Raw genomic sequence first — 72,089 nt, 5'->3', positions numbered from 1 at the left:
ATCCTACGAGCAAACTTGTTCTTCTTGATCTCTTCAACCTTTTGTTTAAGACTTATCCTAGCAAACTCTAGTGTGTTTGGGTTACTGTACCTTGCTCGAGGTTGAACCTTGCTTGTAGAAGTGCTTATAATAAATTCTTTAACTCCCTTCAAGTGTGCTTGAGATCATAATTATTGAAACAATGCTCGATCCCCCAATTTACTTGGTTTAAGCTGGGCTAAGTCGAAGGTTTGCTCTGAAATAAACCTTGCTCGACTGAAAAACAACCTTGCTTGATGAAGTGTAGTTTGCTCAAACCAAAACACTTAGAAAAATTCTAGAAGATAACCTTACTCGATGTAAGATATTATGCTTGAATAAGTATTTGGCTTTCTCGAAGTGCTTAGTTTGCTAGTATTCCATACCTACCGAATTTCTTGAATAGGTTGAGAATATTCCAATCTTCCTTGATCACTTTTATCCCAACAATCTCCCTATAGATTGAAACAAACTCAGATGCACCAAAATACCTCCAAATTACATTCGACAATCTCCCCATAGATTGGAACAAACTTAGATGCACCAAAAAACCTCTAGATTACATACACTTGTTGAAAATACACATCAAATTCATAAAGGCATTAAATTACATTACATAAAAGAAAATATTACATAAACACGATTCTTTCCCAAGGACATTACACATCAAAATCAAATAAGGAATTATAAATCAAACCAACCATCAAGAAAATTTTGAAACTTGTTGTTCATCATTTTCTTTAGTTTCTTAGTTGATTGATTAGGGAACATGCTACTTCAGCTGCCTTTTGTTGGAACATGAAATTTTCATAATAAAAGGGATGGTCACAGGGTAGAGTTCATCTCTTTATGTCAATGAGATCTTTCAAATGCAAAGATTTTAGTTCACTGTCATGTGAGATTGTATGAAGTATGAGTTTCTCAGCAAGAACTTTCCATTTCTGTCACCATACAAAATGTTTGCAATTTGTTCATTTCTTTGAACTTGTGAGATTCATGCATTCATTACCCTTCCAATGCTGTAACATTCTTTGATAATAGAACAGGATTTGCTTGATGAGGCTGCAAGTCTTGATTTTTCTTTTCCTACCTTAGTTCCATCCAATCTTTTCCTTCTGTTTAGAAAGGGAAATCCCAACTTTGCTTGTTTTCTCAAATATTTTAACAATCCATTTTGTTGTGAATTGGTAGACCTGTATCTTATATGATAATCAAATAAGTGTATTGATGCCATTTCAGTCAGTTGTTCTATAGTAAAGGCACTTAAGTCATTTTTGAGGATTACTAACCTTAATTCTCCATTTTTTATCAGAAATTTCGGATCCTTTGCTCTAGGGTAATAAAATAATCCGTTTGGTAGGTTTTCATCATCGACTGAATGACTTTCTTCTGCAACTTTCGCTCTTTTTGTAGGTTCAGATACCTTGGAAGTTGTTTGTCTTTTAAAAGATGGTTTTGGTTTTCTTGACGTATCTCCTGACCTTTTTCATTTCTTTACATCATTTTGTTTAGAAGGTGAAGACTTTAACTTTTCAAGAGATATTCTTTTTTTAGATATCTTATGCTTTGATTGATAACTCTTCTTCTAGGAGACCCTCTTGATCTTTTCATCACAAAAGTGAGCAGCTGCTTTTTCATTTTTAAGGAATTTTCTTTTGATGACCTTGAATTTACACATGAGTTCTTTCTTTGTCATGATTTTCACAAAGTCAAAGGGAACTCCACTATCCACAAGATATTTTGGTTTACTAGCATATATGCACAGAAATTTATCATTTATATCTCCTATTTATGTTCTTAGTCTCTCACTTGTTGAATTAACATGCTTGATAGTATTACGATCATTTTCATCATCCAAAGTCTTCATGACCTTTTCAATCACATTGCTTAGTTTTTCTTTTGCAGCATTTTATGTCTCTTCCTTTTGAATTAACCTGAGTAGTAACACAAGCACTCCCTTTGGGATCTCTTCATAATTTAATAATTTTTCAATCACTTCTTGTGGGATCTCTTTAAAATTTTCATTGTTAGTGTTAGTTTCATCCATTGGTTTCTTCTTATTCTCAAATTGTTTCATAATTATTCTTTGCTTAACCATCTCTTTCTCAGACAACATTTGATTCAAGGATATTCTGTCTTGAATTTCTGTCTTTCTTTTATCAAAGACCATTTTAGCCTTTAGGTCAGATTCATCAATGTATAGAATTTCTTCATTGCTCCTTGGAGTATTTATGAGTTGTATTTGATCATTTCTGTTGCAATTTCCTTTCCCTTGGACTTCCTTCCTTCTTCTTCATCATTATCATTTTCATGAATCACTTTATTTTCTTTTTTTCCTGAAACTTATAACTTTCAATCTCAGTTTCATTTGAAACTGGTTCCTTGATGTTTGATCATAAAGTTTCAACAGATGTAAAGCATTTTCCTCATCAATAATCATTTCATAATCTGGATAATTTTCAAATGTAGAAAGAAGATTTAATGCATCGCCCCCTGTTTTGGTGCATCTGAGGTCTTCTCAACCTCAGACTTTAGGGCTTGAATCTCTGGTAATGCCTTATTTAGTTCATTTTCTAATTCTGTTAGTCGATTTGTTTTGTGTTTCGGTAAATATTTGCAATCCATTTTGATCTAAATAATTTTCAAGCAAACACAAATAAAACTAGAATTAGTCATTTGAATATTAGAAAGTGATAAATAGTTATGAAGAATAAATGATAATTCTTTGTTGAAACTGTTCTTTAATAATATGTATACCTACATACAAAATAGAAATATTAGTTATCCTTGAAATTGAAACCCTTCACCTGGTTAAGCGATGTTGGAAATCAATAGTAAGACACTTACCGAGTCTGAATGTATATAAGCGGCAACTTATAAAGCAAATTTGTTTAAGATGACGATTTGGTTTTAGGCTACTAGTATGTAATAGGTGGAGAAAAAAGTTACTAAAAAAGTTCTTTTGATTCCGTCTTTACTATTTTACACCCGTTACTTTAAGGTAAGGGATAAAAGCTTTTGTCATTTAGTACATGAATGATGACAACAACCCTATTTTCAAATCTTTACACAAAAAATTTGCTCAAAAATATAATAATTTGTAGTTTGCTCCAAAGATTAATAATCAAGCAAAAAAGTTAAATTTGTCCAAAGATATACTATCAAGTATGCTCGAAGAACAAAGTTTACTCGAAGATAGTTAAAACATCAAGTATGCTGGAGGACACTTAGAATGTCAAAGCTTAACATAAAAGTGTGCTCTAAGCATAAAGTGTACTCGAGAAACAAAGTTTTCTCGAAAACACTTATATTTGAAAACCAAGTATTCCGACATAATCAAAACATAATCATATACAAAATTTATCAACTATGCTCGAATAAGACAAATTGTCACATAAACATTCAAGTTTATTCGAAAACACATAATCATGTAAAAATTACACAAGTATACTCAAAGATACTTAGTAATCTCATAACATAATCATATAAAAAATTTATCAAGTATGATTGAATGAGACAAATTGTCTCATAAACATTCAAGTTTACTCGAAAACATATAAATCGTAAAAATTACACAACTATACTCAAAGATACTAAGTAATCTCACAACATAATCAGACATAATCAAAACATATAGACAAAACACACTGCAGAGTAGATTTGCAATTGAATGCAACTCTTATTTACTTAAACCTTACTTTTAAACAAAAGTTTCTTTTGGATCAAAGGTTTAAGATCAAACGGTGCATTTTGAGATCAAATTCAGTTTTATCATTTCAAATCTTTTTCTCTTTACGAAAATATCTCAACATGGGATCATATTAATTATGTCAAGTTTCAATACTTCATTCTCAGCATCATTATGATAGATCAGGCATGTTAATAGCAGGTAATTACTTAGCATGAATTTCAGTTACTTGGTGATATGCTTAAGATTCAATTTGTTGCATAATACATAAATGGATAACACTTATTGCACTATGATGTCTCGTATCTCTTCTCAAGGATTATTTGTCTTTAATGTGGGCCCAAGTGCAAAAGATCAGGCCATGATGTTTCTGGAGGCCCAAATCGCGCTTCCAGAGATGTTGCACGAAAATGGGCATAACTTAGGCCACGGGCCTCCGTTTCAAGCGTGCTACCAGTCAAAACGACCGTTGAAACGTGGTTATCACGTTTACTTTTCCAAAATAAGCCTTCTATATAGACTTTGAGCCACTTTTATGTTTTTTTAGCTTTTGGGTTTTCCTTTGGGCTGTTGTTTAGCATGTGGTTGTTTTTGTTGACCCAATCCAATTTCTGATCATTGATCAGATTCTAATAAAATGAATTGACTTTTCAAATTCCTTTTCGAGTCGAATTTCGGGGTTTGGGGAAGGCTCATCACGGGTATTCCAAGAATCAACGTGATTAGCCTTTGTTTACCATTAGTACGCTGCATTAGGCTTTCTCCTGTTCACCCCAAATTGACTTCAACCTCCTGATATTTGGTCAAAATAACTTTTAATGACAGAACATGAATATTTTTCTTTAATAAATTTGTCTTTTCAAAAGTTTTCAAACTTTGAGGTTTAACGTTGGACTTACATGCCACACAATTCGGACTTACATGCCATCTATTCAAGTCGTTTAGGAATTATATTGGTGCCCCACCTCTGTAGTTCTAGTTTAAACCCTCATTTTGTATTTTTATCAACTTTTTGTTGATGTATAATTTTTTTGTATAATTTTGTTCTTTGTCATATATAAAATGAATCACTTTGAGTGACCAAATACCAATAGGCTTATGTATGACTTAGTAGTTACTTTTCTGCCTATCATTTGAAGAGATTTATCAAACATGCATATTTCAACAATGTATCTCCATATTAAGCTTAGCATTTTTATTTAGTTTATATCACCTCAATTTTAACACATCATGGAAAGTAACCATACTTATCAATGACTGCATTAATAGTCTTTTTAGCCTATTATATTCGTAAGATTAGTGTAAATAACCAATTACCTATCATTTCCCATAAGGTTGCATCAATTCCCATTTAAAACCTTTTAAGGTTCCTTAAAGCTTGAACTGAATAATATTATCATGTCTCATACACCTCAAGTTTGCTCTTTTATAAAAAAACATTTTATTTTTGAAAACTTCTTGATAATCCATTCAGTCACATAAGTTTCACTACAAAAGTAATTTTGACAAAGACAAACCGTTCACATATTCAAACATAATCAGTAATCACATTAATGCATAAACACAAACAGGCAGACATGACATTTCATAAAGATAAAGCATGTATAACCTAACTTGTCCTAAGCACACAATGTATAATTGATATGGGATAAATTATATATAAAAATGTATAGATATTTTCTACATATTAAATTACTTTTGAGTTGGTTTTTATCAGGAATTATTCTCAAGTGACTCATGTTTGAATTCTATAAGTTTCAAGAGATGACGAGCTAAAACTGAGTATTTTTTATTAACTTGGTATAAACTTTTACTAACTTGAAACCAACTAGTTATAGTAAAATGAGCTTTATAAATTGTTGTTATTAGGCATTAAACTTGGACATAATTATATTTTAATTAATATTCATGATTATATTATATTGAAACAGATATTATGTTCAAACGCTCATAGGTTGTGCACGTTGGAATTCAACAAAGAAAGAATTGAAGATCTTAAGGTGAAGTTTGAAATCAAAACTAGATCGTGGCATTTAACAGAACAATCCATTGATGGGCCTATCGTTACATTCCAATTAGGCTAAATAAAATTAATGGGTTGGTCTTGGACTTTTGAAGCACCGAAGAAAGATGCGAGGTTGTTTTTTTAGAGGGACATTATTTATTTAAAGGCCACGAACCCTTAAAAAAGATGGAGACGGATGCGGGTGGAGCCGCCTCACACGAGTGTTTGATAGCAGCTTCTTCTTTTTTTTGTGGTGTTATAAAATAAAATAAACAATAGAGGAAACGTGACTAACAATAAGTTTGGACAATTAATTCAAGCAACCAAACAAGCACACTACTCAAAAAGTAACAGCCCATCGAACAAGAAGCGAAGCAAGCTAGAAGGCAGGATGGTGAGTTAATTTAAGCTACCAGGCACACGGGTCAATTAATTTAAGCATATTTTTATTTGTTTGTCGATGAAACAGATTATTGTCTTATTAGTTTTTTCATCCATTATTATGTTTGGCTAAATTGTTATACTGCCTGGGTTTGGATGAATACTTTATAGACTCGTTTTACTTTTGGTTTTGGATTATAATTGATTGGTTCATGCTTTCGTTAAGTTTTTATTTTCTTTGGTTATGATGCATATGGGTATTTGATATTAATTTATAATCAATTTATTGTTTCATATGCGTCTTTGTGAAAGTCTTTCATGTATAGGTGCATATTAAGTTGTTTACTGTGTGTTTACAACTTGTTTATTGTTTATCGTTAAGGTATTCCATTGGAACAGTAATTAAGAGTTTAGAGATATCTTATATTCTGCCACTTGAGAGACCGGGAGGTAATTAAGTGTCGTCTGTTTTGGTCTTTTGCGGGTTTGGGTAGTGATTTCACGGGAGTGAGTTACCCTAGGGTGTATTGTGTACCTTAGCATAGTTAGGTAAAGTGAGACCAGAAGGTGATCCGAACCATTAAACCGTTGAGCTTTACATGATATTTAAGGTTATTAGGTATTTTTGGTGAGACCGGGAGGTAATCTAGCATACTTTAGTTATTCCTTAAGTTTCATATTTTAGAATCCGGTTACCAATCATAAATCCAATTATGAGACATTACGAGTTGACTAGTATGATTCCTTACCTATGTAGTTGTCCCCCCTAGTTGAGTTCTAAACCGATTTGTTCGTGTCTTGTTTCTGTGTCATTTTAAGTATTATTTAGTTTATAGCTATTAATTAAAAAAAGACAAAAATCAATTAATTCAATGAAGAAAAGGAATAGGAAATGGCAACGAATGAGGATTTAAATATGGTGGTATTTGAGTCATCACATCATGTGATGGTTAGTAGGTCTGTGGAGGAACTAGATAGTGAATCCCCACCGAAATAGACAAAGCCACAGAAGAGGAAGCGGAAGTATTGAAAATGTAAGAATAACCATTTTCCTCATTATATGTCACGTATTATGTTTGGTCCGGGTAAGTTTAAGTATTGGTGGTCTGACTCGTTTGAATGTTTTATATTACTTTTTGGTTTCACTATGTGTTATTTGATTAAAAATGTTGGATGGGTGGAACTAAACGGGTTATACTGGGGTTGGTTAAATGAAAAACCTCCTAATTGAGATTTAGGAGTGAGTCTGGCTGAAGACTCTTCTCTAAACTTTGCGCTTCCTAGGAGGCAACCCGGCATTATGTTTTGTTTTTATTATTGGTTTTCTTTCTTTTTTATGCTGGTGTTTCTTTGCTTGCTTTTAGGTTGCTTCAAAGATTTTTTTTAACGATTGGATACATTGTTTGATTCAAGTGTGGGGATGTCGTTGCCGCTTACTTATGGATTGCTGCTTTCGTTCTTTAGAGAGGATAATATTGATATATGATTTTGTTCACGCTCGAATTGGAGGGCATGGGACACGACTCGCGAGGAAATATCGTCATATTTACCAGGGGAGTCTGTTCCACTTTACTTATATTTGAATGTTTTCTTTATTATTATTATTTTTTGTCTTTTTCCTGTCTCATTGAGGACATTGTGACATTTAAGTGTGGGGATGAGAAACTGACGCTTTTATATTAATAAAACAATGAAATTCAAATAACAAAAAGTTTAAAAAAATATTAAAAAAATATTTTGAAAAATGTCCCGAATATCGAACGAAAATTTTTGCAAATAATGGAAAATGATAGAAAAATTCGAGATTGATTTTTAAAAGCTACTATTATATATGAGATTAAATAAAGATAACACACTAAGCTTGGATATGTTGGTAGGCCCAACTAGCTTCGAAAAATTTCTTATGAATATTATTAAAATACCTAATAGATCATAAACCTTGTGGGTTCTCATCTTGAGGGGGGATAGTGCAACTGAAAATTCAATATGGCATAAAAGTATTATCGTAATCTGACTACCTTGATATGGTGAGGATTAAATGCATTTAAAATTAGCACACACTCTGTTTTATGAAGATAAATAACAAGTGGTGGCGCCCTGCAAAGTCCATTTTTATTCGAGCATAGAAAATAGTTATATATTTTAGCGATAAAGATCTCTAAGAGCACAAAAAAAAAAGGAAAAAAAGTATGTTATGAAAGTTACAAGTATTCCAAGAATATATCCGAAAAGTAGTTGAAAATGAGAAAGTTATGTAATGAAAAATGCCAAAAAAGCATTCTCAAAAATATAAAAAGAGGCCAAAGTGCACATACTAGACGGAACTGAGAGTTTACGTGTTACCAAGGGGATGGTGACTCTGAGGATACACTATTGGGACTCGAGGTTTTTAGTCGCTAAATATTTTCATAGGGAATATATAGGACAAATTCCGATAATATTTAGGGCATGCTCGTACGACCTCAATTGACCTATCATCCATATTTTCATCTAAGTGTATCTTCTTCTTACCATTAAAGGGTTTTTAGCTTACGGTGATAGGTTGAATCAGTCTGTTTCAACCCGATTTAAATTTTCTTGATTATGCTTGATATGTGGGTAAGTGGATCGGTAGCTCTTTAGGTGTGAGACCCGTGGGTGGTGGCTGGGTTTAAGTGGACAAGAATATCGGCAATCGCGGTTTTTGTGTTTATTAGTGATTAAAAGATATCCTATACGTTTTAAAGATTAATTTCGAATTCTGATTCCATTGCAAATTGCTTTTTCAGGGACAAAAAATATTTAAGTGTAGAGATATTTGATATGAGCTAAATTATATATAAAATGTATAGTTATTTTCTACACTTTAAATTACTTTTGAGTTGGTTTTTATCAAGAATTAGTCTCAAGTGACTCATGTTTGAATTCTATAAGTTTCAAGAGAGGACGAACTAAAATAGAGTATTTTTATTAACTTGGTATAAAATTTTACTAACTTGAAACCAACGAGTTATAGTAAAATGAGCTTTATAAATTGTTGTTATTAGGTATTAAACTTAGACATAATTATATTTTAATTAATATTCATGATTATATTATATTGAAACAAATATTATGTACAAATGCCTGTAGGTTGTGCACGTTGCAATTTAATAAAGAAAGAATTGAAGATTTTAAGGTGAAGTTTGAAATCAAAACTTGATCGTGGCATTTAACAGAACAATCCGTTGATGGGCCTGTCGCTACATTCCACTTGGGCTAAATAAATATAATGGGTTGGTCTTGGACTTTTGAAGCACCGAAGAAAGATGTTATAGAGGGAAATTATTTATTTAAAGGCCATGAACCCTTAAAAAAAGATGCAGACGGCTGCGGGTGGAGTCGGCCCTCACAAGAGGGTTTGACAGTAGCTTCTTCTTGTTTTGTGGTGTTATAAAATAAAAGAAACAATAGAGGAAGCGTGACTAACAACATGTTTAGACAATTAATTCAAGCAACCAAACAAGCACACTGCTCAAAAAGTCACGACCCATCGAACAAGAAACGAAGCAAGCTAGAAGGCAGGCTGGTGAATTAATTTAAGCTACCAGGCACACAAGTCAATTAATTAAAGCTTCCAAACTAGTAGCTGAATTATTTTTATTTGGTTGTCGACGAACAGGATTAATGTCTTATTAGTTTTTTCATACATTATTATGTTTGGCTAAATTGTTATACTGTCTGGGTTTGGATGAATATTTTATAGACTAATTTTACTTTTGGTTTTGGATTATATTGATTGGTTCATGCTTTCGTAAAGTTTTTATTTTCTTTGGTTATGATGCAAATGCGTATCTGGTATTAATTTATAATCAGTTTATTGTTCCATATAATCAATTTATTGTTCCAATAGATAGCTAACCTATCAAGCATGTATTACTAAGGCTACGTTTGGCAATGAGCTTTTAGGAGCTTCTAGCTAGAAGCTTTTAAGATAAAGCTCATTTTTAATAAAAAGCCTTATTTGGTTAATGTCTAGTTAGAGGAGCTATAAGCTTCTATATTTGAGGAAAAAACTCGATGTTGAAACGCTCCTGATAGTAGCGTTTAAAAAGTCTACAAGCTTTTAGGGATTATAATTACCTAATTAACCTCCCAGTATATTTGTTATTCTATCCCATCTTCCTTCACGTCTTTACTATTCTGATTCTATACGTTTCTTCAGGTTTCTTCAAGCAAGATTAAAGGTAAGAATCTGATCTTCAATTATTACTTAATTTTATTTCATTGATAATGCATAATATATGTTTTACGATTTGAATGATAATTATTGATGATACGTAACTGTGTGCATCGGCGAATTTGATTTTAATTGATTATTTAGATCTTCAATTGCTTTGGATCATTATCCTTATTAAACTAAATTCTGCCGAATTTTTGCTCAGCTTTCTATGTAATCTATAATGATGAATACAAAATTAGGTTGTAGATGATATTATAATAAATCATATCTTCTGTCTTGAATGTCATACTATTAGAAATCTGAAGCTATTTATATTTTTTTACACTCGAGATCAGGCTCGATCGAGGTTTTACACGAGCCGATCTCGAGTAGTTCGCGAGCGGCTCGGCTCGTTTATTATCATATAAAATAATTATTAGTATATAAAAAAATATTTGATAAATAGTAAATGAACCGAGCCCAAGCCGAGCTCGAGCTTCAAAATCCATTCACGAGCCGAGCTCGAGCTTTGAAATAGAGCTCGAAACGAGCCGAGCTCGAGCTCGAAACGAGCCGAGCTCGAGCTCGAAACGAGCCGAGCTCGAGCTCTGTGTAAGTTAAACGAGCCGAGCTCGAGCCTAGTTGAGCTTGGGCTCGGCTCGGCTCGGCTCGTTTGCACCCTAGCCTTTAGTTAGTTACTGACTTTTTTCTAAAGAAAATAGGGAGAATCGATTATTTATTTAATACTAACTTGAAATCGTTTAGGCTCGCGAGCCGGCTTGAGCTCGATAAGTGAAGCTCGGGCTTGTTTATTAAACGTGCTTACTTTTAGACTCGAGCTCGGGCTCGATCGAGGTTTTACACGAGCCGATCTCGAGTTGTTCGCGAGCGGCTCGGCTCGTTTATTATTATATAAAAATTATAAAATTATATATTCTTTTATACATATAATTATAATAGAAAAAAATATATAAAATAATTATTATTATATAAAAATTAATTGATAAATAGTAGATTAGCCGAGCCCGAGACGAGCTCGAGCTTCAAAATCCATTCACGAGCCAAGCTCGAGCTTTGAAAATAGGGCTCGAAACGAGCCGAGCTCGAGCTCTGTGTAAGTTAAACGAGCCGAGCTCGAGCCTAGTTGAGCTCATGCTCGGCTCAGCTCGTTTTAGGGGTGCAGTAGTTATCATGGCTAACTAAAGGATTACCTATTTAGATAGTTAGTTACTGACTTTTTTGGACAATGCAGAGCATTTAAATAGTTATCATGGCTAACTATTTAATAGTTAGTTACTGGAGTAGTTATCATGGCTAACTAAATGATGACCTGATTTAAATAGTTATCATGAGCCGAGCTCCTTTAGTTAGTTACTGACTCTTTTTCTTTTTAAATACTAACAACATGAGGGGTTAGTCAGTAGTTATCATGGCCGCAATTTATCCTTCAGATGTATTAGCTATGTTAATGGTAATGGAAGATCATAATCTCAAATTTAGTTTTCTTTGATGTTCCTTTAGTTAGTTATCATTTTAAATAGGCCAAATCTGATCCGTTTATAGTTAAAATAAATATGTCCGAAATGTCTATTTTGACCGAACCTTTGAATTTTGGTCCGAAATTAGCATGGCCTGCACCTGCTGTCCACTTTCCAGGAGATTTCCCTATTGTCAAGTTAGCAAATGCAGAAATTTTGCACATTTGAATGCTCTATTGTCCCAAAATGAACTCTCAATGAAACAATAATGAACATTAATCATCCCAAAAACAGTGTTGCAACCTGCAAACATCGGAAAAAATCGGTGACTAGTCGAGGAGTCGGTAGCTAGTGAGAGACTGATTAAATTTTGCTAATCAGTGATCGTTGTAGTCTTTTAACTATAAACGGGCCAGATTGGTTTAAGAGGATTAATCAAATGGAACTATTAGAGGGGCCACTGATTTAGTGGATTAAACTCAAATGTTAGAATTTGATAGAATATCCAGATCAGACTGATAATCAACCCCATCTCAAATTTGCTGTTTTTGGTGCTAATTTAGCTGTAACCATATCTTCTTTTAGACTACATCCCATTCACATTTCGGACAGATTTGTTTTAACTATAAACGGGTCAGATTTAGCCTATTTATCATGGCTAACTAAAGGATGACCTTATTTAAATAGTTATCATGAGCCGAGCTCCTTTAGTTAGTTACTGACTTTTTTTCTTTTTAAATACTAACAACATGAGGGGTTAGTCAGTAGTTATCATGGCTGCACCTGCAGTCCGCTTTGGCCCGTTAGAAACATATAATGCTTGATAGGTTAAATAGGTCATCCTATAACATCTTGCCTAATGAAAAATTATCCTTTAGTGATTAGAACTTCATTTATAACCAGGAAACTTTTTGATTAGGTTTGCTTTTCTAGTTCATTATTTGTTGAATATGTCTATAGCTGATTTTGATTATTTTTTTTATATTTGTAAATTGTATGTATATGTATGCGCGGTTACTAGATGGATTCCAAAAAAGAGAAAGGGAAAAGAGAAAATTGGACAAAAGAAATGGTATTAGAATTATGTCAGTTCTTAAACAAATATATAACGAAGCATGGTCGAACTTCGTCATTCAAATGGGTTTCTCTTCAGCCAGAGTTTGAAAAGGTTATAAATCATAAATTTGTCAGTGACAAATCTATGAAGAACAAATATGACCATATGAGAAAAGAGTACAAACTTTGGAAGTCACTTAAGAACGGAGAGACTGGTTTAGGCTGGAATGAAAGTACCAAGCAACTTAGTTGTTCTGATGAGTGGTGGAAACTAAAAATTCAGGTGACAAAAATATAACTCATTTAAAATTTAAATACCGTATAATATTCCAGTAGTAATGATAACTAAATAGTCACCATTATATTGTGTAGGAAAACTCGAAAGTTCTAGCAATTCAAAATAATCAACCATCTATACAACTACAAGAAGAGTGGGATCAGTTATTTTGAGAAGCAGTTGCTAGTGGGGAAAATTGTGTGGCACCCTCTATGGATCCAACGACATTCAGTGAGGTGTATGTTGAGAACCTTGAGGATGACAATGTTGAGGGAGGTGATGATGCAAATGCTTATCATGTATACAATGATACACTTTCTAATATAGAAAACTTGGAAACTCAAGGAAACAATTTCTACGCTGACTTTTTGAATGAAGTAAGTCAACCTAATGCATCAACATCAAGCCCAAGTGAGGTAACAAAAACAATTGAGAAGCCTACTGTAACACCCCGTAACCGCAGCGGAAACGTGAACGGGATGCAACAGACACGTCTGATATCAACAGCATTGCTTATAAAGAAAACACCACTACATTAATTTACACCATATTACATTGTTCCGAGTTTAGTTAACGTCTAGGCGTTAGCACATAAGTTTTACCAACAGTACATTAATATATTTAATACAAAAGATCATTAAGCTTCCAAAAAAAAAACACGCATCATCAAGCATGTAGCAATTATTCCAGTTTGGGGGTACCTAAAAAACATGTAAAGAAAACGGGTCAACTACGAATAGTTGGTGAGTTTCACTAATTTAAATAAACAGTGACAAATCATTATAATAATCATATATTAGCGATGTAATTATGCTGAGCCCACAAGTGAAACCTCTGACTATCCACACACAACCCCGTGGCATACTCCGCCCACGAACCTGCCCCAAACCGCTATGCCTAACATTAAATAGCAAAATAAATAACAACAAAATAGACATGTGCAACTGGCTGGGAAACATCAGCAAATCCATGTCGGACCAGTTGGGTTTGTCAGACCAATAGTACTATTCACACTCTACCGGCTTTTAGCTAATCACTCGTGTTGCGGGGCCTTACAATGTTAGCAACTCAGACAATTACCATCATAGTACATTTCCGTACGATTCCCGTACAATAAAACATATATAAATACACGCAAATCCATGCGTTCAGTATGTACTTAAACATTTCAATAACAACATGCTTTCCGCCCCGGGAAAATATTTAAAAACAATTCAGAAAAGGGGCTCGTGAAACTCACCTTATCGTAAGCAAGCAGGTACACAGTACGCAAGCTATTAATCCGGAACTGTAATACGATCCCTAAGTTCGTTACTATACAATCACTATTAATACAACTTTAACCGTGTTAACCGGTACATCTGGGGACCCTGTTAACCCAGTACTGTACCCGTTCTGGGGGCAATGTTAACCCAGAAACACTTCTCCGGACTCAGATTGTGATATCGTTTAGAGTTTAGTAGTCAAAATTACTATTAGTTCGTTTTCCCCGTTTTGCGTGCCTAGCACGGTTATCCGTTTTTACGTTTCAAAATTGAGTTTGGTCACACACGACCCGAAAATAGTTGTTGACTGATAATTTAATTAAAGTTGTGAAATTAGAGCTCGGTTTAGACGCCGCGGGACCCATTTCCGTCTTTAGTGTACCGGAAACTGTTAAATCGGATAAAATTACTCAAATCATCCGAATTATTTTCGGATGATTTATTTTTACTTGTTTAACTCAGTTTTATGGAAATAGTTCATTTTTAGGGTTTTTATACACCAGTCAGCTCGTTTAGGCAAACTTTACCGGTTTACCGCGTTTTAAGCTTTAAAAGTTTGTTTTTATTTTCTTTTTAGCACAAATAATTATCCGTTTAGTCTCGGATCTTGAAATTTTGCACAAATCACTTTTTAACAGTGAGGAATTTTATAAAAATATTTCCAGAATTAATTTTTATATTTAAAATTTATTTATCTATTTTTAAACACCATTTAAACACTAAATATGTCGTAAATACCAAACGACCTTAGAAAAATCCCAAATTTTTCCTGGATGACCCCTGCCATCCACATAGTCCCCTGTAAATTTTCCAGAACCAAAATCTCTTTTTACATGCCATTTTCACTAAAACCGAGCTAAAAAACCCTAGAACTCGTTTAACCAAAAAGCCTACTTAGACTTCTCCAACGGACCTAAAATTTTGTGTGTGACTTTTACATGTTATAAAAAGCTTATCTGGAATTTTCCAGAATTTTCATGATATATAACTATTTTTCACCATTTTTAGCCAAAACCGAGCATTAAATTCACCAAATATTCATCCTTTGTCCAAAAATTACCAAATTTTCACAGATCTCATATTTTCATATGTAGATCATCTCTGGGAAGTTTCGTAGCCTAACTCTAAACGTACCACAATCTGTCCAAAACACTCATAATCGAACATAAACCGAATATACCTTTTGTTTTCCCGCCACTACAAGCTACAAACTCTTCTTTCCGCCTTATCTACCACTAAATACAGAACCTACAACCAACATACCACAATACCAAGCAAGTTACACTCACCATCAAGCCTCTTACACTATAGTTTCGGTTATTGTTTCAAAACTAAAGTTTAAACCGTAAAAATTCGTTTTTGGTTCGTTTGACTCCTTTCTTGGACCAAGATCCCTTGTATAACCCGTATACATCACTTGATCATGCAAGAATCGGTTTCATCTCGGGTTTTCACCCTTTTCACTTGAAACCTCATTTTCTTGCAAATAAACTCGAGAAAGGAAGATGAAAACATAAATAACTCGATCTTTACCTCGTTGTTCTTGCTACAAATCTCGGTTTTTAGTTCAATATTTGGATAGAGTTGAAGAACTTGAAATGGTTGGTTTAGAAAAAAAATGATAAGGCTTGAGGTATAAACCCCTAGCCGATCGGAACTCAAGGGGGAGGTGGGGTGGACCCACCTTTCCATTCTTAGCCACTCATTTGGATTTCTGAAATCCGGATAATGTTTTGGATAATCTGGTTCAGTTCGTTTTTCGGTTAACTGTTTAATTCGGCTTAAAACGAGGCTAAAATGGTCGTTTTCGGCTTAAAAAAAAGAAATTTATAAAAAACCGATTTAAAACTTTAAAAACTTAAACCATGACATTTATTAACTTAAAACATCATATTATTAATAATTGCACATCTTTTTCGGCTTGATGGATCGTCTCTTGCTCGGTTTGGTATTAAAGGTTTCGTTTAACGTACCGGCGTACCATTAAATCGAAAATTCTTTTTCGGTGCTTTAATTCACTTATCCCGAAGCTTTAATACTTCGTAAACATCACTAAATATCATATATCTCGTCTATAATGTAATCCTCGATTCGCTCGGGCTTCAATAACCGTTAATCGGTTAATCGTATTTCCAATACGATTAACTGTATAATCGAGTATAATCCGTACTGTGAATCACACATACTCGTATAAACACATTATAATTCATATATTCCTTATTAAATAACACATAAATAGTATAAACCGGCTAGGGTATACCTGATTTTGTCGGAATCGTTACATTCTCCCCCCCGTAACAGAAATTTCGTCCTCGAAATTTTACGCGTCGACTACTTCCTTTTGAGGAAATAGATAGGGGTATTTCTTCCGGAATTCGTCCTTTCGTTCCCATGTATATTTTGGGCCTCGTTGCGAATTCCATCTAACTTTGACCAACGAAATCTTATTGTGTCTAAGTTGCTTGATTTTCCCGTCTACTATTTCTATGGGTTCCTCTACGAAATTGAGCTTATCACTTATTTGGACACCCGCTAAAGGTAACACCGACGTCTCATCCGCCAGACATCTTTTCAAGTTCGATACGTGAAACACGTTGTGAACTGCACTCAGTTCATCGGGTAGTTCTAATCGGTATGCTACGGGACCGATTTTTTCAGTAATATTGAATGGTCCAATATATCTCGGGGCTAACTTCCCCGCCTTTCCAAATCTGACTACACCCTTCCAAGGTGATACCTTCAAATACACTTTTTCACCTTTCTCAAATGACAACGGTTTTCTATGGGTATCGGCATAACTCTTCTGCCGATCCCGCGCGGCCTTCAGATTGTTCCTAATTTCAAGGATTTTGCTGGTTGTTTCCTGGACCAGGTCTGATCTGATAACCTGAGTGTCGCCCACTTCAGTCCAGCAGAGTGGTGATCGGCACTTCCGACCATACAATGCTTCGTAAGGCGCTGCCTTTATACTGCTATGGTAACTGTTATTATAGGAAAATTCAACGAGTGGGAGATGTTGATTCTAATTTCCCTTAAAATCCAGTACGCATGCACGAAGCAAATCCTCCAGGGTTTGGATGGTCCTCTCAGACTGACCATCGGTCTGAGGGTGGTAAGCTGTGCTTAGATCAATGCGCGTTCCCATCGCTTCTTGCACAGCTTGCCAAAGATTGGAGGTGAAATGGCTATCCCGATCGGAGATGATTGAGATGGGTATCCCGTGACGAGACACAATTTCATTTATATAAATCTGTGCAAGTCTCTCAGTGTTATAATTATTCCTAATCGGGATAAAATGTGCCGATTTGGTTAATTGATCCACGATTACCCAAATTGCATCATGTCCTCGGGACGTCTTAGGGAGATGTGTCACAAAATCCATCGTGATTTGCTCCCACTTCCACTCGGGAATTTCCGGTTGTTGTAACATCCCCGAGGGTTTCTGGTGCTCCGCCTTAACTCTCGCACAAGTCGTACACTTACCGACATACGTTGCTATATCCTTTTTCATACCCGGCCACCAGTAGAACTCCTTCACATCCATGTACATCTTATCCGATCCCGGATGTATGGAGTATTTCAATCTATGCGCTTCGTCCATGATTAATTCACGAAGGTCAATGAGGGTCGGGATCCAAACCCGATTTTTGAAATAGAGAATTTCGTCCACGCGCTGTTCGAAATTCTACTCATTGCCGTAAAGTCCCTCCTTTTCCAATTGTTCCTCTTTCAACGCCTCACGTTGAGCGACTCGAATCAGGTCCGAAAGGTTCGACTGGACTATCATCCCCAGTGCTCGCACTCGCAATGGCTTAACCCGATCTTTCCTACTCAAGGCATCGGCTACGACGTTAGCTTTGCCAGGGTGATAACGGATGTCACAGTCATAATCGCTTAACAACTCGACCCATCTTCGTTGCCTCATATTCAGTTCTTTCTGATCGAATATGTGCTGCAAACTTTTATGATCGGTGAAGATGGTGCACTTCGTACCGTAGAGATAATGTCTCCAGATTTTAAATGCGAAGATAACCGCTCCCAGTTCTAAGTCATGAGTAGTGTAATTTTTCTCATGTACTTTTAACTGTCGGGAAGCATAGGCTATAACCTTATTATTCTGCATCAACACGCATCCTAACCCTCTACGCGATGCGTCACAATACGCGACAAAACCATCGTCTCCATCGGGGAGACTTAAAATCGGCGCTTGGCACAATTTTTGCTTTAACGTTTGAAACGCCGTTTCTGGCTCTTCTCCCCATTCATACTTTCGATCCTTTTGAGTCAGGAGAGTTAAAGGTTGGGCGATGCTGGAAAAGTTCTCTATTAATCGACGATAATATCCAGCTAAGCCTAAGAATTGGCGGATTTCGTTTGGAGATTTAGGCGATTGCCAATTCTTAATTGCTTCAACCTTACTCGGATCAACGTGTATTCCTTGATGGTTTACGACGTGACCGAGGAATTGCACTTCTTGTAACCAGAAGTTACACTTGGAGAATTTTGCATACAACTTCTCCTGATTCAGAAGCTCTAAAATTATTCTTAAGTGTTGCTCGTGCTCTTCATTACTTTTCGAGTAGATCAAAATATCGTCAATAAACACGAGGACGAATTTGTCGAGGTAGGGTTTACAGACTCGATTCATGAGGTCCATGAACACTGCCGGCGCATTTGTTAGTCCGAAAGGCATAACTAAGAACTCGTAATGGCCGTAGGGTGTCCGGAATGCGGTTTTTGGGATATCTTCTTCCTGAATTCTAACCTGATGGTATCCCGATCTAAGATCGATTTTTGAGAAATAGCTCGCACCTTGCAGCTGGTCAAACAGATCATCAATTCGGGGAAGAGGGTACCTATTTTTGATTGTTAACTTGTTCAGCTCCCTGTAATCAATGCACATTCTAAGGCTCCCGTCCTTCTTTTTCACGAATAATACTGGTGCACCCCACGGGGAATGACTAGGACGTATAAATCCTTTATCCAACAATTCTTGCAACTGATTGGATAACTCTTGCATCTCGGACGGTGCAAGTCGATAGGGTGCTTTAGCAACCGGGCCAGCTTGAGGTATTAAATCGATTCTGAATTCGACCTGTCGGGTTGGCGGTAATCCAGGAAGTTCTTCTGGGAAAACTTGTGGAAATTCGCGTACCACCGGGATATCATCCACCCGTTTCTCCTCAGAATCTGTGGCCGTCAAGCTCGTTAGATACGCCACGCATCCCTGGCGTATATATTTTAACACCTTGAGGTGGGATATAAATGGTATCATTGTGCCCGACTTCTCTCCTTGCACTAACACCTCTTCGTCATCCGACACCCGGATCTTGACGATTTTCTTTTCACAGTTTATTTCCACTTTGTTACGTGCTAACCAATCCATTCCCACTAATACGTCAAAACTACCTAATTCTACCGGTAATAAGTTAATCAGGAAGGATTGATCGTTCAGAATAAAAGGGCAATTCCGAACTATCTGATTAACTATCATGGTTTTACCGTTAGCGACTTCCACGGTATAAGGTTCTATGGTTTCACTAATCGGAAGGTTTGCTATCGATAGGAACTGAACGGAGACAAAACTTCTATCGGCGCCCGTATCAAATAATACAGAAGCGTAATGATCAGAGACGAGGAATGTACCTGTCACTACGCTAGGGTCCTGGCGTGCTTCGTTCGCCCCCATCACAAATGCTCGGCTTCTCGCCGGATTGGACGACGATGCCTGACCCACAGTTTGCTTCCCATTTCCTCCCTGGTTCAGTTTCGGACAGTATCTCTTGAAGTGATCTGTGCTGCCGCATTCAAAGCAAGCACGGCTGGTGGTCATCATTTGGTTTCCTTGTGGGTTTTGTTGTCGGGCTGGTTGGGTCCTATGTGGCTGCGCACGGATAGGTTGCGGTTGTCGGTTCAGATTGTTCAGGTTTGTCCTACAACTCAGTGCGTAGTGCCCATTTCTGCCACACCGGTGGCACACTACCCCCCTGCACTCGCCACCATGCTGGTAACCGCATTTCCCACACTTAGGGAACGTCCCTTTCTGCGATTCCTGCCTTCCGCCTGAACTAGTCATGGCGTAGTTCTGGGCAGCGGGTCGAGCACGTTTATTTTGCTGGTTTTCCTGGATCCTATTGTCATACGTAGCTCGCTTTCCCCCAGCGGACTCTCCTGCCACCTTCAGTGTCCCACTTCTCACGAAATCGTATGTGACGATATCAGCTTGCGTCACCGCACCCTCAAACGCCTTGTGTCCCCCAAAGTTGACTATACTCCTTACTACTGGAGTTAGTCCCCATATATAACACTCAACCCTCTTTGACTCCGGGGTGACCAACCATGGCACCAATCGCGACAATTCATTAAATCGGTTCGTATAACCCAAGTGGTCTGCCCCCTGCATCTCCAGGTTCCACAATTCGTTTACTAACTTCTGCAGTTCGTTTTTCGGGCAGAAATGTTCCAGTACAAGGGCCTTAAGCTCTGCCCAGGTCATGCGATTTTTCGCTACCTGACCGCGAGTTTGCACTATTGTGTTCCACCATGTCAAGGCATGGTCCGTGAACGTGCAGGTAGCATACTTAACAACGTAATCCTTAGGGCAGTTACTGATGTTCACAACAAACTCTATTTTCTCAATCCACTTAACCAACCCATTTGGTCCCTCAGACCCGCTAAATTCTAGGGGCTTGCACAACATAAAATCTTTGATTGAACATCCCTTAGTTGCAGGAGTCGGTTCAGTGCGATTCGTTTCTACAATAGGTATAGGGCCATTACTGTCTGTAACGACCACCATAGGCGGTGCGTCATTACTCGGAATCGGGTTACCGTTCGGTGGAGGATTAACATTTTGTTCCCCCTCATTATTGGTGGTCGTTTGATTGCTCGCAGGGCTTGGGTTGGTCGTATTATTAATACTGGCGGCGATGCGCGATACTATATCCGGTATCGCCGCCTCTAACTGTCGAGCAATCAGACGGTCCACATCCACTTCTGACAATTGAGCTGACCGTTTTGGTGCCATTATACACAACAGTAAGAAAAATACATGTAATTAATACAAATTCCAATCTCGATACACAACACATATTCCATTCATTAATAAACATCAGTACATATTACATAAACATCAGTACACATTACATTCCTACCATCATCACATAGATTAAGTTTTCATACATTAGTCCTACATCGGCATCATTTCAACATAACCCGCTATGGGTCAGTGCTTGAATGATACACGAAAAGTATCTACAATGATATCCCCAAAAAAAGTCCCCCTATGGGCTAGTGGTTGTACTATAACTACCCAAGATTCACTCTATGTTAGCATCGCCACTAACTGCTTACACAGAGTATCAAAAAGCGGACCCTGACTACTACCACCCTAACATAATCTAAGCATGGTGGTATACCAACCACACCAACACTGCCACCATCACCACCAACACCCATAGCAAACCCCGGATCCGTGTCTCCATCCTGTCAATCATCCACTGGGAGTATGCGCCCTCCCTCCTCAGCTGGCCAATCGCGTACTGGCTGTCCAGTACGCAGTCCGCCAAGTGTCTCCTCCTCTGGATCCCCACCGTCAAGGCGATGGTGTGCTCAACCACCTGCTCGTGGAGCACTCGGAGCCATGCAGCCTCGGAGGAGGGACGCTCATCCCTCTCCAGCCTAGGGGTACCCCACACGGGTGGGGGCACAGGCTCGGGCTGGGGGCGGGAGGACTCGCCCCTGTGGAAGGTAGGTCTGGGTGGGGTAGAGGTAGGTGGGACATAGGGGACACTGATCCGCGCCGTGAGGCGGGATCCGGGTCTGGGAGGGGTAGGGGTGACCTGTGGTGCGGGTGGGGTGGGGGATCTGGCAACCCTAGTAGGGGAGGACAAGCTAGTACTCCTACGACTAGTCTCACTAAGCTCAGTGCTGGATGCTAGGCGTAAGCTCTTAGAGTTCCCGGAACTGACCTCCTCCGGGTCCTCTTCCACTGACAGACTTCGTGATCTCGACATCCTTACCTGTACACAAGTTAGCAAACATATAGTTCCTTCCATATTGTAAATCATAATTAATATACACATACTTATACAACTTTGTCACATAAAAATATTATCATATACTTACACATATGTTGCCAATTTTACCTATTAATGTTCCCCGTGACTTCCCCTGAATTCTCTCGTGCGGGCAAGTCTGTTATTATGTTCCGGACCATAGTAACTCACTTGTCCATCCAAGTTCACCCAGATCTCGTCACTATAAATTATTAGTTGATATTCAGATCCTATAACACTTGAGCTACTGGTTATATTTTAGGTATCTTTTAAAGACATCCTAATTCTTTATAACCAATGGCTCTGATACCAAGTTCTGTAACACCCCGTAACCGCAGCGGAAACGTGAACGGGATGCAACAGACACGTCTGATATCAACAGCATTGCTTATAAAGAAAACACCACTACATTAATTTACACCATATTACATTGTTCCGAGTTTAGTTAACGACTAGGCGTTAGCACATAAGTTTTACCAACAGTACATTAACATATTTAATACAAAAGATCATTAAGCTTCCACAAAAAAAAAAACGCATCGTCAAGCATTTAGCAATTATTCCAGTTTGGGGGTACCTAAAAAGCATGTAAAGAAAACGGGTCAACTACGAATAGTTGGTGAGTTTCACTAATTTAAATAAACAGTGACAAATCATTATAATAATCATATATTAGCGATGTAATTATGCTGAGCCCACAAGTGAAACCTCTGACTATCCACAAACAACCCTGTGGCATACTCCGCCCACGAACCTGCCCCAAACCGCTATGCCTAACATTACATAGCAAAATAAATAACAACAAAATAGACATGTGCAACTGGCTGGGAAACATCAGCAAATCCATGCCGGACCAGTTGGGTTTGTCAGACAAATAGTACTATTCACACTCTACCGGCTTTTAGCTAATCACTCGTGTTGCGGGGCCTTACAATGTTAGCAACTCAGACAATTACCATCTTAGTACATTTCCGTACGATTCCCGTACAATAAAACATATATAAATACACGCAAATCCATGCGTTCAGTATGTACTTAAACATTTCAATAACAACATGCTTTCCGCCCTTGGAAAATATTTAAAAACAATTCAGAAAAGGGGCTCGTGAAACTCACCTTATCGTAAGCAAGCAGGTACACAGTACGCAAGCTATTAATCCGGAACTGTAATACGATCCCTAAGTTCGTTACTATACAATCACTATTAATACAACTTTAACCGTGTTAACCGGTACATCTGGGGACACAGTTAACCCAGTACTGTACCCGTTCTGGGGGCAATGTTAACCCAGAAACACTTCTCCGGACTCAGATTGTGATATCGTTTAGAGTTTAGTAGTCAAAATTACTATTAGTTCGTTTTCCCCGTTTTGCGTGCCTAGCACGGTTATCCGTTTTTACTTTTCAAAAATGAGTTTGGTCACACACGACCCGAAAATAGTTGTTGACTGATAATTTAATTAAAGTTGTGAAATTAGAGCTCGGTTTAGACGCCCGATTGGCCGCGGGACCCGTTTCCGTCTTTAGTGTACCGGAAACTGTTAAATCGGATAAAATTACTCAAATCATCCGAATTATTTTCGGATGATTTATTTTTACTTGTTTAACTCAGTTTTATGGAAATAGTTCATTTTTAGGGGTTTTATACACCAGTCAGCTCGTTTAGGCAAACTTTACCGGTTTACGCGTTTTAAGCTTTAAAAGTTTGTTTTTATTTTCTTTTTAGCACAAATAATATCCGTTTAGTCTCGGATCTTGAAATTTTGCACAAATCACTTTTTAACAGTGAGGAATTTTATAAAAATATTTCCAGAATTAATTTTTATATTTAAAATTTATTTATCTATTTTTAAACACCATTTAAACACTAAATATGTCGTAAATACCAAACGACCTTAGAAAAATCCCAAATTTTTCCTGGATGACCCCTGCCATCCACATAGTCCCCTGTAAATTTTCCAGAACCAAAATCTCTTTTTACATGCCATTTTCACTAAAACCGAGCTAAAAAACCCTAGAACTCGTTTAACCGAAAAGCCTCCTTAGACTTCTCCAACGGACCTAAAATTTTGTGTGTGACTTTTACATGTTATAAAAAGCTTATCTGGAATTTTCCAGAATTTTCATGATATATAACTATTTTTCACCATTTTTAGCCAAAACCAAGTATTAAATTCACCAAATATTCATCCTTTGTCCAAAAATTACCAAATTTTCACAGATCTCATATTTTCATGTGTAGATCATCTCTGGGAAATTTCGTAGCTTAACTCTAAACGTACCACAATCTGTCCAAAACACTCATAATCGAACATAAACCGAATATACCTTTTGTTTTCCGCCACTACAAGCTACAAACTCGTCTTTCCGCCTTATCTACCACTAAATACAGAACCTACAACCAACATACCACAATACCAAGCAAGTTACACTCACCATCAAGCCTCTTACACTATAGTTTCGGTTATTGTTTCAAAACTAAAGTTTAAACCGTAAAAATTCGTTTTTGGTTCGTTTGACTCCTTTCTTGGACCAAGATCCCTTGTATAACCCGTATACATCACTTGATCATGCAAGAATCGGTTTCATCTCGGGTTTTCACCCTTTTCACTTGAAACCTCATTTTCTTGCAAATAAACTCGAGAAAGGAAGATGAAAACGTAAATAACTCGATCTTTACCTCGTTGTTCTTGCTACAAATCTCGGTTTTTAGTTCAATATTTGGATAGAGTTGAAGAACTTGAAATGGTTGGTTTAGAAAAGAAATGATAAGGCTTGGGGTATAAACCCCTAGCCGATCGGAACTCAAGGGGGAGGTGGGGTGGGACCCACCTTTCCATTCTTAGCCACTCATTTGGATTTCTGAAATCCGGATAATGTTTTGGATAATTTGGTTCAGTTTGTTTTTCGGTTAACTGTTTAATTCGGCTTAAAACGAGGCTAAAATGGTCGTTTTCGGCTTAAAAAAAAAGAAATTTATATAAAACCGATTTAAAACTTTAAAAACTTAAACCATGACATTTATTAACTTAAAACATTATATTATTAATAATTGCGCATCTTTTTCGGCTTGATGGATCGTCTCTTGCTCGGTTTGGTATTAAAGGTTTCGTTTAACGTACCGGCGTACCATTAAATCGAAAATTCTTTTTCGGTTCTTTAATTCACTTATCCCGAAGCTTTAATACTTCGTAAACATCACTAAATATCATATATCTCGTCTATAATGTAATCCTCGATTCGCTTGGGCTTCAATAACCGTTAATCGGTTAATCGTATTTCCAATACGATTAACTGTATAATCGAGTATAATCCGTACTGTGAATCATACATACTCGTATAAACACATTATAACTCATATATTCCTTATTAAATAACACATAAATAGTATATACCGGCTAGGGTATACCTGATTTTGCCGGAATCGTTACACCTACTAAAGTAAACGTTAAGCCTAAACCTGTTAAGATGAAACGTTAAGGAAGAGACTCATTGGGTGTAGGTTCCCTGGACGGATCACACGAGATATCCCGATATACACAGGTGCGGAATCCCTGTGTAGATTGTTACGGACGTAGAACACAAGCACACAAACACACGAATACGATACGAACAAACACACGTTATATTAATAACTCAACACGTGATACTTACAGACTCTCGACCTCACGTCACTTGACTCACTGAATTACACGTAACTTAACCAACCTAAACAGTAATCCGTAACCTATATAAATACACGACAACTTCGCCTCAGGCGAAGTTGTCCATAACTTCGCTTGTTCAACAAGTTCGCCTAGGCGAACTTGTCAACAACTTCGCTTGGTTAACAAGTTCGCCTAAGCGAACTTGTCAACAACTTCGCTTTAAACAATCAAATACATAAACAATATTACAGACTCGATTACAGACATTAGACATATGAAATACTGACATTTGTGCACCAACAGACTCCCCCTTGGCAGTAGCTTCATATCTTGATCTTTCAGCTCTTGTCTCGTAATCCTGTATCTTCACGCGTGCACTCCTTCTCTAACACACACCGACACAACTCGTTGATACTTTCTTGCTTCGTCCTTCAAAGCTGGAATATAAAAGATCTTTTTCTCGTTAAGCATCTTCAGATCAGCTTGCGATAAGTTAACAAGATGCATCGGATCGTAAACTCTAAGGATCTCTTGTTCATCCTCATCTTCCATCACTGCCTCCGCTGTCTCACAATCAACGAACCACCACTTTAGGTCTTTGAGCACATCCTTGGGCATAAGCTTCATCGGTACTTCTTTAAGGCACCGGATTGGTTTATACTTCATAACCATCCAAGGCTTTCCATCAGCTCTCAAACCTCTATCCTTGTCTTCAACAAGTTTCCCTTTCTGTGGTTTCAACAGCTCAAACTTCTTTTCCTTTATGCTCTCTTTCTATACAATTTTCCCTATGACTCTAGCCATATTATCGTCACTTCGATTGATCAACCCCAACCTGGCTAAGTCTTTAACCTCACATTCAGGCAGTGTGTTTAACGATCTCAACATTCTTCTAAGGTACTGAATTCCATCATATCGTTTAATCACGAAGAGCCGCAACTGCTCATCATAAATCCAGCATATAATCCCTTTCTTTGCTTCAGCATAGCCCTTAATATTGTAACTCTTTTTGAACATGGTAGGGACTGCCGGTTTTTTTGTTTTGACGAACCATTGAGCGTATCCTTCCTTCCACCTCGGCTGCTCTTCCCATTCAGTATCTTCAACTTCCGTCTGATCACCCATATCAGCCTTCTCAACCTCTGGAATGTCATGTTCGACGTTTTCCTCTACTATCTCTCCTTCCTCAATCTCATCCTCAATCTCAAACTGCTCACCGATCTTCTCAATCACATCACTTGGCAGCACATCTTCATCAAACAACACATCATCGCTGAACATATCATCGTCAAGTTCCCTCAACGCATCAATCACGTCATCATCCACCAACACCACATCATCACCACCAGAACCAGCAGCCGCGTCGGTAGACTCCCCCTCAGCTGTGGAAGTACCAAGAGCTTGAGAAGTTCTTGGCAGCTCACCACCTGCATCTTTCGATGCATTGGGATCATCGTCTCGGTCATTTCTTCTTTTCGTCCTGAGCTCTTTAGAAGCTTGAATGAACATTGATTATGTGATATAATGGCATTTCGAACCTTGAATCGGTGTGAAAACTGGGAATAAATAACACGTAATCGAAATAAATGATAAGTTCGCCGGAAAGGTGTCGGATAAGTCCGCTGATTTGAAAAGTGATGAACAGTGTGACTGTTGAATATCCTTATATAGGGTCTGGGTTATACAGGCGAAGTTACGGATAACTTCGCCTAGGCGAAGGTATTCACAACTTCGCCTGTTTAACAACATCGCCTATATTTACAAAATCAAACCTTATAATTTGAACATTTTTCAATTAACTCTTTAAAACTTCCCTGTAAGAAATAAATGACATGATCAAATCTAAGTAACCAGTTAAAAAATCATAAAACTATCTAAGTACAAAAACTTAAAAATTTAAAGTATAAGGGATCAAATTTCAGTCTAGTTAGGGACTGCCACGTTTTAGAAAAGATTCGAACAGGAATCATACTAATTACGTGACTGTCACAAAGATCCGTGTTTAGCTGTATTATGACATATAGAGACAGGTTGTAAGCAGGTAATATACTTAAGATGGTTTTCATCGTTTCTGTGATACGAGTTAGGTTCAATTATGCCTCAAAATTTAAGTGGGCAACAACTCAGAAATATTGATGCCTCCTATCTCTCCTCAAAGCGTATTTGGCTTTCCCCAAGTCACCCCGAATTGACTTCGACCCATAGTGTCTGATTAAGTTTGTAAGTATTCTTAATCTGCTTCCCGTTCTTCTCTCTTACTCAATGATTGTGAAGTCTTGATTTTGTCATCTCTAAAATGTTTCAATAACTCCAATTTTTTTTTTTTTTTTTCGAACAAACATAGACTTCAAAGTAGAAATTAACTGCAAGTCCCGAATCTGGATCACTGCAGTATCTTGAGACGCTATCTTCACGGGAATCAGAACACACATGGGCTCGTGTATGACTGGGTAATCGCTTTTCTGCCTATCATTCGGAAAGATATATATGAAGACATGCAAAACTCTTAAGGAGTTTCCACGTAAAATCAAGTAGATTTAGTTTGTATCACGTCTACTTTTACGCACCATAAAAAGTTACCATGACATACAATGACTGTCCTAAAGCCTTTTAAGCCTAATAACTTCACTAGCTAAGCACACAGAATTAGTATATCTATCATTTTCCAAGGTTGGATCAATTTTCTGTTAAACATAGCTAACGAACTTCTTACGAAGTAACAGACTTGAAAAATAATTTCATTTCCCATTTCTTTCAAAATTTTAACATTAATCGCCCCGACCAAAACAAAGTCTCCAGGTAAACGGCTATCCCGAAGATCCAATGGATCAGCTGGACCGACCACATACTAGTATGTGTCCTTCTAACTAAGTATGATCGACTAATTTTAAGCGAAAGAATGAAAAACTCATCATAAACCGCCCCGGTCACTATCAGTAATCTGGTTAATGGCTATCCTCAAAATCTACAAGTAGAAAATGAGGACCAAAACATATCCGAAGACAAGTCCTTCAAACTGATGTAACCGACATATTTTTAAGCGATTAGTGATGTTGTTTTTTTTTTTTTTTTTTTTTTTAAATCACAAGAAAAGCATGGTTACTCGGGATTGATCATCCCATTCAGTTCAATAAGGTTTTGAAACCTGGATTTGTCAAACGCTTTAGTATATAAATCAGCGAAATTATCAAGCGTATCCACCTTTTCAAGCATTATCAGTTTCTTCTCAGCACAATCCCGTATGAAATGATGACGTATGTCAATGTGTTTAGTTTTACTATGTTTAACGGGATTGTTAGTTACTGAGATAGCAGCTGTGTTATCAATGCAAATAGGAGTAAGTAGGAAATTCAGACCATAGTCGCGCAACTGTTGTTGAATCCAAAGAACCTGAGAGCAGCAGTTGGATGCTGCCATGTATTCTGCCTCACAGGTTGAAATTGCGACTGAAGTCTGCTTCTTGCATTGCCACGACACCAATCTGCCACCAAGAAACTGACATCCTCCAGTTGTTGACTTCCGACTCTGATTGCACCCTCCATAATCAGAATCTGTGTAAGCGACTAGCTCCAAGTCTCCTCCTCTCGGGTACCACAACCCCAGCTTCGGCTTGCCCTTGAGATACCGCAGTATCCTCTTTGCATCTTTCAAATGAGATTCTTTTGGATTTGCCTGAAAACGTGCACAAAGACAAACAGCAAACATTATATCAGGCCTAGATGCAGTTAAGTACATTAAAGAACCTATTATTGCCCGATATTGAGTTGGGTCCACATCTGCATCACCGTCTACTTCAGCACCCAATTTGTGATTGACGCAGATTGGAGTATCATATGGAGAACTGTCCTCCATCTTGAAGCGCTTGAGCACATCATGAACATACTTCGTTTGATGAATGAACATCCCGTCCTTCTTCTGATCAACCTGCAATCCTAAAAAGAAAGTTAGTTCACCCATAGCACTCATTTCAAACCTTTTCTTCATGACGGCTTCAAACTCCTGACACATGGAGACTTTTGACGCAGCAAATATAATGTCATCCACGTAGACTTGTACCAGCAGGAAGTCGCTTCCATCTCTTTTGAAGAACAACGTGATATCAATTTTCCCTCTTTCAAAACCATTCTCGAGCAAGTAATCCGATAAAGTTGAATACCAGGCACGAGGTGCCTGATGTAATCCATACAATGCCTTGCTCAACCTGTACACATGATATGGAAAGTCTGGGTCAGGAAAACCCGGAGGTTGCTCAACATACACAACCTCATCAACTTTCCCATTCAAAAACGCACTCTTCACATCTAGCTGAAACACCTTCATCTTTTCATAAGCAGCAAACGCTAAAAACAATCTTATGGCTTCCAACCTAGCGACAGGAGCGAACACTTCATTATAATCAATCCCCTCTTGTTGATTAAAACCTTTAACGACTAGCCTTGCCTTGTTTCTTATAATAATCCCCTTATCATCTCTCTTGCACTTAAACACCCATTTTGTGCCTATCGCATGCACATTCTTTGGTTTTTCAACCAAGGTCCAAACTTCCATCTTCTCGAATTGAGCCAACTCTTCTTGCATGGCTTCGACCCACGAGCTGTCCTTTAAAGCCATTTGATAATTCTTCGGTTCAATCTGGCTTATAAAGCAGGTGTACAGGCATTCATTGATTATTCCTGTCTCCTTAATGCTTGTATAAACACAGGTATGTTCATTCAAGCTACTTCTCGTTTGGACACCTGAGGACACATCACCAATCACATTATCCAAAGGGTGATCTTTATGAATTCTCGTGGTCGGAACAGAACCGACATGCAAATTATCTTCCAAATTAGAAGAGATCTCGTCAATGGTTGTTTCTGGCTGAGAGTGAAAAGGATTGATAAATTCCTCTTCAGTTGAGGCAGCAGGGGTACCGATAGTGTTTGATGAGGAAGGTTGACATTTATCAATCAGCTGTCTTTGTAATAGATTTTCTTCCTCATCGAGTATCATCTTCGTCGCAACTCTTTCTTCTTCTTCTTCAGAAATTTCCAAATCCGGTATGTTAAACGACTTAAAAAGCTTAACATAGTCGAAAAGCTCAGCAGGTCCATTGCTAGGTTTTGGCGGTTGGTAACTTGTGATGTCGGTGTTACACACCACCTCCACCTTGCAGGTCGAAGTATTGAAGACACGTCTGTTGGGAGTACCAACAACATAACCGACTAAGATTCCTTCATCGGCTACTTCGCCAAATTTAGAATTTGTCTTCAAGATCGAACAAGGGGACCCGAATGGTTCAAGACCACTCAAGTTGGGCTTCCTTCCATGCATAAGCTCGTAACACGTTTTACCAAGTCTCTTAACGGTTAACACTCTATTCAGAACATAGCAGGCTGTAGCAACTGCTTCAGCCCAGAACATCACAGGAAGCTTCGAATCTGCCAGCATAGTTCTGGCTCCTTCAATTAAAGTTCGGTTCTTCCTTTCAGCCACTCCATTCTGTTGCGGAGTATACGGAGCGCTGTATTGGTGTTCAATTCCTTTCTGAAGACAGAAGATATCCATTTCAAAATTCTTGAACTCCGTTCCATTGTCACTCCTGATGAACTTCACTGTTTTACCCATGACGTTCTCAACTTTGGTAATCAAATTCTTCACCATTTGAGCCGTCTCATCTTTCGATTTCAGAAAATATACCCACGAATATCGTGAGTAGTCATCAGTGATCACCAAGCAGTAAGAAGTACCTCCTAGACTTTTTACATTCACGGGACCGAAGAGATCCATGTGAAGCAGTTCTAGAGTACTGGCAATAGAGTTGACCTTCTTGGTGAGATGGGATTTCTTGTGTTGCTTTCCCTTCTTGCATGCTATACATTTGTCTTCAAAGTTAAAACTTTTCAAGGGAACGCCCATCACAAGTCCATTCCTGACAATGTGGTTCATCTTCCGAAGATGAATGTGCCCCATCCTCCTATGCCACAGTTCGGATTCCGATTCGCTTGCTTTCGTTATTAAACATGATTCTTCCGTGGCCATTTCAGTAGACCTCATATCCATCACATAAGTATTTGTATCACGTGGAGCTTTCATCACTATCCACTCGTCTGGTATCTGAAAACCAGGCTTCAACACGATCGCCTCATTCTTCGTGAAATGAACAGTGTATTCCTTATCACAAATCTGCGACACACTCAGCAGATTGTGCTTCAACTCTTCTACAAAGTTCACATTCTCAAGAGTCATTTTTCCATTGGACACCGTTCCTCTTCCAGTAATTCTGCCTCCACTTTCACCGGCAAAGCTAACTCTCGCTCCTTGAACAGGTTTTAAGTCGTGCAACAAGTATTTGTTACCCGTCATGTGCCGGGAACAGCCGCTATCTACAATCCAAAGACTGTGGGCAGCCCTGTTCAACTGTTCCTGCACAATAAAGCAAAGGATTAGAATCTAGGGACCCAAGACCAATTGGTCTTGGATCTATACATCCCGTACTTCTGCTTTCCAAAGTTAGCATCTGGATAATTCCTTTCAGTCCTATTAGGAAATCTCCTTGGAAATTGAGTGTGAGGCCTTCCAAACCTATGTGTATTGGAAGTATTATATCTTGAGGTTTGGTTATTACCGTAGTTAAACTGAGGTTTGTTTCTGTGAAAACCTGAATTAGTTACATTTCGGAACTTTGAAGGGTTTTCATTTTTAGCAGTATTAAAATTACCATTTGGCTTACGCTCAGTTTTAATAGGCCTCACACCTCTGAATTTCGGCGTCAGAGGGCAATCTGCAACAAGATGTCCTAACTTATTACACCTAAAACAACACCTATGCTCCATTTTCTTTTCAAAAGTTGTTTTGGATGTAGAGGCTGTGTTACCGGCCGTTCGTCTCACATAAGGTGGGACGTACGGGTTGAGTGGAGTACTCTTTTTATAAGTTTTATCTTTTTCTCCACCAGTGGGTAACACTACCTTCTCTTTTGTCTTACCCGATTCGGACAACTTATCCGAATCTGATGAGACCGGACTCGTAACAGAAATTTTCACACTTGAAACAGGCGAACTCGTTTCGCCACTACTAACACTTGGTTCTTTACTCGTAACCTTGATTGGAACTGTCTGAGGAACTTCAAAATCAACAGATTTCTGAACACTAGGGTTAAAAGTGTAATTGTGGTTATAAGGTGGTGGAACCTCGTGATAACCAATTCCTCCCCTCTTCGCAGAGGTACCTTGATCACTAACAAGGTGATCAAGAATAGCTGAGGAATTTCTGAACTGCTCAAGTTTTCGGTTCAGTTCCACCACTTTCACCTGGTGGTCAGCAATCTGCTTTTCTCGTTCAGCAATCAGTTTAGTCTTTTCTTCTAAAACCTCATAACTTAGATCAATTACTTCAATTTTTTCCGCCAGTTTTGTTTTTAAGCTTTTAACATCTTTTTCACACGCTTTTATTTTAACTTTGTAACTGTTTTCTCTTGCTTTCATAAAGTGATGATCTTCTTTAAGAGTTTTAAATTCAGCATCTAAACGAACATACTGATCAGTTATGGTAGCAAGTTGCTCAGACAAATTCTCACATTTAGTACAAATAGATTTAGAACTTACCTCGGAGAGTTGATCATTGTTATCTGTCATGAAAGCTTTTTCTTTACCAGTAGCTTTCTCTTCTCCGTTAATCTTCTCACAATCTTCATTCTCAACCTTAGCCATATTTGCCTGCTCACTAGTTTCATTCGAATGCAGGTTCCAGTTGTATTCACCTGCTTCTCTGGACATCATGGCATTGACTTCTTTACTACTCCCAGTGTGCTATGCAGACCGGCCATGACCACGTTCAACTCGCTCGTTTCTGCACTCTTTGGCAAAGTGCCCGTTTTGTTGACAGTTATAGCACCTCACCTTAGACTTATCGAACCCTGGCTTGCCACCAACAAACTTTCTCCCCGTCTTTCTCATAAACTTCTTCACTCTCCTCACTATCATGGCCATCTGCCATTGTAAATCCATTTCCTCCAGATCATCAGCATCGATCTGGTCATAGTCTTCATCCAGCATCGCTGGATCAACAACCTTTCCTTGAATATAGTTTTCATATGAAGCAATAAACGAAGCATAGAGGCCAAACTGCTCTTCAGCAGATTTGACGCTCATTGGCATTTTAGAGTAATTATTGCTTGAGGAACTTGAAGATCCACTACTCTTGTTTGCTGTCTGTTGAGTACCACTTGATCCACCGGCTACAAAGCAAACATCCCCATTTGAGTTTACTGACACATGCCCCTCCTGTGACGAATTGGCACCCGACTCTCCCTTCGAGTAGTAGGCGGCAGAATCAGTCTTTGAACTTGTATTGGAGTTTACTTTAGCACCGTACATGCCTGGATCTTGAACCTGATCCATAGATGTTTCTTTTCTTACCATATTAAGCTCAAAAGTTCTGAGCTTGTTGACAGTGGTTTCAAGATCATAAGTAGGGAAGTCCTTGTCTTTCCTCATCAGTACAGTATACATTTCCCATTTTGGTGGGAGGGCATCGAGAAGCTTTTCCACAATCTCTTCTTCTCGGTAGGAAATGGAGTAGTTACTCAATTCAGTCATTAGATGATAATATCGAGTGATAATATCATCAAGAGATTCGTTCTTTAAGTACTTAAAGACTGAAAATTGAGTTTTGAGCAACTTTATCTTTGAAGCCCGAATACCTACATTCCCCTCAAATCTGTTCTCAAGAGCTTCCCAAAGCTCTCTAGCTGATGTATACTTTCTGAACGTATGGAGGATCTCCTGTGGAAGAGCCATTGTGATTGCAGCATGAGCCTTGCTCTCGGCTTCATACATCTTTTTCTCCTCCTCTTCCATTTTACTGTATTTCTTGATTTGGTCTCGACCCTCATACTCCATGACTGGTGGAATATATCCATCTTGGATGCATACCCACATTTTCGCATCCTGGTACTTAACGTATTGTATGAACCGATCCTTCCACGCGACAAAATCGGTTCCCTTCAGCAACCTTGGGGCCTTTGTAGCTGACCCCGCTTCAACTTCCATCTTTACAAGCTCCGAAATGTTGATCGACGACATCCTTCTTGAAGACTAAGAAACCCGAAAAATTCTGAGTAGGCAAAGTTAAAAAAAAAAAAAATTTCCTCTGAACAGTACTGTAGGCGAAGTTAAGGATAACTTCGCTTAAGTAATAACTTCGCAGGATCTTTCTTAAATTCGCGTGACTAGGCGAAGTTGAGAATAACTTCGCTTAGGGTAAGCGAACTTAGAAAGTAGGCGAACTTGAAGAAAACTTCGCTGAGCTAGACGAACTTGAAGAGAACTTCGCTGAGTTAGGCGAAGTTGAGGAGGTAGGCGAAGTTGTAAATAACTTCGCTTCTTCTTATATCTTCGCCGAAACCCTACGTATCCTGACGGCAACTTCGCCTGATGAACAGCAACTTCGCCTGACGAACTTAAACTTTCTGCAGATCTGAAAATCGGATTTTAACGACGTTTTTGACGGTTTAAAGGCTTGAACACACTGGTAGGAGGCTAGAATGAGCAAAAACACCAAAAACTTGTCCCGCGAAAAGTCGAAACGGGACGAATTCTACACCCGCGTGAATATCTCGAACCACACAATCGAGCAAACGCTCTGATACCAATTGTAGGTTCCCTGGACGGATCACACGAGATATCCCGATATACACAGGTGCGAAATCCCTGTGTAGATTGTTACGGACGTAGAACACAAGCACACAAACACACGAATACGATACGAACAAACACACGTTATATTAATAACTCAACACGTGATACTTACAGACTCTCGACCTCACGTCACTTGACTCACTGAATTACACGTAACTTAACCAACCTAAACAGTAATCCGTAACCTATATAAATACACGACAACTTCGCCTCAGGCGAAGTTGTCCATAACTTCGCTTGTTCAACAAGTTCGCGGCGAACTTGTCAACAACTTCGCTTGGTTAACAAGTTCGCCTAAGCGAACTTGTCAACAACTTCGCTTTAAACAATCAAATACATAAACAATATTACAGACTCGATTACAGACATTAGACATATGAACTACTGACATTTATGCACCAACATTGGGAGCTTCAATGCTTAAAGACCATTTAACTCAAAGTAATAAACAACATGCCCTAGAAATATTAGAATCAGATTCTTCCAAACTTAGTCAAAGTACTAAGTTTAGTATTGAAGGTGCTATAGGTGTGCTTAACCAGATGGTAGATGCAGGATTAATGAGAGAAGATGAAGAGTTGTGGTTATTTGCAATGGACTTATTTGAAGATCCCGTGAAAAGAGAAAAATGTTCATAAACATGCGACATGATCATAGTAGGTTAGCATGGTTGCAACGAAAGCAAAGGGTCACCGACTAAATTTTTCTTTGAGGGCATGTTATGAAGACAATTTATTTGAACTTTATTGCTCTTCTGATTGATTTATTGTTTTTTTTACCTTAATGTTTTATTGCTGTGACTATGGAAGTTATTTGATATCTTTTATTTTAATTTGTATTTATGCAAGAATATTATTTACGTCTTTATATGTTAATCTATTTATGAGTTTATCTTTTAGCTATTTATGTGTTTATATGTTAAGCTGATATTGATTTATTACCAGGTTTGTTATGGATAATGAAACAAGCAGAAAGAAGAACAAATTGATTGTTATAACTTTTTGTTGGATTCAACCTATACAAATGATCTAGTTGCTGCATACTTTTATAAGTATATATACAAGGAACCATGCATGACATTATCAAAAATGGGACATGCTTGGATAATGGAAGTTTTAAATGGCAATCCTATACGATGTGTAAATGCATTCATAATGCATCCAAACGTGTTTATGGAATTATGTAGAGAGCTTGAATCAAACTATGGATTGCAATCGAGTGATAGAATGTTAACTTTTGAGAAGGTGGGGATATTTCTGTATACATTGGCATTGGGTTTATCTAACAGGGATGTTGGGGCGCGTTTTCAACGTTCTGGGGAGAGTATTAGCAGAACATTTCATGAAGTTTTAGAGGCAATAACTGGTAAAGATAAAGGTTTTCAAGGTCTAGCACGCGACATTATAAGACCAAAAGATACAACTTTTCAATTTGTATCACCTCAAATATTGAACGACAACAGATACATGCCGTATTTCAAGGTATTAAATTGATTAATGCCATTCATGCTTGTGTACTTTTACACTTAACTAATTTCAAATTTTATTTAGGATTGTATTGGATGTATTGACGATACACATATAGGGGCCTGCATCCCAGAGAGTCAACAACTACCTTATATTGGTAGAAAAGGGGTGCCAACTTTCAACGTAATGGCAACATGTGATTTCGATATGTGTTTCACATTCGTATCAATCGGGTGGGAGGGATCAGCACATGACACACATGTTTTTATTAACGCGACCCAAAATAGTAAATTCAACTTCTCACACCGACCTGAAGGTAATATTTGGAACTGTTTACATATATATATTTGGAATTGTTTCATTTTACTCTTTAATAAATTTCTAACGCCTTTTGTTTTTTAACTCCTTTATCAGGTAGATATAATTTGGTTGATAAAGGATATCCAGTGAGAAATGGATACCTTGTTCCATATTCAAAGACAAGATATCATCAATCTCAATTTCAAAGAGATCCCCCGAATAATATGCAAGAAGCTTTCAACCGTTCACATTCATCTTTACGTAGTTATATTGAGAGGTTCTTTGGAATTTTGAAGAAACGATTTAAGATACTTGGTACAATGCCCAAGTATAGCGTGCACAGACAAATTGATGCTATCATGGCTACATTTGCACTGCATAACTATATACGTAATTGTCAAGAAGATATCTTGTTTACTACAATGGAGCAACATCCAAACTACATAATGCGAGATGAACTGGATGATGTTAGTAACCATGAAACAAACGCGAATGGTCTATTTGAAGGAACAACGAATGAGATGAAGCAGGATCGCAACAATATTGCTACTTTGATATGGAATGCATGACATTAATGAGTTAATAGTAGTATATTATGGTCTTGACTGTTTGTTAATGACTATGTTTTATTTAATTGAAAATGACCATGTTTTATTTATTTGTCAGAACTTATATATATATATATATATATATATATATGTGTGTGTGTGTGTGTGTGTGTGTGTGTGTGTGAGAGAGAGAGAGAGAGAGATTACATTTAGTATTATGTTTTTTTTTTAGTTATGTCCATTTTGGTCATTTTATACATTTTATTTAAAGCTCCAGCTACTCTGCCAAACACCTAAATAATCTAAAAGGCTACAGCCACCGGCTACCAGCTACAGCTTCCAGCTACTAGCCACCAGCTTCCAGCTAACAGCTGTTGGGTCAAGAATTTGACCCAAATGAGGAGATTTGACCTAAACGAAGAATTTGGAAGATTGGAATCTTCTGAACCTCCTCAGATACTGCTAAGTATTGAATCCGAGCACACCTTGGACCTTCGAGTAAGCTTTTACTTAGCCGAGTACGAGATTTTGCCTCCCGGGCAAGGTTTACTTCTAATAGTCTTCTTAAGTGGATATCCGAGCAGGTATGCTTTTTAAGTGTTTTCCCGAGTAAGGTTCATTAATTTGGCATATCCGAGCAAGGTTCACTTTGTCAAGCAGGATTGTTCTTCAAGACCAAGTATTTTACTCTTCCGAGTAAGGTATGGTCAACCAAGTCCAAGAAGCCAAGTATTTGGAAGACCGGGCAAGGTATTCTTTAACAATTATGGTCCGAGTATACTTGATGAGTTAATAGAATATCTTTAAGTTATCTCGAGTAAGGTTCTGCTCAAGTAAGGTATGTACTCCCGAGTACGCCTTATCAATAAGTTGTTCAACTGACAATGAGCCGAACAGGATCATAGAAAAACAAGGTTGCTCGTATGGATTTGTCGAGCAAAGTTTGATAAATCCAAGAAGATTGAAGTCTACTCGGTGAATATTTTATTTGGTAAAATATTCTTTAAGTAAAGTCTACCCGGAAACTGATTCCGAGTACACTTCTATGTTTACCAAGTCTGAAGGAGGGCCGAGTACACTGCGTACTCGGAGACTGAAGTTTAATGAAAAGCCTACCCGGAAGACTTGTTTTACACTTAGTATATTTTTGAATATGTAAATTGAATATGTACTATCGGATAGGGTTTCTAGAAGGAATGACAGCTGTCTTAGGTTGGCAGGCCTATAAATAGAATAATTAGGGCACGCCGCCAAACGACGAAAAGACGGAAAGGAGACAAGGGAGACGACACAATACGGATAAAACCGACACATTAATTGAGAGAATATTTTGTGTGTGACGGCTGTCCTAGGATTCCTTCTAAACCCTAATCGATTATCCTTTTGTATGGAAATCTTTTGAGTGAATCCTTCGTGTGTCTTCGTATTTTGAATATTCATTGCAACCGTATGTTTGTTATTGATTCCGCCTTTAGCAAACGGTCATCTTTCTAAACATAGTAACCCGTCATTAACTCGCTTGTCAACACGATTAATTTTGTGTGAGTTATGACATGATTGATTAAGATCCGATCCGAATCGAACATCACAACTTGGGACCTGACAAGTGGTATCAGAGCCTGTTGCTGCTATTTTTAGAAAGATTGTTGCTGATTAAGTTTTGAAGAAGAATGACGTAAGCAGAGCACTGTTCGATTGATTTGTGACGTCAGAAGCTCTGTTCTTCATTTTTCTTCCAGATCTACAAGTTTTAGGTGTTTTCTTTTCCTTATTTCACTTAAAGCTTTGATTTTTATTGTTGAATCTTGTTCTATTCATATCAGACACCTCAGATCTAAGAATTTATTCTCAGATCTGATTATTTTAATCTATTTTTGATAAGAACTTGACTTTTATTTTAAGAAAATGTCTGGATATGAGGAACAAGAGGTGTCTACTAATAAGATACCTAGATTGTATGGTCAGGAGAACTTTACCAAGTGGAAAGTGCTTTTTGAGGCTGCTGTTTGTTATAATGATGTGGATATGTGGAATTCTATCAAGAATGGTCCACAAGCTGCCGTTGAAGAAGGTGCTAATGCAAATGCTATTGCTGCTGTCAGAGAGAGAATGAGAAAAGTTGATGACAGAGCATTGGCTATGCTCAAACTTGGTCTGTCTTGGGAAATCCTCACAAAGGTTGCACATCATCAAAGTGCTAAGGCAATGTATGATGCAATCCTTGAGATGTATGAAGGGAACACTGAATTGAAGAACATTAAGAAGCAAAGACTGAAGCAACAGTTAAAAAGATTCAAGTATAGAGATGGTGAAAGGTTGAAGTCAATACTATAACGTTTTCTGAGTATTGTGAATGAGTTGAGAACAACTGATTATGTAATGACTGACTTTGATTTGAATACAAAGTTGCTCAACTCAATGCCAAAAGAATGGTATACTGCTTGCAAATTCATCCTTCAAAAGCAAAATTTCAATGAATTGAAATTGGATGATGTAGTACGTTTTATTCAAGCTTCTGAACTTGAAATGATTGAGAATGAAATGATCAAGGAAGATAAACCAAGTTTCAATGTGTCAAATGCTTTAATTGCTCCAATGGGGAATCTTACAACAAAGAATCAACAACAAATTCCCATCATTGAAGAACCAAGTGATCACAACAATGAGACTCCTAGGTCATTCATTAGAGGTGGTTCAAGCAGTCAAGGTGGTCAACAGAGGTTTAATGTTCAATTGATTGATGATGATTCAGCCTCTGTGGGAAATGGAAATGCTCAAAGTGCTGGTGCAGGGCATGTTCAAGGGAGTGATGCACAAGCCCTAATGTCTATGTTCACTGAATCCTACAATGCATTTGTGGCCAAAAACTTGATTCACACAAGTGTAGTGCAGGATGATTTGGAACAAATAGATGCTGATGACCTTGAAGACATGGATCTCAAATGGCAAGCTGCAATGTTGGCATTAAGAAGCAAGAGACTGTACAATAGAACTGGTAGATCACTAGTTTCTGGTCCAAATGAGAGAATAGGATTTGACAAGTCCAAGGCTATCTGCTACAACTGTCAACAGCCTGGACACTTTGCAAGAGAGTGCAATATGCCAAGGAACTTTCAAGTCAATCAGTTCCAACAGCCTAGAAACCAACAACAATACCAGCAGAATGTGCATAGAAACAACAACCAGAAGAACTTCAACAATAACCAAGGCTTCAATCCCAACAACAACAACTTCCATCCAAACAACAACTTCAATCCCAATTTTAACAACCACTATCAGCCTCAGATGAACAACCAGCAGGGTATGAATCAGAATCAAGTATATCAAATGAACAACAATCAGAATCAAGCTGTTCAAAACCCTGCTACTAACAACATTCCAGCAAACCAAAATCAACCAAGAAATCAAGGCAATGTGGCAGTAACTACTCAGCATGAGGGAAGCTTTGACTGGAGTAACCATGAGGAAGATATAGCAGATGATATCAGAAGAGCTAATGTGGCATTCATGGCCATAGACTCTGTATCTTCATCTAAGGAACAGGCCACTACATTGAATGATATATGGTATATGGATAGTGGTTGTTCTAGGCACATGACTTGTGACAAGAGGTCACTTGTGAACTATGAAGAGAAATATGAAGGTCCTGTTGCTTTTGGGAGTGATGAAAATGGTGGAAAGATTGTGGGTAAAGGGATATTGACAAATGGGAAGGTGTCTTTTGACAATGTCTTTCATGTTGAGGGACTACAATACAATTTGTTGAGTATATCTCAAATGTGTGATAAGGGTTACAAAGTCAGTTTTGATGATTCTCATTGTTTCATCTTAAAACTTGAGTTTGTGATCCCACCTGAAATGATTATGATGATGGCACCAAGAAATGGCAACTTGTATGAGTTGAATATGAAAGAAGCTATCAAGAGGTGGTGCATGTTTTGTTTCCAAAGCCACTGAAAATGAGTCAAAATTGTGGCATAGGAAACTGTGTCATGTAAACTTAAAGAACATGAATAGACTGGTCAAGGGTGAACATGTGATTGGTTTACCTACAAGAGAATTTAAGTTAGATGATCATTGTGACTCATGTCAGAAGGGAAAACAACACAAGTCTACTCATAAGACAAAGCTCATCAATTCAATTGATCAACCTCTTGAGTTACTTCACATGGATCTTTTTGGTCCTGTGAGTGTACCAAGTATCGGAAAGAAGAGATACTGTTTGGTGATCATTGATGACTATGCAAGATATACTTGGGTTTATTTCCTAAGTACCAAAGATGCGACTGCTGAGTTGATTAAAGGTTGTGTTACAATGATTGAAAACAAACTGAATAAGAAAGTGAAGATGATGAGAAGTGACAATGGTACTGAGTTCAAGAATGGAGTTATGGAAGAATTTTATGCTCTGAAAGGAATAATGCAACAATTTTTAGCTCCAAGAACTCCTGAACAAAATGGTGTTGCAGAAAGGAGAAACAGAACACTAATAGAAGCTGCAAGAACCATGTTGGCTGATGCTAACTTACCTGTCACATTCTGGGCTGAAGCAATCAACACTGCTTGTTATGTTCAGAACAGAGTGCTTGTGAACAAAAGGCATGATAAAACTCCTTATGAGATTTTCAACAATAGAAAGCCTTACATCAAGTTCTTCAAGCCCTTTGGCTGCAAATGTTTTTTATTGAACACTAGAGACTATTTGAACAAGTTTCAAACTAAGTCACTAGATTGTTTCTTTGTTGGATATTCTACTCACTCAAAGGCATACAGAGTTTATGTAAAAGATCACATGAGTGTGATAGAGTCATCTGACATTATTTTTAATGAGAATCAATTCAACACAGTCAGTGGTGCAACATGGCTGTTTGATCATGAAAAGTTAATAAAGTCATTCAAGATTTATTCTGAAGACTTTGATGATACATTCTACAAGACCAATGTACCTGAAGAAAATAAGAAGAAAGAACTGGACTTGGAAGAATTGTGGAAAAAGGTTGCTAGGAAAGAAAAGGAATACACTTTTGTGAAAAACTCCTCAAACAATGACATTGAACAAGATCAGGAAATGACAAGTCAAGATAGTCCTTATGTATAAAATGATCATGTTCAGAATGGGAGTGACACAAGCAACCAATCAAATGAAGTTGAGAATGCTTACACAACAAGATTTCAAGACTTGTTTCAAAGTTTGAATCTGGGAAATAATGGTGCATCTACTTCAGGAAAAACCAATGATGAAGCACCAGAGTTTCATGATGCAGAAGCTGATTTGATCATTGATGAACCTGAAATCAATGAAACAAATCTTGACACAAATTTGTATACAAATATGATAATACAAACTCCTACTGTTGAAAAGAATTATCCTGCTGAAAATATCATTGGTGACTTGCATGAAAGAGTAACAAGAAGTCATTTTGAGATAGCAAACATCTGTCTGTACTCTTGCTTTCTATCCCAATTAGAACCAAAGAATATTGCTCAAGCTTTAAAAGACAATAGTTGGGTAGAGGCAATGCAAGAGGAATTGGCCCAGTTTAGAGATTTACATGTATGGGATCTTGTAGACAAGCCACATGACAGATATGCAATTGGAACCAAATGGGTGTTCAGAAACAAAAGGGATGAAAGGGGTTTGGTGATTAAGAACAAAGCTAGACTTGTAGCACTGGGATGTCTTCAAAAGGAAGGGATAGACTTTGAGGAAGTGTTTGCACCAGTTGCAAGACTGGAAGCCATAAGAATTTTCCTTGCATATGCTGCCTCAAAGAACATAAAAGTATTCCAGCTTGATGTCAAATCTGCATTCCTTAATGGAAAGATTGATGAAGAAGTGTATGTGGCTCAACCACCAGGTTTTGAGGATCCTATGTATCCAAACAGGGTGTATAAGTTAAACAAAGCCCTTTATGGATTGCATCAGGCTCCTAGAGCATGGTATGATGAGTTATCAACTCATTTACTTGAAAATGGCTTCACAAGGGGAGCCATTGACAAGACACTATTCTACAGAAGAAAAGGGTCAGATTTGCTGCTTTTACAAGTCTATGTTGATGATATCATCTTTGGATCTACAAATGAAAATAAGTGTTTGGAGTTTGAAGAGGTGATGAAGTCCAAGTACAGCATGAGTTCCATGGGTGAAATAAATTTCATTCTGGGACTCCAAGTTCAACAAAAGGATGAAGGAATCTTCATTCACCAAGCTAAGTATGTGCAGGACATTTTGAATAAGTTCAACTGTCAGGATTACAAGGCTGCCTCAACTCCAATGGACACCAAAGAAAAGATGATAGCTGATGAAAAGGGGGAGTCAGTTGATGAACATGAATACAGAGCCAAGATTGGATCTCTGATTTATCTGACTGCAACAAGACCAGATATCATGTTTGCTGTTTGTGTATGTGCTAGGTTCCAATCAAGTCCAAAAGTCTCCCACATGAATGCTGTGAAAAGAATATTCAGATATTTAAAGGGAAGACCAGACTTAGGGATTTGGTATCCAAAGAACCAATCCTTTGATCTGATTGCATATACAAACAGTGATTATGATGGATGCAATATGAGTAGAAAGTCAACATCAGGGGGATGCCAGTTTTTGGGTGAAAGGCTAGTGTCATGGCAATGCAAGAAACATACCACAGTGTCAATCTCCACTGCAGAAGCTAAATATGTTGCTGCATCTGCCTGCTGTGCACAAGTTCTCTGGATTCAGAATCAGATGCTAGACTATGGTTTAAACTTTCTAAACACCCCTATTCTGATTGATAATACTGCTGCATATTTTACTGTTAAGAATCCTGTGCAACATTCTAAGGCTAAGCACATTGAAATCAGACATCACTTCATCAGAGATTGCAGTGAAAAAGGTTTGATTGAAATGCAAAGAGTTGATACAAGTGATAATCTGGATGACCTATTCACCAAACCACTTGATAGAACCAGGTTCAACTTTCTTTTGAAAGCCCTGGGGATGATCAACTCTGATGAAATCTGATTAAGGATGTGTGCTTGGTTGTGTACCTCTATGTGCTACTTGAATATTTTAGAAGAGATCACACATGTTGAATATGTTGCTGAATATGTTGCTAAATATGTTATTGAGTATGTTCTATGCTATGTGACTTAACAGTTTCTATGTGTGTCTCTCTGTGATAACTGATTATTTTCTTAGAGATTACACATATTGAATATGTTTCAACTAAATGTTGATTGAATATGTTTTGATTATGTCACTGTTTTGAAGTTAACTGATAGGTGGTTAAGTAACTATCTGTGCAATTTGTTTGAAATTGATGATAATTCTTGACTATCATGTTAACTGATCTGATGTTATGATAAGTAGTTTGATCAGTTTAGGTGAGATTAATTGCTTATATAATGTCATGAGTAATCACATGTTTATGGTTACTTGAATATGTTCTTAATCTGATCTTCTGAAGTTGTTAAGATAGAATAGACATTGAATGTGAATACAGTCTGTTTTTCTTCATGATGAAAGAATGATTAAGATTTGAGTATGTGAAGCAACTGTTTGTGTCAAAATGTGTTTTATGTCAAAATTAAGTGATTCAATGAAATTTATAATGAATTTTTCATAAATACTATATTTTGGTCAAAACATGAGCAAGTTGATTAATGGTGTAGAGATATGATAAGATTATTCAGTTCAAGCTTTTAAGAAGCTTAAAAGAAGGATTTTTATAGGGAAAGGTCTCAAGTAGTTATTTTTTGCTGAAAATTATGTCATTTGCCCAGTTGGAAGGACATGCACTTGTGTATGTTTGGTCCTTAAATCTCTATAGTTTCAAAGGATAGCCATTGACCTGAAAAACTAAATGCATTTGGGGCAATTATAACTTGTTTCTTATTTCTTCACTTAAAACTATGTCAATAACTCTGACTTTGATAGGACATATATTCACATGTATGTTTGGTCCTGTTGACCACCTTTGGTCAAACAGGATAGCCATTAACCTGACAATGAAGAGAAATTGGGGTGATTGAATATTAAACTGTGTTTATTGGGAAATGATAGTACATTGACTACTTAGCTGATCATATGGAATTAATAGGCTAAAAAGGCCTTAGTATAGTCATTAACATGTATGGTTACTTTCCCATGATGATGTAAAATCTAAGGTGATATAAACATAATGATAATGCTAATCTTTATGTGGAGATGCATAGTTGTTTTGCATGTCTCAAGATAGATCTCTCCGAATGATATGGCAGAAAAGTGATTACCCAGTCATACACAAGCCTGTTGTTATTTGGTCAACCAAAATGAAACATTTTTTTATATGACAAAGAACATGCTTTAAAAAAAAATTTGAGAAAATATCAAAAACAAGGGAAAGAATGAATAAATCAACCAAAAGTTGATAAATGTTTTAAATATTTTATCAAACAAGAGGGTTACAACAAGAACTACAAAGATGTTGACAAAATCTGTCTCATCTTGAATGAAAGGCATGTTGCTAACTGTAAGTCCAACGTTCAACCTCTATATGTTTGAATATCAAAAGTCCAAAAATACAATAAGTTCTGTCATAAGAAACTATTTTTGACCAAATACAGGAGGTTGGAGTCAAATTGAGGTGATCTGGGGAAAGCCAAATAAGCTTTGAGAAGAGATATGAGGCATCAGAGCACAGTGTTGACATTATTGCATTATGCTCAAATTGAACCTTAATCATATCACCAAAGAGATGAAAATCATGCTAAGTTTATACATGCTGTTAACCTATCTAAGTTGTCATAATAATGCTAAGAGTGAAGTATTGAGAAAGCTACTTAGTCAATATGATCCCATTCCTGAGATCTTTTCAGATTATAAAAGAAATTGTTTTGAAGTGAAGTATAACTGAAATTTGATCTCTAAATGCACCATTTTCTCTTAAACTATGTTCTGAAATGATACATAACTTAGAAATGTCTTTGAAAAGTGGTTTAAGTCAAAAAATGTTGCATTTTGCGTAAAATAGGCTGAATATGTAAGTTCGAGTAAGGTTTGATGATTTATAACCTTCTCGAGCACAAACTGTTTGAATATTTATTTTCGGGTAAGGTTTAACCTTTCCGAGTACAAAACAGTTGTCTATGTGTGAATATGTTGTTTCGGGTAAGGTTTGACAGTTTTCAACCTTTCCGAGTAAGCTTAGTCATTTTTGACTTGATTATGTGTGAATATGTTGTTTCGGGTAAGGTTTGAAAAATCTCAACCTTTCCGAGTAAGCTTAGTCATTTCTGACTAACTTTATGATTTTCGAGCATACTTTGAAGTGTTTACACTTTTCGGGTAGAGTACACTGTTGCACTCACTTTCCCGAGTGAGCTTGAAGTCTTGAGATGATTATGTGATGAAATAGCTATCTTTTAACAAGAAATTCTTGTTTCGAGCAAGCTATGCATGTTATATGCTAGTTTCTAGTACGCTATGCATGTTACATACTGATTGTGTTTTCAAGCAAACTTTGTGAACTTAAGTAAGTACACCGAGTAAGCTTTGTGTGAATATGGTGTTAGGAGGGACTTATTAGTCTTTCCTGGCATACTTAGATGTTACTGTTTAACTTTGTCATGTTTTGGGTATGGTTTGATATGTTGAGTTTCCTCGAGTAAGGACATACCTGATGATTGAATGTGTTTATCCTAGCAAGCTTAGTGCTAATTTAGGATTTTCGAGCAAGCTCTATGAAATTTTAGACTATAGCACACTTAAATGTTTATGTGTTTAATTTCATTCCGAGCATGCTCTGTGATATGTGTGTTTATGATTTCTTTGAAATTACAAGTTTTTTCAGGCAAACTTTGTTTTCCGAGCACACTTTATATTTCGGGTACACTTGTGTTCCTTAAATATACTTGGTAATTTTCAAAAATTTAACTTTCCATGTACACTGTCTGCTAGAATTTCCTTTTGAGCACACTCTGTACCATATGAAAGTTATTCGGGTATACTTTACAAAAGATTGTTGTCCGAGCACACTTTACATTTGAAAGAGTGCTCGAGCACACTCTTCTTACAAGCATACTTGATTGAATACGTTGTTTGAATATGTTAGTTAGTATGATAAAATTTGATTATGATTCTTATTAGGGTTCATGCTAGATAAGTTTCAATTTGAATTTGAGAAATCTTTGTGAGGATCTTAATTGATTCTTAGTAAGAATGTTTATTTGATAACTGTGCTTGATTGTTAGTCTTGTGATTTATTTCTCAAGAAATTAAGTATTTCGGGTAAGCTTTCTTCATTATGTCTTAACTTTAAATTAATTTACTTAATCGAGCATGATTTGAAAATGAAAGTATTCGGGCAAACTTTGTATATTCTAAATTGAAAATTATTCCGAGTAAAGTTTGACCGAGTAAGGTTTGTTAGTGGAAGTAGACCGAGTAGACTTTGGATAAATTAATTTTTTCGAGTAAGGTCTTATGATCTTAAATGAGATTAAATGTTTTTAATATATCAAGTGGATAACGTTACTGGTTGACAGCTAATAATTCACAAAATGACAAAAAGCATTTAAAACCCACTTTCAAAAGGGTATAAAAGAGGGACTTAGGCAAATTTTTCAACATTATTTCCCTCTATCTCTCTCCTTCCACTGCAAAACCTCCCTTACTAAGAAAAATAACCGACTTATCGAATTCAAGATTAATCCAAACCCTAATTTTTATCAGCCACTAATTCCGACTCGGTAAGCATAAAATTTATGTTTTTCGATCATGATTAGATTGTTATGTGACTTGATTATGTATTTGAGTACTAACACTCTGTTTATGTGTTTAGGTATTAAATTTGTCGAAGAACAGGTTCATGAAGATTTCTTTCTTTCCTTCTTCATTTTTATAACTTGAAATGGTCTAAAGTATTAAACTTTATGTCTAATTTCACTTTGAATGTGTTTGTTTATGTATTACAGATATGGCAGACAACGAGCCAAAGTATGTTTTTGAGCCAAAGCACAACATGTGTGCGTTACTATAAGTTACACCAGAGAATGAACCGATGGCTCGGATGATATTATGGATGGCACGGTCAAATATCAGCTTCGCTCACACCGAAAGCCCAACTATTTACAGAAATCACTCCTTGGATTTCTGGAGATCAGCAGAGCTAGTTGAAGATGTAAATGAAAACGAATAGAAACAACCGTGGCCAGACAGGAGATACAGATCACTGAAAGGTTGATCAGAAGATGTTTGAGACTAAATGACGATGATCACAATCACATCAACTTCAATACAAAGCACTTATTGAAGATTTTTAAAGAAACGATGGGATATCAAGGAAATGTCCATGAGGACAGTTTCAGAAGGGTTTATTTCCAATGCTGTACAGATTTCTGATTCACCACATTATTCATGGATTTGCTCCGAGGAAGGATCATGGACTCTGATGAGTCTTGATCTAGCAAATGCCACTGTTGGAACAATTTTTGATCTGCCCTTTAACTTTTCCAAGATGATTTTTGATGGGTAGTGGGGAATATGAAGAAACCAGAAAGAAAAAGATTTTTACAGTACCCAAGATTCCTGCAGATCATATTTAATAGTGTATACAAGATTTACCAACAATTGGAGACACACATAAACTGCAAGATCCTGATGCGTACAAGAGAATAAAAAATTCAAGTGTCTCTAATAACTTTGATGCAAGCGTTCCATTTGAAATTTTACCTTGGTTGTTAAAACATGATCTGGCTGTAATGCCTGTGCCCGAGCTGAGCTCAGAGGAGGAAGAAGGGGGTGATGATGACAGTGATTGTAACGATTCCGACGAAACCAGGTATACCCTAACCGGTAGACATTAGTTACGTCATATGTAATGTCGGGTACATGAGTTACCATAGTAACTATACGAGAATACAGGGTTCACTGTATTGATTGTGCGTGAATAAATAATTCATCGTATTGAATATGCGATTAATCGATTGATAGTTATTGAAACCCGAACGAATCGAGGGTTCAATTATAGACGAGATATATGATATTTAGTGATTTTACGAAGCATTAATGCTTCGGGATAAGTAAAGTACGGCACAGAAAAAGAATTTTGATTTAATGGTACGACGGTACATTAAACGAAACCTTTAATACCAAACCCGAGCAAGAGACAATCGATCAAGCCGAAAAAGATGCGCGATAATTAATAATATGATGTTTTGAGTTAATAAATGTCATGGTTTAAGTTTTTTAAATCGGTTTTATATAAATTTCATTTTTTAGCCGAAAAACAACCGTTTTGGCCTCGTTTTAAGCCGAATTAAACGTTTAACCGAGAAACGAACTGAACCAGATTATCCAAAACATTATCCGGATTGCGGATATCCAAATGAGTGGCTAAAAATGAACTTGTGGGTCCCACCCCACCCCCACATGAGGGCCGATCGGAATATAGGGGTGTTATACCCCTTACATTTTCATTTTTCTTTACAACTTATCAACAATCCAACAATTCTCTCAATTCTATAAGCCAAAAATCCGGAAATTGAGCAAGAAAACCGAGGTAAAAATCGTGTTATATACGTGTTCATCTTCGTTTCTTGAGTTTGTTTGCAAGAAAATGAGGTTTCAAAGATGAAAACCGATTCTTGCATGATCAAGTGATGTATACGGGTTATACAAGGGATCTTGGTCCAAGAAAGGAGTTAAACGAACCAAAAACGAATTTTTACGGTTTAAATCTTTGTTTTTGAATCATAACCGAAACCATGAAAGAAATGGCTTGATCGTGAGTGTAACTTGCTTGGTATTGTGGTATGTTGTTTGTAGGCTCTGTGTTTAGTGGTAGATAAGGCGGAAAGACGAGTTTGTAGCTTGTAGTAGCGGAAAACGAAAGGTATATTCGGTTTATGTCGGTGTATGTGTTTTTGGACAGATTGTTGGTCGTTTAGAGTTAGGTCATGAAATTTTACAGAGGTGTTAAACACATGAAAATATGAGTTCTGTGAAATTTTGGTAATTTTTGGATAAAGGATGAATATTTGGTGAATTTAATGCTCGGTTTTGGCCAAAAATGGTGAAAAATAGTTAAATATCACGAAAAATTCTGGAAAATTGCAGATAAGCTTTTTATATCATGTATAAGTCACACACAAAATTTGAGTTCAGTTGGAGAAGTCTAAGTAGGCTTTTCGGTTAAACGAGTTCTAGGGTGTTCTAGCTCGGTTTTAGTAAACATGGCATGTAAAAGAAGATTTTGGTTCTGGAAAAATTACAGGGGACTATGTGAATGGCATGGGACATCCAGGAAAAATTTGGGATTTTTCTAAGATCGTTTGGTATTTACGACATATTTAGTGTTTAAATGGTGTTTAAAAATAGATAAATAAATTTTAAATATAAGAATTAATTCTGGAAATATTTTTATAAAATTCCCCACTGTTAAAAAGTGATTTGTGCAAAATTTCAAGATCCGAGAGTAAACGGATAATTATTTGTGCTAATTATCAAACTTTTAAAGTTAAAACGCGTAAACCGGTGAAGTTCGCTTAAGCGAGCTGACTGGTGTATAAAAACCCTAAAAATGAACTATTTTCATATAAATGAGTTAGACAAGTAAAAATAAATCATCCGAAAATAATTCGGATGATTTGAGTAATTTTAACCTATTTTAACAGTTTCCGGTACGCCAAAGACGGAAACGGGTCCCGAGGCCAATCGGGAGGTCTAAACCGAGCTATAATTTCACATCTTTAATTAAATTATCAGTCAACCACTATTTTCGGGTCGTGTGTGACCAAACTCATTTTTGAAACATAAAAACGGATAACCGTGCTAGGCACGCAAAACGAGAAAAACGACTAATAGTAGTTGTGACCATGGAACTCTAAACGACATCACAATCTGAGTCCGGAGAAGTGTTTCTGGGTTAACCTTGCCCCCAGAACGGGTACAGTGCTGGGTTAACAGTGTCCCCAGATGTACCAGTCGATACGGTTAAAAGATTTTATAAACAATAAGTGTATAATAACGATCTTAGGGATCATATTACAGAATGGACGCGTTAATTGATAATGATTGTTGTTACCTGCTTGCATGTGCTAAGGTGAGTTTCACGAGCCCCTTTTTCTGAATTGTTTTCAAATATTTTCCCGGGGCGGAAGCATGTTTCTATTAAAATGTTTAAGTACATACTGAACGCATGGACTTGCGTGTGTTTATAAATATTTGATTGTACGGGAATCGTACGGAATGGGTACAGGACTGGGTTAACAGTGTCCCCAGATGTCTTTGGAAGTGTTTCCGGGTTAACATTGCCCCCGGAGGGAGTACAGTACTGGGTTAACAGTGTCCCCAGGGGTTCCTAGAAGTGTTTCCGGGTTAACATTGCCCCCGGAGTGAGTACAGTACTGGGTTAACAGTGTCCCCAGATAATATTATATTATGATATGGATTTATCATGGTTTACTAAAATTGTGAAACTCACCAACTATTCGTAGTTGACCTGTTTTCTCACACGCTTTTCAGGTACAATTAAGATGAAGTGATTGCTTACGTGCTAAGTGCTTGATGTGTGTAAGATTTGCGTGCGGGATGTTAGGAAACATTATAACAGATAGAATTATGTATCATATTGTATGATGTGTGTATCACCTAGACGGTAATGAAATACGAGATAATGAAATTTTGAAGTATATTAATGCATTCAGTTTTCTTTATAAACAATGTGGTTGATATCAGAGGTGTCTGTCGCATCCCGTTTACGTTTCCGCTGCGGTTGCGGGGTGTTACAGAACTTGGTATCAGAGCCATTGGTTATAAAAGAATTAGGATGTCTTTAAAAGATATCTAAAATATAACCAGTAGCTCAAGTATTATAGGATCTGAATATCAACTAATAATTTATAGTGACGAGGTCTGGATGAACTTGGATGGACAAGTGAGTTGTTATGGTCCGGAACATAATAACAGACTTGTCCGCACGAGGGAATTCAGGGGAAGTCACGGGGTACATTAATAGGTAAAAATGGCAACATATGTGTAAAGTATATAATATTATTTATACGTGCTAAGGTGTATATATATATGTGCGTATCTTGTGGGTACAAGTATTGAGAAATAGGACCCGGATAAGGAACCGGGGGATGAAATAATAAAAGTACCGAGGATGCTGAAATTTCTAGAGCATCGGTTGATGATAAGTCCGACTTATCGGGCCATAGTTATGATAGTACCAAGTTAAATCTCCCGTTTGACATTAATCAGAAATATTGAGTAACCGTCACTCCCAACCAAAAATTAGTAGATCCCTTACCCTACCAACACCGGTACCGTATATCCTAACAACCCCCTGTGTTCACCCGCACCGCCGACCCTCACGTACGGATGGACCTGTACCTGAACCCATTCTTATTCCATTAAGGTAAAGGAGTAAATAAATATAATAAAATAAAATAATATATGGAAATATATATATATGTATTGCTCACTCACAAACATATGAGACAGACCAACTTCAGATCGAGAATTACCGATTTTAGCAAACCTAGAACGCCTGAGGACATTGACTGAGCAAGTGTAGAGTTTCCCATAATAGTTATTAATAATATTTAAAGGCAACCCATGTTGCGCAATTACCTTGAACCTTGCAACTCCCTATGTTATCCTTACATCCGTTAGATGTTTACACCCATGTATGCTCGAATAGAATGATTACCTATACACAAAGAAGTGTTGGAATCATTATAGCATAGTTGGTTGTTCGTTCGTAGGAGGTATACTGTGTATGCCGGATATACGAATAAACACGGATATTATAACTCCGTGGTATGTAATCGTTTGGTGCTCACGGTGAGCATGTATCGGTTATGCTGACATGCAGACGGATATTGAAATCAAGCATATTAAACATTGATCTTTGTTGAGAAGATCTCTATGTCAGTTGGTGACAAGGGTTATGAAACGTATTTAAAAGTTAACCGACGTCAGATTAAGTCCATATGTTATTATACTTGTGGGACATATATACTAGATACTGGTATGTGTAATATGTATGATAATATTTGGTGTGTATGTGTACCTGCTTTTATGATTGAACTGGTAACGAGTTATACGGTGAGATTAGTATTGATTACTGCGTACGGGATGAGTACGGCAGAATGACATAAAAAGAGTAACTCCAATGATGGAGATTGATATGATTCAGTTGATTGCTCAAAGATGGCAGATGATGATACCGAATGTCGTATCATAGATCACTGCTAGTGTTGATGCAAATGTGATCGCAAGATTGTAGATCAAGCAATCACATGAATATGAATATTTTAATTCTTGGTGGTATTACTAAAAGTGATAATGTTCCACCGAATACTATTATGACTACAAGTATTAGTTATAAACTAAACATGAATAGTAGTCGTAATGAATTAGATCCGGTATGAAGGATATGTCTGTTGATTGTGTTAAGGAAATTATTAATAGTTTACTGATGGTAAAGGGAGGAATAGATTAGTGAGTGGATAGAAAAGATCGAAATGGTTAAGGATATTGGTATGAGTCTAGAAAATTGTGTAGTGAAATATGCTACAGATATGTTGGTAGATTATGTTGTATCGTGATGGAACACGATGGTACAAAATTATAGTTAGAAAATTGTTACTCAGATGTTATGGTCGGAATTTAAAATTCTTGGGCTAGAACACTTTTATTCGAGTAATTAAGTTCAGAGATTGGAAACTGAGCTATGAAAGGTAGAAATGTTGTGTGCTGATCACTTGGAACACGCTAATCGTTTGAAGGAATTGTCATGTCTGGTAACATGGCTAATTACTCCTGAAACTAAGCGAAGTGAGCGCAATATTGGGGACTAACTCCATCGATAAAGAGTATAGTCAATCCTGTAAAATATACAACCTTTGAAAGGGTTGTGTCGCAAGCCAGCATTGATATATTTTACTCTATGGGAAGTGGACTGGAAGGACGTTAGGTGAGACGTCGAGTAATAAAGAAGAGAAATGATAAAGGTATAGTGCAAGATAGGCTTTGAATAAGTAGGTATGTCCTACAACCCAGAATTATACTAAGACTAGTTCTGGTGTGAAAACATGAACCGCATGAAGGGTCCTTCCCTAACTGTGGAAAATATGGTTATCGGCAGGAAGAAGAATGTCGAGTGATAGTAGGCCACGGGTGTGGTAAAGATGGACGTAATGCCCCATTTGTAGAACCAATTGAAGCCATGTGAACCGGCAATCCCAACCCATTCATGTACAACCACTCCGAACCCAACAACTTCAATAACAATCCATCCGAAGAAATCAAATTATGCCAAACAGTGTACTTGCTATGAATGTGGCAGTACAGAACGTTTCAAGAGAGATTGCCCAAAATTGAACCAAGGTGTCGTGGAAGATGAACCTCATGACAAGCATCAACCTCTGATCAAGCAAGGAGCCGTGCTTTTGTGAGTAATTCAAATAAAGCACGTCATGATCCAAAAGTGGTATTAAGTACGTTGTAGTTTTAAATCAATAGGCTTCAGTGATATTTTTACGGTCGTCGATAGAAATTAGTTCCTGCTAACCTCCTACCCTTTGGAAAGATACCGATTAGTGAAACTATAGAACCCTATACTGTAGAATCGCTAACGGTAAATCCCTAATGGTTAATTAAATTGTACAGAATTGTCCTATTATTCTGAACGATTAACCTTTCCTTATTGACCAACGACCAGTAAAGCAAAGAAGTTTTGACGTAATAGTTAGCATGGATTGGCTAACTCAACATGAAGCAGAAATCAAATATGAAAAGAAGATGATTAGAAGCTCTCTTTCGGATGATGAAGCGATTAGATACAGACAAAAGTGTACGATTTAAAAGAAAACATATAGAAGATACCCCGGTGGTACGCGAATTTCCACAAGTTTTTCCAGAAGAACTTCCTGGATTACCGCCAAACCGACCGGTCAAATGCAGAATCGATTTAATGTCTCAAGCTGGTCCTGTTGCTAAAGCACCCTACCGACTTACACCGTCCGAGATGCAAGAATTATCCAAGCAGTTACAAGAATTATTGGGTAAAGGATTCATACGACCTAGTTAGTCACCATGGGGTGTACCAGTGTTATTTGGGAAATGAAGGAAGGAAGTGTTAGGATATGTATTGATTAGGGAGAACTGAATAAAGTGATGATCAAGAATAGGTATTCACTTCTTCGAAGTAGACGATCTGTCTAACCAACTGCAAGGGCGATTTATTTTTAGAAAATTGGTCTTAGATATAGTTATCGCCAAATGAAAAAATCCGAGAGGAGGACGTTGCAACAATAGCGTTTCGGACTCGCTACGGCCATTATGAATTCTTAGTTATGCCTTTCGGGCTAACAAACGCGCCGGCATCATTCATGGAACTCATGAACCGAGTCGGTAAACTTTATTTTGACAAACTTGTCATAACATTCATTGATGATATTTTGATATATTCGCAACGTAAAAAGGAGCACGAACGACGGTTAAGGAAAATTGTGGAAGGGTTAAAGCAAGAGGAGTTGTACGCGAAGTTTTCGAAATGTGATTTTGAATAAAGAAGGCATAATCCCTTGGTCATGTTGTAGAACAACAAGGATTTCACATAGATCCAAATAAGATAGAAACCATTAAAATTGTGCCAAGCGCCGATTTTAAGTCTCCCCGATGGAGACGATGGTTTTGTCGCGTGTTGTGACGCATCGTTTAAAGGGTTAGGATGCGTGTTGACGCAGTATAATAAGGTTATAGCCTATGCTTCCCGACAATTAAAAGTACACGAAAAAAAAAAAAATTACACTACTCACGACTTAGAACTGGGAGCGGTTATCTTCGCACTTAAAATCTGGAGACATTATCTCTACGGTACGAAGTACACCATCTTCACCGATCATAAAAGTTTGCAGCACATATTCAATCAGAAAGAACGGAATATGAGGCAATGAAGATGGGTCGAGTTGTTAAACGATCATGACTGTGACATCCGTTATCACCCCGACAAGGCTAACGTCGTAGCCGATGCCTTGAGTAAGAAAGATCGGGTTAAGCCATTGCGAGTGCGAGTGCTGGGGATGATAGTCCAGTCGAACCTTCGAACCTGATTCGAGTCGCTCAACGTGAGGCGTTGAAAGAGGAACAATTGGAAAAGAAGGAATCATACGGCAATGAGGAGAATTTCGAACAGCGCGTGGACTAAATTCTCTACTTCAAAAATCGGGTTGGATCCCGACCCTCCATGACCTTCGTGAATTAATCATTGACGAAGCGCATAGATCGAAATAATCCATACATCCGGGATCGGATTTGACTATTGATGATACGGATACCTAAAAGGATTTTTATTAATGGTCGAGTTTGGAGAAAGATATGGTTACGTGTGTTGGTGAATATTGAGTTATGCAAGAGATAAGGCTGCACACCGAAAACCCTAGGGAACGCCACAACGACAGAAAATTCGCCAATGATAGTGGGAATAAATTACAATGAATTCTTGCCTAAATTCCTGATGATGAAATGGTAACTCGTCGTGAAGTACCATTTTCAATGATCTCAGATCGAAATAGTCATCCTACTTCCATTATTGGAAGGAGGGGAAGGAAGCATCGAGAGCTGGAAGCTTTCTATGGGTGAAGTAGTTATCACCAATTTGTTAAATTGAAAATGGGCGTCGATCAAGCCATAAGATTTGAATTGATTCGAGAAACAACCAATCAGATTTATAATGTTTAAGAGAAGTTGAAAGTAGCGCGAGGTTGGCAAAGGATTTATGCCAACGTTCAAAGGAAACCATTGTCACTGAATAGAGGTGACAAGGCATTTTAAGGCATCACCTTAGAGAGAGGTGATATGAGGTTTGGCAAAACCGAAAATAGCTTCTTAATATATTGGATCCCATGAGAACTATCTCCATGGTTGGTCATTTAGTTTATCGATTAAAGTACTCCAGGGGCTAAGTACTATACATGATATTTTGCCATGTATACGGATTGAAAAGTGCCTAAGCGATGAGGCAACGAAAGTACTAGTAATAGAGGTACTCATAGAAGACATGCTTGATATCATAACTAATTCCGTAGAGATAGTAGACGGGAAAAGTAAACAGTTTGGACATACCAAGCTTTATTAATTAAGATTAAGTGGAATTCACAGCGAGGACCAGATTATACTTGGTAACGCGAGGGTGAATTCTGAAGGAAAAAAACCCCCCACCTTTCTCTCGAAAGGAGATAGCGGGCGTGTAAAATTTCGAGGACGAAATTTCTTAACAGGGGGAGAATGTAACGATTCCGACGAAACCAGGTATACCCTAACCGGTAGACGTTAGTTACGTCATATGTAATGTCGGGTACATGAGTTACCATAGTAACTATACGAGAATACATGGTTCACTGTATTGATTGTGCGTGAATAAATAATTCATCGTATTGAATATGCGATTAATCGATTGATAGTTATTGAAAACCGAACGAATCGAGGGTTCAATTATAGACGAGATATATGATATTTAGTGATTTTACGAAGCATTAATGCTTCGGGATAAGTAAAGTACGGCACAGAAAAAGAATTTCGATTTAATGGTACGACGGTACATTAAACGAAACCTTTAATACCAAACCGAGCAAGAGACAATCGATCAAGCCGAAAAAGATGCGCGATAATTAATAATATGATGTTTTGAGTTAATAAATGTCATGGTTTAAGTTTTTTAAAGTTTTTAAATCGGTTTTATATAAATTTCATTTTTTAGCCGAAAAACAACCGTTTTGGCCTCGTTTTAAGCCGAATTAAACGTTTAACCGAGAAACGAACTGAACCAAATTATCCAAAACATTATCCGGATTGCGGATATCCAAATGCGTGGCTAAAAATGAACTTGTGGGTCCCACCCCACCCCCACATGAGGGCCGATCGGAATATAGGGGTGTTATACCCCTTACATTTTCATTTTTCTTTACAACTTATCAACAATCCAACAATTCTCTCAATTCTATAAGCCAAAAATCCGGAAATTGAGCAAGAAAACCGAGGTAAAAATCGTGTTATATACGTGTTCATCTTCGTTTCTTGAGTTTGTTTGCAAGAAAATGAGGTTTCAAAGATGAAAACCGATTCTTGCATGATCAAGTGATGTATACGGGTTATACAAGGGATCTTGGTCCAAGAAAGGAGTTAAACGAACCAAAAACGAATTTTTACGGTTTAAATCTTTGTTTTTGAATCATAACCGAAACCATGAAAGAAATGGCTTGATCGTGAGTGTAACTTGCTTGGTATTGTGGTATGTTGTTTGTAGGCTCTGTGTTTAGTGGTAGATATGGCGGAAAGACGAGTTTGTAGCTTGTAGTGGCGGAAAACGAAAGGTATATTCGGTTTATGTCGGTGTATGTGTTTTTGGACAGATTGTTGGTCGTTTAGAGTTAGGTCATGAAATATTACAGAGGTGTTAAACACATGAAAATATGAGTTCTGTGAAATTTTGGTAATTTTTGGATAAAGGATGAATATTTGGTGAATTTAATGCTCGGTTTTGGCCAAAAATGGTGAAAAATAGTTAAATATCACGAAAAATTCTGGAAAATTGCAGATAAGCTTTTGATATCATGTATAAGTCACACACAAAATTTGAGTTCAGTTGGAGAAGTCTAAGTAGGCTTTTCGGTTAAACGAGTTCTAGGGTGTTCTAGCTCGGTTTTAGTAAAAATGGCATGTAAAAGAAGATTTTGGCTCTGGAAAAATTACAGGGGACTATGTGGATGGCAGGGGACATCCAGGAAAAATTTGGGATTTTTCTAAGATCGTTTGGTATTTACGACATATTTAGTGTTTAAATGGTGTTTAAAAATAGATAAATAAATTTTAAATATAAGAATTAATTCTGGAAATATTTTTATAAAATTCCCCACTGTTAAAAAGTAATTTGTGCAAAATTTCAAGATCCGAGAGTAAACGGATAATTATTTGTGCTAATTATCAAACTTTTAAAGTTAAAACGCGTAAACCGGTGAAGTTCGCTTAAGCGAGCTGACTGGTGTATAAAAACCCTAAAAATGAACTATTTTCATATAAATGAGTTAGACAAGTAAAAATAAATCATCCGAAAATAATTCGGATGATTTGAGTAATTTTAACCTATTTTAACAGTTTCCGGTACGCCAAAGACGGAAACGGGTCCCGAGGCCAATCGGGAGGTCTAAACCGAGCTATAATTTCACATCTTTAATTAAATTATCAGTCAACCACTATTTTCAGGTCGTGTGTGACCAAACTCATTTTTGAAACATAAAAACGGATAACCGTGCTAGGCACGCAAAACGAGAAAAACGACTAATAGTAGTTGTGACCATGGAACTCTAAACGACATCACAATCTGAGTCCGGAGAAGTGTTTCTGGGTTAACCTTGCCCCCAGAACGGGTACAGTGCTGGGTTAACAGTGTCCCCAGATGTACCAGTCGATACGGTTAAAAGATTTTATAAACAATAAGTGTATAATAACGATCTTAGGGATCATATTACAGATTGGACGCGTTAATTGATAATGATTGTTGTTACCTGCTTGCATGTGCTAAGGTGAGTTTCACGAGCCCCTTTTTCTGAATTGTTTTCAAATATTTTCCCGGGCGGAAGCATGTTTCTATTAAAATGTTTAAGTACATACTGAACGCATGGACTTGCGTGTGTTTATAAATATTTGATTGTACGGGAATCGTACGGAATGGGTACATGACTGGGTTAACAGTGTCCCCAGATGTCTTTGGAAGTGTTTCCGGGTTAACATTGCCCCCGGAGGGAGTACAGTACTGGGTTAACAGTGTCCCCAGGGGTTCCTAGAAGTGTTTCCAGGTTAACATTGCCCCCGGAGTGAGTACAGTACTGGGTTAACAGTGTCCCCAGATAATATTATATTATGATATGGATTTATCATGGTTTACTAAAATTGTGAAACTCACCAACTATTCGTAGTTGACCCGTTTTCTCACATGCTTTTCAGGTACAATTAAGATGAAGTGATTGCTTACGTGCTAAGTGCTTGATGTGTGTAAGATTTGCGTGCGGGATGTTAGGAAACATTATAACAGATAGAATTATGTATCATATTGTATGATGTGTGTATCACCTAGACGGTAATGAAATACGAGATAATGAAATTTTGAAGTATATTAATGCATTCAGTTTTCTTTATAAACAATGTGGTTGATATCAAAGGTGTCTGTCGCATCTCGTTTACGTTTCCGCTGCGGTTGCGGGGTGTTACAGTGATGAAGGAGATTCTGTTGATGATGTTGATGGAAATGAAGGTGGAGATGGTTTGGAGATGGGAATTATGTCACCTGAACAGGGGGAGCAAAGAGAAGAATCTGAACAACCAATCCCAACACTACCACACTCACCACCACCAACCTCACCACATCAAACACCACCTCAAACCCTTACCCTAGACCAACCAGAAACATCCACACAACAATACTCACATCAATCACCAACACCACAAACACCTACTACCAACCAACCTGACTTCGAACCATTTCCTACATCAAACCCTACAAGTCCACATGATGATATGTTACAAAGAAATGCTGAGTTGATGTTTGAAAATGATGAATTGAAAAGACAAGTTGAGGAGGTTAGAGATGAGAATGTTGATTTGAAAAGAAAGAATGAAGAGCTAACTAGTGAAAATGAAATATTATTGAAAAAGTTAGCTGATGCTGAATTGATGATTCGAACCCTGGTGCAGGAGGTTGAGAAGACCTCAGCTGCCCCAAAACAGGGGAGAATATAAATGATAATGATGTGGTTATGACTGATACTGAAAGTGTTGAAAACATTGATGGTTTGAAAATGATTATGAATGATTATGATGTTAGTGATGAAAATGAAGTAGAAGTGTGTGGAGAGGAAACAAATGAAAATGAAAAGTCAAATGATGATGAGAATGTGATTACAGAAGAACTGACTGAGATCATGGATGAAGAGATGACTGTTGAGAATGTAAATGTGGATGCTGCTACTGAGGAACTAGAACACACTGAGCCAAATGATGATAAAGAAGCTAGTTCCAAGAGGGTAGAGCATGATTCTGAATTGGAAGACTTATTGAGAGAGATTGATGAGTTTGGAAATGATGAGCAAGAGGATGAAGAAGTGATGAAAAGGAAAGAAAAGGGAAAAGGTTTAGCAACTGATGATGAACCTATTGTATATGTTGAGAAGAGTGTATCCTTTGTAGATACTGCTGCTGCTGCTGCTCTTGCTGAGAAAGAAAGACTTATTAAAGAATCAATGGAAAGGGAAGCAATTGTCCATTCCATGACAGAAGAAGAGTTAGCACAGCAGGACCTATTGATCAAAGAAGCCAATGTAGCAAAAGAGATATTTCAAGATGTGGCAGATCAAGAGGTGATTGAAATTTTGGTGAATATGAACAAAAATCAAGAGTTTGATGACTCTTTGGGAAGGGTGGTCAGCAAGTTTCAGGAACAACAATCTGAGACTGCTGAACCATCAACCAATCTAAATACTGACATGATAATACCTGAAGAGATTGGCGAGTCAATTGCATCTATGGCTGCCAGGAAATGGGCTGAACAGGTTAAGGAGGACTTGAAAAAGAACCCTACTGGTAACTGGGGAGAAAGAAAATTTGAAAAGACTTATGAAAGAAGAAAAAGAAGATCTGAACAAAGTCCTATTAGGGCCACACCTTTACAAAGTCTAAGACCTGGTGAACATATACAAGGTGTCCCTGATGTGCCAACTATGGATGAACCAGATCATCCTAACTCTGATGAACCCAAAATAGATGCCATGAATGATTTATCAGATGATGAGGAGGATGACTCTGAGGAGTCTAATGGAAAGGATGATGACAACCCTGATCAAGGAGGAGAGAAAGTTGGTACAAGCTCCACTGCTGAGACCCTTCAAACTGAAGAGACTTATATTCAAAGGGGCAACATCGAAATCAATGCAGAGGAAGTCTTAAAGAAGGTTGAGAAGAGAAAGAAAAATACTGAGCATTATAAAAATTATTTGAAAGTTAGAGGCTATTCTGAAGCTGCCTTAGAAAAATACAATGCTGACCAAATTCAAGATCTTTACTACAGTGAGAAACAGATAGTTTCAGAAAAGTTTGTAAAACAGGATGATAAGGTGGAGTTGGAAGAATTAAAGAAGAAATATGATGGTATGTGTGGGTATTTGATTGAGAAAGGCATGAAGCCTGAGGTTGTAAGAAATCTAAGTAAAGAGGCAGTATTTGACCAGTATTCCAAAAGGAAAGAGAAAGAGTTAAAAAGGGTCTATACTGAGAGCTCAATTCAAACTGAACTACCTGATGAGCCTCCAAAGAAGAAAAGAAGAATTCAGACCTTAAGGGAGAAGGAAAAGGAGCAAGTCAAACCTGTTGAAATTCTTATCCCTCAAGATGATGTCAAACCTGAACAAGAAATTGAACCATTCATGCCTTGGGAGAATGAGGAAATGATCAGCATCCTAAGAAACATAATGATAAACAAGAGAGGGATGACTGAAGCAGATTTTAATGTTTTGGAGAAAGAGGATTTGAAGACTCTTTTCTATCTGCAAAAAGATGAGTGGGAAAAGGCATTGAGGGAGGAGAAAATCCCAGATATTATGCTGATGGCAGATTTGTACCTGCTGGACTAGCAAGAACTCCAGGAATGATCAAAATGTTAATTGAACTGGAGGCAGCATGACATGACATTGTGGAGATAGCAAACCTTCCTACTGAGATGGTGGAAGCCATATATGTGAAAACATTCAACTTGGGACCTCAAAAGCCCAAGAAATCAATTCCATTCAGACCTCCAATCCATTAAAGATTCCCAAGAGGAAGAGGCCAAGGAGGAAGGGGAGAATCAAGCGGCTCTGTACAACAAAGAATAAGACCACAATCTGATGTGGATCTACCCAGAGAGCTGTATTATGATTCAGTCACTGATTCTCTTAAAGTGATCATGGAGAGCAGGTTATTGAAAGAGATCGTAGTCAAAAGTGACTTCCGTGAGTATAATGAAGATCAATTAAGAAGAATTGCCACACTTCACTTGTATGACTACAGGAACAGGGACAGATCAGCAGGAAGACAGAAGAATGACTTATCAAAGTATTTACATGAAGAAGCTGATAAGGGATTCAAGTTTCTGAAAGAAAAGAGAAGTTGGAGAATGATTCAACTCCACAAGTCAAAAAGGTCAGAGAAACTGAAGAGAATGGACAGGGCTGAACTGAACTACCAGATAAGTGTCCGAGATCAGAATCCACTGTCCAACATGGATACGTGTGTAAGATTGGGAAGAAGAATGAGAAGGCCAAACTATACAGTGCAGAAGAACGGTGTCATTACTGAAGTTGAATACAAAGAAGACACTGGCTACTATGTGCTGAGGAACTAAGATGGAAAGGCCTTGGCAACAATCAAAGAGGATGCAGATCTGACATGCCTACACAATGATGATCTTGCTGATATAAGAGACTTGGTGATACCAGAAGGACACACTCACTACCAAGTGCTCAATATCTTCAGAGAAAGGGCATCATCTGTAATCCAGCTGAGAAGACAAGCAGCCTACAATGAAAGGAAAAGACAAAATAGATAGAATAGGCTTTGCTTTGTAATGTCTTCGGACAAACTTTTGATTATGTAATTTTGTTTATGTAATTTGATTATGAAATTTGGTGTGTATTTTGCTAAGTGTAAGTAACCATAGAGTGTTTTGGGTCAGCTGAGGTGTTCCAATCTAGGGGAGATTGTTGGGTCAAGAATTTGACCCAAATGAGGAGATTTGACCTAAACGAAGAATTTGGAAGAATGGAATCTTCTCAACCTCCTCAGATACTGCTAAGTATTGAATCCGAGCACACCTTGGACCTTCGAGTAAGCTTTTACTTAGCCGAGTACGAGATTTTGCCTCCCGGGCAAGGTTTACTTCTAATAGTCTTCTTAAGTGGATATCCGAGCAAGGTATGCTTTTTAAGTGTTTTCCCGAGTATGGTTCATTAATTTGGCATATCCGAGCAAGGTTCACTTTGTCAAGCAGGATTGTTCTTCAAGACCAAGTATTTTACTCTTCCGAGTAAGGTATGGTCAACCAAGTCCAAGAAGCCATGTATTTGGAAGACCTGGCAAGGTATTCTTTAATAATTATGGTCCGAGTATACTTGATGAGTTAATAAAATATCTTTAAGTTATCTCGAGTAAGGTTCTGCTCAAGTAAGGTATGTACTCCCGAGTACGCCATATCAATAAGTTGTTCAACCGACAATGAGCCGAACAAGATCATAGAAGAACAAGGTTGCTCGTAAGGATTTGTCGAGCAAAGTTTGATAAATCCAAGAAGATTGAAGTCTACTCGGTGAATATTTTACTTGGTAAAATATTCTTTAAGTAAAGTCTACCCGGAAACTGATTCCGAGTACACTTCTATGTTTACCAAGTCTGAAGGAGGGCCGAGTACACTGCGTACTCGGAGACTGAAGTTTAATGAAAAGCCTACCCGGAAGACTTGTTTTACACTTAGTGTATTTTTGAATATGTAAATTGAATATGTACTATCGGATAGGGTTTCTAGAAGGAATGACAGCTGTCTTAGGTTGGCAGGCCTATAAATAGAATAATTAGGGCATGCCGCTAAACGACGAAAAGACGGAAAGGAGACAAGGGAGACAACACAATACGGATAAAACCGACACACTAATTGAGAGAATATTTTGTGTGTGACGGCTGTCCTAGGATTCCTTCTAAACCCTAATCGATTATCCTTTTGTATGGAAATCTTTTGAGTGAATCCTTCGTGTGTCTTCGTATTTTGAATATTCATTGCAACCGTATGTTTGTTATTGATTCCGCCTCAAACAAACGGTCATCTTTCTAAACATAGTAACCCGTCATTAACTCGCTTGTCAACACGATTAATTTTGTGTGAGTTATGACATGATTGATTAAGATCCGATCCGAATCGAACATCACAACTTGGGACCTGACAACAGCTACCAGCTAGTTTTGCCAAACATACCCTAAGTGTTCGACACTGAAGCTGACAGATTATACATTTGCCTTGCCACCATGTCAACAACGACCATGGTATGTGTTAGCCAAAATTACACCCACTCTACCTACAGTCGAGTTTAGAGTTGGGCGGGGTTTGTCAAACCCAGTAGTACTACTCAACACTGACTCGCTATTATCCAATATTAACCTGTTCGATTGTTCAGAAGGACTTAGTTGGTTTGTCCACTTAGTCTTACAAGTGAAAAAGTAAAAATTGGCCGTGAAACCCACTGTTTGCGAAGTTACCAAAATCCGGGAAAAGTGTGTGTTAAGCAAATTGTCACTAGTGCTCTAAAACAAAAACGAGATTTTCTAAGTGTTTTAAACCACAAATGAGTCTCTAGACTCGACACATAAAAATTATGCATAAGATGTGTTCGTTTTACGTTTGTGAAACAAGTGCGACTCGACAACATGTTGGTGATAAATTACGGGTGTGATTAAGTATGGTTTTTAAATGTTACTATGATAAATTATCAGTAAAACATCTACCACAAGGGCAATTAGGTCAAACACAATTCAAACATTGATTAAACAATCACTTTTCACAATTAAATCAAGCATTCAGCAGCTAAGTTACCGAGACAGAATTTAACACATGAAGATTACTCTATTTCACTATCCATAACATGTAGATGAAATCACCAAAAATTTACCACAGAAGCATATGTCAGTTAGGTTTCTAAAACTATTTTTATTATTTTTTAGCTTACACAGTTTTATCACAAGCGTCAAAACAACACAGTATGTATATAGCAGTCATTATCATGCGCAACAAAAAGTTCTTGACTAGTCATGTTACATGGTTAATCCAATTAATGCAAGGACAATTGAGTTAGATTAAAATCAATTTATTAACTTCTAGTGGTGGAATCAACACAATTGGTCTTGTCGTTTGTGAGATATACTATTATCAAAACAACCTATAAAAAGGCTTCCCGAATCAGAACAACATAACTAATTTGTAAATTAATAAACACTGACTTCCACACGACCAAAAATTACAAACTTGGATTCTTTAGAAACTAGACTCGACCTACTACATCATAGAATCAATAATTACCTCAAAACAAATCATTAACATCAAGTTAAAGCCATTTTAACATGCATTTATGATTCTGTCCTGCATCAGTTGTCACCAAACTTCAACAAACTACTTATCTATGAAAAATTAACCATGCATGCAACCCTAAATCATCAATAATCAATCATTAACATTTAGGGTTTATGATTAATATGCTTAATGATGCAAATAATTGATAAAATAGATTAGACCTTGGATCATCAAACCACTTGTAATTAATCTTTTATGTATGTGTGTGTGTGTTCGGTTGATCAAAGAGGGGGGGGGGGACCGCCGTTGCAAGGGGAGAGGGAGAGGAGGGGATTAGGGTTGGGTTATTAGTTTGTTTATATATTAATTAATTATATTACAAGTTACATATTGCACCCTAAACTTCTAGTTAGTTTAATTCTAGCACAAACTAGTCCATTTCATCCATAATATGATGTTATACATGCAAGCACATAGTCACGTATAAACATAACGTGTATTAGTACCAAGTACTTGTTTATATTCATTTTTGTTTGTTCACCAACGGTTTGAGTCGACTCGTGTGTGATTCGGTGAAACTCCGAAAGACTATTAGTGTAATGATTGTCATATTTAATTTAAACTCTAATTAAATGCAATGACGAATGCGTTAACTGGAATGACATAGTTCGTGTGATCTTGAGTTCAAATTAACGGAGTTCAGGTTAACGGAGTTAACCAGAAATTGACGAGTGTCACATCATTCCCTTGTTGAAAGAATTTTTGTCCCGAAAATTTGTGTCATGTCGCGATGGCTGCCAGAAAAAGGCAAAAATATTTTCAGTTTATCGCATCATCCCCCTGTTCAAAGAAATTTTGTCCCGACATTTAATTCATACCTCCGTTGTTTTCTGATGGTTTGTCGGCTTCTGTGGTTTTCGGTGCTTGGTCAACCCTTTGAAAAGGTGAGGATACTTTTTCATCATTTGATCCTCGCGTTCCCACGTGAACTCTAGTCCATGTCTCGAGTTCCAATGAACTTTAACGATGGGAATCTTGCTGTGTTTGAGTGTTTAGGTCTCCCAATCCATTACTTCGATGAAGCGTAACTGTTCGTCAACTTGGAATTCACCCAAAGGAAATGCTAGTGTTTCGCCTGAAATGCATTTCTTCAAGTTGGATACATGGATAACATTGTGTACGCCACTGAGTTCTGCTGGTAAATCCAATCGGTACGCTACCGGGCCGATACGTTCGGTTATTTAAAATGGGCCAACGTATCATGGGTTGAGTTTGTTTATTATCCCAAAACGAACTACACCTTTCCAAGGTGAGACCTTCAGTAAAACCTTTTCATCCACTTGGGATTCCAGAGGTTTTCGACGCTTGTTGGCGTAGCATTTTTGGTGATCCCGTGCTTCAAATGGTGTCGCTTTAATACTGGCATGGTAGTTGTTATTATACGAAAAATCTACCAGGAGCAAGTGGGGTTCCCAGCTCTTTCCGAAATCCAATACGCATGCACGCAACATGTCATCCAAAGTTTGAATGGTGCTTTAACTTTCCCCATCCGTTTGAGGATGGTATGTTGTGCTCATATCAAGGCGGGTGCCTAGCGCGCTCTGTAGTGACTTCCAATAATGCGAAGTGAAACGAGGATCTAGATCGGATATGATTGAGACAGGCACTCTGTGTCAAGCCACTACTTCTTTCATGTAGATGCGAGTCAGTCTTTCCATCTTGTCTAATGCCTTAATCGCTAGGAAATGCGCAGACTTAGTCAACCGGTCAACGATCACCCAGATTGTATCGCATCCCGTCGGTGTTCTGGGCAATCCCGTGATGAAGTCCATGGAAATGTGTTCCTATTTCCACGTTGGGATCTCCGATTGCTGTAACAGACCAGATGGTTACTGATATTCCACTTTGACTCTTGCGCAGGTCAAACATTTTCTCACATAGGTGGCAATGTCGGCTTTCAATTTTGGCCACCAGTAAAGTACCTTCAGGTTATGGTACATTTTATCTGAGCCAGGGTGAATGAAATATCGGGATTTATGTGCCTCATTCATCACCAGATTTCTTTAGTCTCCATAACGAGCGACCCAAATCCGGTTTTCGAAACATCAGACCTCGTCCGATTTGGTTTCAAGTTGCTTATCCATGCCTCGCATGAGTTCTGATGGTAGGTTTTCATCTTTCAAAGCTTCGAGTTGAGCACATGAATCTGATCAGGTAAGTTGGCATAGTTCGTGTGATCTTGAGTTCAAATTAACGGAGTTCAGGTTAACGGAGTTAACCAGAAATTGACGAGTGTCACATCATTCCCTTGTTGAAAGAATTTTTGTCCCGAAAATTTGTGTCATGTCGCGATGGCTGCCAGAAAAAGGCAAAAATATTTTCAGTTTATCGCATCATCCCCCTGTTCAAAGAAATTTTGTCCCGACATTTAATTCATACCTCCGTTGTTTTCTGATGGTTTGTCGGCTTCTGTGGTTTTCGGTGCTTGGTCAACCCTTTGAAAAGGTGAGGATACTTTTTCATCATTTGATCCTCGCGTTCCCACGTGAACTCTAGTCCACGTCTCGAGTTCCAATGAACTTTAACGATGGGAATCTTGCTGTGTTTGAGTGTTTAGGTCTCCCAATCCATTACTTCGATGAAGCGTAACTGTTCGTCAACTTGGAATTCACCCAAAGGAAATGCTAGTGTTTCGTCAGAAATGCATTTCTTCAAGTTGGATACATGGATAACATTGTGTACGCCACTGAGTTCTGCTGGTAAATCCAATCGGTACGCTACCGGGCCGATACGTTCGGTTATTTAAAATGGGCCAACGTATCATGGGTTGAGTTTGTTTATTATCCCAAAACGAACTACACCTTTCCAAGGTGAGACCTTCAGTAAAACCTTTTCATCCACTTGGGATTCCAGAGGTTTTCGACGCTTGTTGGCGTAGCATTTTTGGTGATCCCGTGCTTCAAATGGTGTCGCTTTAATACTGGCATGGTAGTTGTTATTATACGAAAAATCTACCAGGAGCAAGTGGGGTTCCCAGCTCTTTCCGAAATCCAATACGCATGCACGCAACATGTCATCCAAAGTTTGAATGGTGCTTTAACTTTCCCCATCCGTTTGAGGATGGTATGTTGTGCTCATATCAAGGCGGGTGCCTAGCGCGCTCTGTAGTGACTTCCAAAAATGCGAAGTGAAACGAGGATCTAGATCGGATATGATTGAGACAGGCACTCTGTGTCTAGCCACTACTTCTTTCATGTAGATGCGAGTCAGTCTTTCCATCTTGTCTAATGCCTTAATCGCTAGGAAATGCGCAGACTTAGTCAACCGGTCAACGATCACCCAGATTGTATCGCATCCCGTCGGTGTTCTGGGCAATCCCATGATGAAGTCCATGGAAATGTGTTCCTATTTCCACGTTGGGATCTCCGATTGCTGTAACAGACCAGATGGTTACTGATATTCCACTTTGACTCTTGCGCAGGTCAAACATTTTCTCACATAGGTGGCAATGTCGGCTTTCAATTTTGGCCACTAGTAAAGTACCTTCAGGTTATGGTACATTTTGTCTGAGCCAGGGTGAATGAAATATCGGGATTTATGTGCCTCATTCATCACCAGATTTCTTTAGTCTCCATAACGAGCGACCCAAATCCGGTTTTCGAAACATCAGACCTCGTCCGATTTGGTTTCAAGTTGCTTATCCATGCCTCGCATGAGTTCTGATGGGAGGTTTTCATCTTTCAAAGCTTCGAGTTGAGCACATGAATCTGATCAGGTAAGTTGGCATAGTTCGTGTGATCTTGAGTTCGTGTGATCTTGAGTTCAAATTAACGGAGTTCAGGTTAACGGAGTTAACCAGAAATTGACGAGTGTCACATCATTCCCTTGTTGAAAGAATTTTTGTCCCGAAAATTTGTGTCATGTCGCGATGGCTGCCAGAAAAAGGCAAAAATATTTTCAGTTTATCGCATCATCCCCCTGTTCAAAGAAATTTTGTCCCGACATTTAATTCATACCTCCGTTGTTTTCTGATGGTTTGTCGGCTTCTGTGGTTTTCGGTGCTTGGTCAACCCTTTGAAAAGGTGAGGATACTTTTTCATCATTTGATCCTCGCGTTCCCACGTGAACTCTAGTCCACGTCTCGAGTTCCAATGAACTTTAACGATGGGAATCTTGCTGTGTTTGAGTGTTTAGGTCTCCCAATCCATTACTTCGATGAAGCGTAACTGTTCGTCAACTTGGAATTCACCCAAAGGAAATGCTAGTGTTTCGTCAGAAATGCATTTCTTCAAGTTGGATACATGGATAACATTGTGTACGCCACTGAGTTCTGCTGGTAAATCCAATCGGTACGCTACCGGGCCGATACGTTCGGTTATTTAAAATGGGCCAACGTATCATGGGTTGAGTTTGTTTATTATCCCAAAACGAACTACACCTTTCCAAGGTGAGACCTTCAGTAAAACCTTTTCATCCACTTGGGATTCCAGAGGTTTTCGACGCTTGTTGGCGTAGCATTTTTGGTGATCCCGTGCTTCAAATGGTGTCGCTTTAATACTGGCATGGTAGTTGTTATTATACGAAAAATCTACCAGGAGCAAGTGGGGTTCCCAGCTCTTTCCGAAATCCAATACGCATGCACGCAACATGTCATCCAAAGTTTGAATGGTGCTTTACCTTTCCCCATCCGTTTGAGGATGGTATGTTGTGCTCATATCAAGGCGGGTGCCTAGCGCGCTCTGTAGTGACTTCCAAAAATGCGAAGTGAAACGAGGATCTAGATCGGATATGATTGAGACAGGCACTCTGTGTCTAGCCACTACTTCTTTCATGTAGATGCGAGTCAGTCTTTCCATCTTGTCTAATGCCTTAATCGCTAGGAAATGCGCAGACTTAGTCAACCGGTCAACGATCACCCAGATTGTATCGCATCCCGTC

Source organism: Bidens hawaiensis, unplaced genomic scaffold (assembly GCF_021521415.1).
Source record: "Bidens hawaiensis isolate Kalapana, Puna unplaced genomic scaffold, B.hawaiensis_p1.1 tig00015770_1, whole genome shotgun sequence".
Taxonomy (NCBI): domain Eukaryota; kingdom Viridiplantae; phylum Streptophyta; class Magnoliopsida; order Asterales; family Asteraceae; genus Bidens; species Bidens hawaiensis.
Note: the sequence above shows the minus strand (reverse complement) of the source record.